At 43.8% G+C, this 72,089-nt stretch overlaps 3 protein-coding genes across 4 annotated transcripts; 1 reads left to right on the top strand and 2 right to left on the bottom strand.

The window, feature by feature from the left end:
- The first annotated feature begins 28,915 nt into the window (after nt 1-28,915).
- LOC123134090 (adenine nucleotide transporter BT1, chloroplastic/amyloplastic/mitochondrial) lies at nt 28,916-31,397 on the top strand. The gene is made up of 4 exons (XM_044553433.1): nt 28,916-29,003; nt 29,689-30,270; nt 30,365-30,526; nt 30,616-31,397. The coding sequence occupies exons 2-4, from the start codon at nt 29,689-29,691 to the stop codon at nt 31,159-31,161; spliced, it is 1,290 nt and encodes a 429-aa protein (XP_044409368.1). The 5' UTR covers nt 28,916-29,003; the 3' UTR covers nt 31,162-31,397.
- A 2,849-nt stretch (nt 31,398-34,246) lies between these two features.
- On the bottom strand, nt 34,247-36,693 carry LOC123136938 (uncharacterized protein At2g34160). Its single transcript, XM_044556454.1, has 5 exons — nt 36,365-36,693; nt 36,072-36,120; nt 34,778-34,840; nt 34,637-34,701; nt 34,247-34,545 (listed from the first exon to the last, which is right to left on the bottom strand). The coding sequence occupies exons 1-5, from the start codon at nt 36,506-36,508 to the stop codon at nt 34,447-34,449; spliced, it is 420 nt and encodes a 139-aa protein (XP_044412389.1). The 5' UTR covers nt 36,509-36,693; the 3' UTR covers nt 34,247-34,446.
- Nucleotides 36,694-40,028: 3,335 nt separating this feature from the next.
- On the bottom strand, nt 40,029-44,807 carry LOC123136937 (uncharacterized). 2 transcript variants are annotated; one of them, XM_044556453.1, is made up of 10 exons: nt 44,465-44,807; nt 44,270-44,353; nt 43,939-44,065; nt 43,711-43,839; nt 43,485-43,600; nt 41,388-41,469; nt 41,158-41,217; nt 40,963-41,070; nt 40,813-40,858; nt 40,029-40,584 (listed from the first exon to the last, which is right to left on the bottom strand). In XM_044556453.1, exons 3-10 carry the CDS (start codon nt 44,032-44,034, stop codon nt 40,367-40,369), a joined length of 855 nt encoding a protein of 284 aa, XP_044412388.1. In that variant the 5' UTR covers nt 44,035-44,065; nt 44,270-44,353; nt 44,465-44,807; the 3' UTR covers nt 40,029-40,366. The 2 variants fall into 2 exon arrangements, with proteins under 2 accessions (XP_044412388.1, XP_044412387.1); XM_044556452.1 differs by lacking the exon at nt 44,270-44,353.
- Nucleotides 44,808-72,089: the final 27,282 nt, after the last annotated feature.

Raw genomic sequence — 72,089 nt, 5'->3', positions numbered from 1 at the left:
GGTGCCCTGTGAAAACAGTCATGGCCGCCCTACCTGGCACGACCCCGTCCCAAGAGAGAGCACCAACTCTCCCCCGTCACTAGTAATGCGGGCTCCAACCTAGTATCGGTCTAGGTACTCAATAATGCCCTTTCCCATATAAGGGTAGAGTGGTTGCGCATGTAAGGTTGGAATAACGGTCGCAACTCCGACCAATCCGTTTTGAAAACAACACACACTCTCCTTGGCACACAACTTCGTCATCAAGTGGTTACCCATCTCATCATCTCCCTCGGGCATAAGTGGCACCCGACGGGGTTTTCGAAAAGACTTTTGAAATCACTTTGTTCCCATCACCATGCATATCCCCGTCCCTTTTTGCGTAGCACTACTTTAGCATCCTATCTACTCCCACCGTCATAACCCTCATAAGAAGGTAGGGCCATGCACAATGCAAGTACCAACGAGGAAGTAGCCGAGGCAACCAACCCACGTGGTTCACCATCTCATCATGATTCCGATGCAACAATAATAAAAGGGCATATGACATGGATAACAAGGGTTTCATCGACATGGTCAAAGGGCTGCTTGCCTTGGTTGGCTTGGTCTTCAAAGTCTTCAGGCCCTTCTCCTCCTTCTTCTTCAGCTACCTCGTCAAATACGGGATCTAACGTTGCAAGAAAATAACGGGAAAATAAGATAATAATAAAAACAAAAAAGTCAAAGTGCTCAGAAAAATGTCAACTTATTTTTGTAAAATACTAGGAGAAAAACTAGGAAGGGGAAAATTCTTGGTTTTGAATTTGGAGCTAGGGAGACAGAGTTGTGGATTTTCAAACAGAGGTTTTATTGTTCAAATTTGAATTTAAATTTGAACAAAGCAGAAAAGTGTAATGGATGTTCATGAAAGTTACATCAATAAATAGGTGGGATTTTTCTGAGATTTTAGGAGTTGGAAATATTTCATTTGGACAAATATTTTGCCCTGTGGAATTTTTGGAAAGGGGACAGAAAAAGAAAAAGAAAAGTGGCGCTGTGCCACTGGGCCAGAGAGGCCACGGGCAGCAGGCCCAGAGGGGAAACCAGCCCACACGGGCCGCCACGTCTAAGGCGTAAAGGCGAAATACGCCTTCAGCCGACGGGCGAACCGGTGCGCGCGTGCGCGCGCGTTTTTAAACCGGACGGGTGGATCCCACCTGTCAGGGCGTGAGGCTGACGGTCTGGCCCCACGGCCGTCGTCGTCTACCTCCGGCCAGAGGCAACGACGAGCTCGCCGGCGGCGATACAGAGCACGGGGAGGTGCGCGGGTGGTACCATTGGACTCGGGGCGGAGTCGTCGTTCGGGTGGTGGTGGAGACGGTCGCCGGAGCAGCCTGGTTCGCCGGCGACGAGCCACGCGGTGGAGGTGCTTCGGGCACCGATGAATCCGGCCGTTCCCGGCTGCAAAAGGAGTGGGAAAGAGAGGGGAAAAGATCAGCGTGGCCGCGCGGTTCCAGATCGAGAAGAAACGGAGGCGGAGGAGGCCTGTACAGCGTGAACGCCGACGAGCCGAGGCGGCGGAGCTCGAGCTCGATCTCGAGCTCGGGCGGCTCTGGAGATGAATGGGTGGTACAGGAGGTCGATTTGGAGTGTGGGGGAGTGACAGGGAGCGAAAGAGGGGCTCGGGTTGCCTTATATGGGCTGGCCGAGGTCCACCGTAGGCGTGGCCTACGGGTGCCCGCGGGATCGGCTCGGGTGGCCGTTAGAGAAGGAATGGAAGGCTCGGGGGTGTTCGTGGGAGTGGTGTAGGGTTCCAGGGAGAGAGAGAAGGAGCGGGGCGAGCAGCACGCGGGCCACAGGAGTGGCGCGGACATTGGCCGAGCGGGGCGGCGTTCTGACGCGAGCGGCAGGAGGGAGAGGAGTGCGCGGGAGCAAGTGGGCGGCCTGCTGGCGTGGAGCGAACGTCGAGGGGCATCGACTGGCGCGCGGGGGAAGCTCGAGGTGGTCGGGAGACGCGGCGTCAACGGTCGGTGTCCTGCCGGGCGCTCCAGAGCGCGCCTTTGGCCGGCATCCGCGGTTTTTCCACGTCCGCGCGCGTCCACTAGTGTCTGGAGGCTGCAGGGGGTGTGGGCAAAAGCCGCAACGGACCTTGGATGCTGTGGAGAGGCGAGGGGAGAGAAGGAGGCTGAGAGAGAGGGGAGAAGCTGCTGTCCAGAGAAGACAAATGGGGTTTCCCCCTCCCTCATCATTGCTTCCTCGGGCAGAAAAGCATCCAAGTTGTAGAGGGGAACGAGGAGGGGTTGTGGTAAAAAGATGGGTTCAAGGAGATTAGTGGGAGGGGCTGGAATTTGCATCCCAAAATTCTGCCAGAAGGTGTTTGATGATGTTTTGGGCAAGTTGATGACTTCCACTGGACATGAGACTCCACAGGGTGAGATGCCACATATAATTAGGGCCTTCCACCCATTTTGAGCTTATTTGGACAAAGTTGCCAATGCAACTTTTGCAAACCCTAATAATTGGCAGAAATGGATTTGTGTAGATCCAGTTGAGTAGATCACTTCTCCTTGATGCACCACTTGGTGTGGTTGCCTTGTTTGGTCATGTGATCAGGCTCACCAAAGTTGGGGTCATGGAGAAAAAGTTGGTAGTACAAAGTAGTTCAAATTTGATTATGGCCAGAGAGGGTTTTGAGGCACTTTGACCAAGATATCTTCTTCTCCAACTTGTGCCATTTGGTCTAGATGCATTATTAGACCATTGGAGCATGTTCACCAAGTTTGAGAACATTTGGACATGTTTGGCAATGTAAAGTTGCTCAAACTTCAAAATGGACAGAAGAGGTTTTGAGGGGATTTCATGGGGTTATACTATTCTCCATGGCATGATACTTGTCAAGATCATCCAGTATGTCATATGTGAGATGATAGAATTTTCTTGGAATTTTTGGAGAATATTTCCTTTGTAAATATTTCAAAAGCTTGAAATATCCAGAAAGGGTTTTTGAGGGACTTGACCAATATTTTGAACATGACCATGTGTTGAAACTCTTATATATGGAAAATATATGTCCACTGAGGTTCCCTAATTTTTGTCAAATATTTTTAAAACAATAAAATAATTTTTTTCCTATTAAAGACCATTTCTGGCCTTAAGAAAAAGCTTTTAAATAAAATAGTAAAACAACTTTTAAAATTATATTTTTGTGGTTTATGGGGGTCCTACACCTAATAGGATTCAAATATACCTTTGAAATATTTTTCATAACCCAAATCAAGTACTTGCAGTGCAAACCTCAATTCAGGGGTTTTTGGAAAACTAAATTTAGAAAATACTTTTTGGCCAAATTATTTTTGTAAGAAAATCCTATATTGCACTATACACATGGCATGGTCCTTGGGCAGGAGTTTGGGGCAAGGAGATGAAATAAATATGGTGGAGTAGTTGACTTTAAAGAGCACTTGAAAAGAAGCACAGAGAGAAAACCAACTCCAAATAAAAGCCAAATAATGCAAAAGTTTTTGTTGGTCCAAATTTTCATGCTTTAATAATCCAAATGAAATGTTACAAAATGCAGGGTGTCACAAGGGGTGATGATGATGGTGCGGCGGCGGCGTGACAACTTATGACCAGAACTCGAAACTCTAAAAGACTAGACTCTAAGACCAGCAACTAGACAGGACGATGCAACCGCAAATTCAACAAAGCAAATATAGAAAGGATTATGCAAAGGCTCAGATTGGTTCGAATATGATGAACTAACCCTAATTTTTTTTGTGGCTTTTTCGTGGACTGTAGGTATGAAGAACATACTCGATCTAAACTACGAAAAACTGTAAAATCTCACCGAGCAACCTGGAAATCTGATACCACTTGATAGGGACAAAGGTGTCCCGTCTTTCGATGAGATGGTGGATTTTGCTTTGGTGGAAGTCGACTTTGATGATCCGACTATGAACGTTCGAGGACGTCGCGCCTTAGCAATCGCTAAACCAACTCCGAGAGGTTATTGACCACGCCGGAGCATGATCAACCTGACCACGAGGGTCTGTTTCCTGCGAGCAAACGAAGAACAAGCAAGAAACTGAGATTACAATCTGAATATTGCGAATATTAAGATAAAAGCTTTATTGATCAAGGTGGGGTTCTGTGACGCCTCTGTCTGGTCGTTGAACACAAACGAAGTACGCGAAGTTGCAGCTATGGCGAACTTTTAATCTAAACAAAACACAAAGTCTAAACGGTGCCCTAAGGGCTAGATATATGGAGGAAGAGGGGGTGAATTTCATGGCCCTTGGTGGAGGGGTCCGAAACTAACCCTATCTCTTGTTTCCCCACACATACAGACTCTAAAAATAGCCTATACTTATGTATTTCGAAATTACATGGGCCTGGCCCAATAATAAGGTGACGCGGCACCTAGACTAGCCTCTGGACGAAATTTATGAAGTGGCATCTTGTATATTTCGTCCAAGGCTTCATGCACTCATTATGGTGGCTTCAAGGTCCTGAAATCATCACTTGTAACTCCGTTCTTGTCCCCCTTGCGCATGCCATCATCTCCATGCTTGTTCTTGCTCCAATGTTCATCCTTCTCCAAGCTAGACCCTTCATTTGTAAGCAAAACAAATGTATCCAATTTAGGCAGCATCATATTCTCATGAGCATTAGAATCATTACCAAGAAATGGAAGTACCTGGTAATTTAGTTGGCGTGCGCGAGCTCTAGTAATTGGTCCAGTATGTATAGCAGCAGGGGCTGTGGGTGTAACAATGGTATTGATGTCCTCATCATATAGTGTGGTGGAGATCGTGTGATGTCGTGGGTGAATAGATAAATCTTATCTTGGGATGTGGAACGGTTTGAGCGGCAAAAGCCAAAAATTCAGATAAGAAAATTTTAATGTTTCGTTCGCAAATTCTTCAGCTGACAAGGACACAGTGAAGATTTTGAACGGGTTTCAAATAGAACGCACATGAAGAATTTGTGAACAAATTGGGTTGAGTTTAGAATAGAGGGGGAAAGGGGTCCGATCACATTCACTTAGCAGAAAAAGCAACTTGAAGAGTTTTTTTTTGGAAAAAACAAATGGACTTTATTCAACGGAAATAACAGATACATCGTTTGTGAGGAATGGTACAATCTCAAACATAGGCTCCTCAAACCAATCAATGGTAGAAGAAAATCTAGCCAACCTAGCAAGCTCGTGCGCAACCTTATTGGCTTCCCTATTACAATGTTCAAACCTAGAGGTAGGAAAATCACACGCCAAAAAATAGCAATCATCAAAGATTGCCGCCGCCGCTCCTGCTGACCGTCCGCCATTATTCATCGTTTCAATAACCTCCAAATTATCAGAATTAATAACTAAGCGATTGCAACCCGCACGTTGCGCTAGTGAAAGACCGAATCTGAGAGCCCAAGCTTCCGCTGTTAGAGCGTCGATGCAATGATCAATTTTCCAAGTACCCCCTGCAATAAACTTCCCTTTGTCGTTCCTCAGGACAGCCCCCGCCGTACCATTAAGAAGATCATGATCAAAAGAAGCGTCAACATTAAGTTTCACAAAACCCACCGGGGGACGAATCCAACCCCCTCTTTTCATAGAAGCCCTTGGACTGGAAGCAACAACATAATTAGTCGTAAGAGCTTGTACCCCCATTGAAATCTGTTTTGCATCTTGAATTATCTCCTTATGCACTAATTTACGTCTTTCCCACCATAAATACCAAGACGTAATGGCAATCATCTCCCGAGTATTCTGGAACCCCATAATAGATAAATCTTGGTCAGGCATGAGCAACAAAAACTCGAGGACCGCCTCTCCAGCACGATCAACTTCACAAGCTTGAGCAATGATCTCGTCTAATCCAAGCCTTCTCCAGACCTCTTTTGCCTTCTGACACTGAAACAACATATGCTTTGTGTCTTCTAAACCAGAAGCACAACAAGGGCATAAAGGTGAAACTTTCATGTGTCTATTAGCAAGCGTAACACGACATGGAAGAGTACCATGCAGCGTCCGCCAAATAAAAAATTTCACCTTCGCCGGACAAGATAACTTCCAAATCTTACACCAAATTGGATTAAAGTTTGTTCGACCCATTCCATTAGTACGACGAAGTTTCCTTCCATGTTGATAATCCCACTCAACAAAATATGCAGATCGAACAGAAAAAATCCCACTCTTAGTATGACTCCAGGCAACAAAATCTAACATATCAAACTGAGGCAGAGGGATAGCAAGGACCCGCTGTAAATCAACAGGCCACAAGGTCTGTCTAATGAGATCCTCATCCCACCTGTTCGAAGAGGGGTCAATGAGATCAGACACTTTTGATAACAAATGTTGTCCCTTTGGAGTCATGACTTTCCTGTTAGCACAGTTAGGGATCCAAGCATCTTCCCAAATGTCAATTTTCTGACCATTTCCAACACGCCAAATATAGCCATGTTTTAAGGTATTAACCCCCGCCATAATACTTTGCCATGTGAAGGATGATCCCTTTTTTAACTTTGCGTTCAATAAATCTCCCTCGGGAAAATACTTAGCTCGCAAAATGGTGGCACACAAGGAATCTGGATTCTCAAGGAGACGCCAAGCTTGTTTAGCCAACATCGCCAAATTAAATCAATGAATGTCACGAAAGCCCATTCCACCTTGGCTTTTTGGGACACACATTTTCCACCACGCCATCCAATGCATCCTTCTCTGGTTGTCGTCATCACCCCACCAAAAATGCGACATCTCGTCAGTTATTCCTTTACAATTTTTTTAGGAATTTTAAAGACCGACATAGCATAAGTTGGGATAGCTTGAACAACAGACTTGAGAAGAACTTCCTTGCCTCCAGTGGATAAGAGTTTTTCTTTCCATCCGCTAATTCTCATAACAATACGATCAATCAGATATTGGAAACAATCAGTCTTATCTAACCCCACATGTGCAGGCATGCCCAGATACTTATCACTGAGAGCTTTGATCATGATATTTAAAATTGAGCAAATTTGTTCTCTAATGTCCCCACTCGTATTTGGGCTAAAAATATGCTAGATTTTTCAACGCTCACCATTTGTCCAGACGCAGCACAATATAAGTCCAAAATTGATTTAAGTGTCTCCGCATTTTGTTGATTAGCTTTCATGAGGATTAATGAGTCATCCGCAAAAAGGAGATTTGTGATAGTAGGGGCCTCTTTACAAACCTTGACTCCTGAAATATCCCCAATCTCCTCCGCATGCACCAAGAGAACAGTAAGGCCCTCCGTGCATAATAAGAAAAGGTAGGGAGATAATGGATCACCTTGTCTTAAGCCCCTAGTAGGCTTGAAACTTTCAGTTTCTTCATCATTAATCCGTACCCTATACTCAACAGTAGAGACACATTTCATAATAAGATTTACCCATCTCTCCTGGAAACCGAGTTTCAACATAATTCCCTTCAAAAAAGGCCATTCGACTCGATCGTAAGCTTTGTGCATATCAAGCTTGATAGCGCATAAGCCCTCTTTTCCCACCCTCTTATTTTTAATAGTATGAAAGCTCTCATAAGCCACTAAAACATTGTCTGTAATCAATCTACCAGGCACAAAAGAACTTTGGGTTGGGCTGATAATATCAGGTAGTAAAACCTTCAAACGCGCCGACAACATTTTGGAGATAATTTTGTATACCACATTGCAAAGACTGATAGGTCTAAATTGGGATACCTTCTCAGGTGAGTTGACCTTGGGAATCAACACAATCGCAGTATCATTCCAACCCGGTGGAATTGTACAAGTATTCACTGCTTTCAAGACCTCATCCACCAAATCATCCCCTAGCATGGGCCAAAATCTTTTATAAAAAATAGCATGAAGACCATCTGGCCCCGGAGCCTTTAGATCGCCAATATCAAAAAGAGCCTTACGAACATCATCAGCAGTATAAGGGGCGAGCAAAGCGCTATTCATCTCAGTAGTCACTCTACTCCGGACAAGAGACAAAACTTCCTGATTTGGGTATAAAACCTCTGATGTAAAAAGATTGGAGAAATAACCCATAATATGTTCCTTCAGATCATTTCCTTGTTTCCAAACCCCAGTATCATCCAGAAGTCTTCTAATATTGTTCCTTTTTTTCCTGGCCGTTGCAGCATTATGAAAAAAAGAAGTATTACGGTCCCCATGTAACAGCCAGTTTGCTCGACCTCTCTGTAACCAAAAAATTTCCTCTTGGTCCAAAAGATTTTCAACGAGTACTAGAATTTCCTTTTGCCTTGAGCGGGACTCACCACTAATAGGACCACGTTTCAGCCTCTCTAGTTCTTTTTTTAACTTATTTATTCTTCTCTTTGGTCCTTTCAAAGTAATTCGGTCCCAAGAATGTAAATCATCATGCACCGCTCTAGTCCGTGCTGCGAGAGAGGGACCAATACCTGCCAACTTTGCTTTTTCCCAAGAAGTCTTCACAATCTCCTCAACAGTATCTTCTTTCAGCCATTTTGCTTCAAATTATCTCACACGACCATTCCGACGATTAAACAAGTTACTATCAAAATAATCTGTGTAAAGAATTAACGGACGATGGTCTGAGTGTACATGCTCCCCATTAATAATCGCCGCACGCAGAAATTTGTTTGCCCATTCTATATTACATACAGCTCGATCAAGCCTTTCACGGATGTCCCCCCTTCTCCAAGTGAATGGATCACCAACAGAGCCCATATCCTCCAGATTACAATCACTCAAACACTTACGGAATTCCTGCATCATTTCATTTGGTCTAGCATTGCCACCTTCTTTTTCGCTAGAGTAGATAATTTCATTAAAATCTCCAATGACTACCCAAGGATAATCAGCAAGGGAATGCAGTTGGCGAAGATCCGCCCAAGATAAATATTTTTCATTCCATGCCGGATAACCATAGAAACCCGTAAAGCGCCAATTTACAGAATTATCATTCATAAATACAACATCAATAAAATGGGAAGACAAATAGTTCAACTCGACCTTATTCTCTTTTTGATAAAAAAGTACAAGACCACCAGACTTGCCATCACTCTCATCTAAAAACATGGAACTAAAACCTAAGATACAACGTAGCTCGTCAGCTTTACTTTTATTCAAATGCGACTCAGAAAGAAAAATCAACTCCGCACAATTACTACCTTGGAGCTCCCGGAGCTCTCGAACTGCCGTGGAAGACAACATTCCACGACAGTTCCAACTAATTGCTCTCATTTCTCCTGGCGGTCCTCCGGAGCGGAGGCCGCCAAATCAGTGCCCACAACATCGTCCTCTCCAATTGACTCCTTCCTTTGCTGTGTGTAAACCTCCTCCTCCTCATTTTCCTTCACTACATGCGTAATGATCCCATCCACATCCCTCCTAGTTTCAAATCTACCCATACAAACTCTCTTTGATGAAACACTCGTCTCACCATACAACAGACGTTCATAGCTATCCATCTCTCTCTCAAAAGAAAAATTTAAATCACTACCCGTTTGTGGGGCATCAAAAGGGTTACTCCTCTTTTTCCCTATGATTTGAGTTCTATCACTCTCTGACTTCTCCTTTCCTCCCTTCTTTCTATCCTTTCTCTCTTTCTTCTTTTTCTGACCCTGCATGGTAATTTTATCAGCAGCAAAAGTAAATACTCCCATATCATTGGCCGTATTCTGGTCAGCCAGCCTTGCCGCAACTGCCCCTGAGAGTGCCTCCAGTACGCCTGGCTTGAACAACAACATGTCCTGCATATTTTTTTCGCCAACGGCAGCAACATTAGAAGCAACAACCGGCAGGATGAGCCCCTGGTTCCCTCGGATTGCCGCGTCGAACATGCTGCCGTTAGCATGCACTAGAGCCGGTGATGGAGTAGACGTCACCACTCGGCGCTCAAGCACATGGCCCTCCTGGCCGTGCTTAGCACCAATGGAAGAGCCGCCCCCCGCCTCCTTTCCCTGGCCCGCCTGGCCAGAGAGAGCAGAGGGCCTCAGAAGAGTTTGCTGGTCCTCCTGACCAGAACCAGCGCCTGGGTGGAGCGGCGTTGGAGCCCCATACACCCGGCCCTCCTGGCCGAGCGTGACGCCCTCCTGGGTTGGCCCACCAATTGCCGCAGCGGTAGGCGTCGTTGTCGTCGTAGTGAGCATATCCGTGACCGTGAGGTTAGCCACGGCTTTGGTCACCTTGACCACACTCTTTTCCGCAGCTCTAGAGTAGTTGTTGCTGTTGGAGCCGGTGAACAAAAGTGTTCTTTTACTTGCCCCTGTTCCCTTCCAATATGCCTCTACACTAAGATTCTTTGGAAAAGAAACAACCCTTTTATCCTTAGGTATACTACAGTAGCGCTCTGAGGTATGTCCTACAATCCCACAACACTCACAGTACAAAGGAAGTTTCTCATATCTAACATCATACTTTACACTCTCAGAACTACCCAAAGGAGTGAATTCTACTCTTGTCTTAAGAGGTTCATGCAGAGGAATTTCCACCCTTATACGCAGATATTTCTCTACAATTAAGTGATCTCTATGGGAAACAGCAATCACATCCCCAATTTGTTCTCCTAAAGTCCAGCCCATGCGCTCAGTTTTGAGTTCAAAATCTAGATCACGAACCTGCACCCATATTGGCATTATGCCAAGGTCAACCTCTGCTGGGTTTCCCTTGCCGTCGAACTCGGCGAAGATGACTCCATCACGCTTATGGTGCCATGGCTGGGCCTTCAAAATGAACCGCCGGTCCTCCTCGGCGGAAAAGTTCAGGACGAACCTCCCGTCCTCGCTGGCCACATCTTGAACAGTGACTGTTCCGTGCAGCCTCCATGCTGAACAAGCCCGAAGCTCATCGACGATGACCTGCGGGTTCACTTGGAAGGGCGAAAGAAGCCGCCCCACCACCCGTGATCCACCGATAGCCTTCCGCGCGGCCTCCATGTCGATAATCAGAGCCATCACCACGGGGGCGTCTCGGCATCGACTTCCCCTTACTCTCAGGGGTCATGGAAGGGGCAGTGGCCACCTTCATCCCCAGCTGGTGGAGAGAGGATTCAGCTGCCATGGCAGCCGTCATCACCCTCGACCCCTCTCCACTCGCAGGTGTTTTCCCCAAAACATCGCTCACACTCCCTCCCTGACCCGCCATGACACTCTCCCCTCGATCACGGCAAGTGGTAGAAAGAACAGAAAACAGATGAACCTGCACTGGCAAGAGCAATGGCGTGGACTGACCTCTCTCTGTACCACAAATATAGCATGCCAGGAACCCCCTCCACCCCGTATCAAAAACGGAGTTGATGCTAATAATCATGAGTAATTCACCATAAATGATCAGTTTCCTAATAACTACAGCAAAAATAACTCCCTTTTCCTCAAAAGGATCACCAACGGCAAGAACAAAAATTGGGGCATCAATCAGCTCCCGCTGATGACTCCTATTGTAATCTGGACAGGATGAAAACCCGTTTATTTCTACAAATACTACCTTAGAATACCAAGCGGAGATTACTCTATTTCCCCCCAATATAAAAAAGCCATCACTTTCCAAAGAATTGAACCAAGGCATGACTACTCCACGCTGAAACCTCTCGCTGAATCCTACCACACTTGAGTGCCCTTCCAAAATATCAACCGCAGTTTCCAAATCCCCATTACATCCAACACAATTTTCGGAATCAGCCAAATCCGCAGAAACCGGACCAACAAGCGGTCCAGAAGATCGGATCAATCCTCCCCCTGAAGGAATAAAGGGGGTCTCACCTTTCGAATTACCAAAAATCTCGGACGCTCTTCTCCTTGAAATCTCCAGGCAGCTTCTTCGATCCGCCGCCCCGTGTAGTATCCGCTTCGATCTTGCTCGAATCTCCTCCCAATCTCTCGCGCTGAAGAGGCCCCCGATGAGGCCCACTCTAGGGGAATCGGCCCCTCCTCCCGGCTTTGCCGCCGGCTCCGTCGCCGCCATCACACGTGCTCTCTCGCCGCCGCCGCCAGATCGCCTTCACGATCGCGGGAGCCCCCGAGGGGTTTTTTTGTAAAAGTTACCTAGTTTACTATGCAACCCTTTCTTGGGACCTAAGCAACTTGAAGAGTTAGTGATAAGTGAATGTTGTAGAGGACATAAAAACTCAAGTATATATATATAGTCAATGAAGAACAACAACGGAAAGAGTGAAAACAATGCAAAGTTGAAGAAATTGAACAACTGAGGAATTTCAAAAATTAAGAAAAACTCAAATTGAAGATTTTCAACTTTGGTTGGTGGCGTAACCCACCGTATAAGAAAGATGATTTCAGACACCGCATACAATTGTCGTAGGGTTCTGAGAATCAAATTCTTCATTAATTTCTTCACACTTAGAGGGTTAGTCTTCATTGATTGAAGAAAAACGTTACTTCGTGTGTTGCACATCTGAGTCATCAAATTTGCATAAGTGTTAGGATGTGTGTCCTTTTCAAAGAACATTCGAAGATTCTAAGATATTTAGATCACACCATAACTTTCTAAATCTCTTCTCATCCAAGGGCTTTGTGAAGATATCGGCCAGCTGGTCTTCAGTATTTTCGTGGTCGATGGATATGTCGCCATTCAACACATGGTCACGAAGAAAATGATGACGAATCTGGATGTTCTTTGTCTTTGAGTGTTGAACTGGGTTGTGAGCAATCTTAATAGCACTCTCATTGTCACAGTAGAGTGGCACATTCTTCACATTGATGACATAGTCCTTGAGTGTTTGCTTCATCCATAGCAATTGAGCATAGTAGGATCCAGCAGCAATGTACTCAGCTTCAGCAGTAGAGAGTGATACGCAGTTCTGCTTCTTCGAGGACCAATATACCAAGGATCGTCCGAGGAAATGACATGTGCCTGATGTTGACTTGTGGTCCACCCGATCACCAGCATAGTCAGAGTCGGAATATCCAATGAGACCAAAGGAAGAGCCCTTGGGATACCATAATCCAAGTGTTGGAGTGTGAGCTAGATATCGAAGAATATGTTTCACAACCTTATGGTGTGATTCCTTCGGTGTAGCTTGAAATCCGGCACACATGCAAACACAAACATAATATCCGGCCTAGATGCACATAGGTACAATAAAGAGCCAATCATGGAGCGGTATACCTTTTGATCGAAATCTTTACCATTTTCATCGGTGCATAGATGGCCATTTGTGGGCATAGGGATTTTGACGCCTTTGCAATCTTGCATGCCGAATTTCCTCAACACATCCTTGAGGTATTTCTCCCGAGATATGAATATGCCATTGTGTTGTTGACAAATTTGAAGACCTAAGAAGAATTTCAACTCTCCCATAATAGACATTTGATATTCCTCACTCATCATATAGGAAAATTCTTCACTGTAACGTTGGTTAGTACAACCAAAGATAATATCATCAACATATATTTGGCACATAAATAATTCATCATCATATGCTTTGGTGAAAAGAGTTGGGTCAAGTGAACCGAGTTTGTAGCCTTTCTTCATGACGAATTCCTTCAATGTGTCATACCACGCCCAAGGTGCTTGCTTGAGGCCATAGAGGGCCTTGTTGAGTGTGTAGACATGATCTGGAAATTTTGGATCCTCAAAACCTGGTGGTTGAGCAACATATACTTCTTCCTCAAGCTTACCATTGAGGAATGCACTTTTCACATCCATTTGATGTAAGATGATATTATGATGGTTAGCATAAGCAAGAAATATGTGAATAGCTTCAAGTCTAGCAACAGGTGCAAAAGATTCGTCGAAATCAATTCCTTCAACCTATGTGTAGCCTTGAGCTACAAGATGAGCCTTATTCCTCACCACAAGGCCATTTTCATCTTGTTTGTTGCGGTAGACCCATTTGGTACCGATGATGTTGTGCTTGCGTGGGTCTGGTCGCTTGACAAGCTCCCACACATTGTTGAGCTTGAATTGATGCAATTCATCTTGCATGGCTTGAATCCACTCAGATTCCATGAATGCTTCATCAACTTTAGTGGGCACTGTGCTAGAGACAAATGCAAAATTCCCACAAAATTTAGACAAGTGTGAAGCTTTTGAGCGCGTGAGAGGACCTGGTGTGTTGATGTCGCTGATGATTTTCTCGATCTGCACTTCGTTTGCAACGCGAGGATGCGCGGGTTGACGACTTTGCTTAGGCCCAGCAATTTCTTCAGGACCATTTTCTTCAGCAGCACCAGTGTGATTTTCTTCATGATCCGGAATGACTTCTTCATCAGATTCTTTGGTAGGGATGATACCCTCAGTAGCTTTGAGCTTGATGGATTCCTCAGGTGACATTTCATCTAGCATAGGAGGTAGGTGCTCTCTTTGTGAGCCATTAGTTTCATCGAACTGCACATCTACAGTTTCAACAATCTTGTGATGATTGATGTTGAAGACTCTGTAGGTGTGCGAGTCCTTTCCGTAACCAAGCATAAAACCCTCATGTGCTTTCGGTGCAAATTTAGAGTGATGGTGAGGATCTCTAATCCAGCATTTAGCACCGAAGACTTTGAAATAACTTACATTGGGTTTCTTGTCAGTGAGGAGGTCATATGAGGTCTTTTTGAAGAATTTGAGAAGATATACACTGTTGATGATGTGGCATGCAGTATCAATAGCTTTAGGCCAAAAGTGTTGTGGTGTCTTGTATTCATCAAGCATGGTGCGAGCCATCTCAACAAGAGTTCTGTTCTTGCGCTCCACGATGCTATTTTGCTGAGGAGTATAGGGAGAAGATAACTCGTGAGTAATACCAAGTATATCAAGATATTCATCGAGACCAGTGTTCTTGAACTCAGTTCCATTATCACTCCTGGTATGCTTGATCTTCACACCGAAGTTAGTAGAAGCTCTTGAGGAAAATCATCTGAAGACTTCCTGCATTTCATTCTTGTAAGTGATGATATGCACCCATGTATAACGAGAATAATCATCAACTATGACAAATCCATATAATGATGCAGAACTAGAGAACGTGGCATAATGAGTAGGGCCAAAGAGATCCATATGAAGTAATTCAAAGGGACGAGAAGTGGTCATGATAGTCTTCGAGGGATGCTTGGCTCTGGTGATCTTTCCAGCCTCATAAGCCCCACAAAGATGATCTTTGAGGAATTTGACACCCTCGATGCCAATGACATGCTTCTTCTTCGCGAGTGTATGCAAGTTCCTCATCCCAGCATGACCAAGTCGTCGATGTCATAGCCAGCATTCTGAAGCTTTTGCAAGTAGACATGTGGCAGGTTGTGGTCCTGCAGAGAAATCAACAACATACAAGTCTCCTTTCCTACAGCCTTTGAAGACTTTGGAATTGTCAGATTTATTAGCACAATGCAACGATATTTGCCAAAGACCACAACCATATCAAGATCACAAAGCATTGAGACAGACATGAGGTTGAATCCTAAGGACTCGACAAGCATGACTTTGTCCATGTGTTTATCCTTTGAGGTTGCAGCCTTACCTAGACCCAATACCTTGCTTTTGCCTTTGTCAGCGTAGGTGATATGCTTCAAATGAGATGGAGACAAATCAGTATCCATCAATAAGTTCCTGTCACCGGTCATGTGATTTGTACATCCACTATCGAGGACCCACTCAGTAGCTTTAGGTTGTTCATCTTGCAGATGAATTAGTGCAACTTACGAACCCATATACTTCATCAGTGAAGAATATGATATCAATTTCATCAACAGTAATAGATATAGAAATATGAGGACGAGAGAAATGAGTGATTCATTTCTTCATGATTAGTTTGCGTCCATTCAAGCACATTTAGGTCTCCAGCAAATTCTTTAGACGATTAAGTTTGTCTGGAGACCTGACCCTGCATAAGAGATTAGTTCTTTTTCTTCACCATCCACATCTGGAGGGGTGGCAAAGAGTTCATCATTCTGCGAGCTCCATAAGAACAAGATGGCATTGAAGCCAGTGCACCTCATTTCACAGAAGAGTGGTTAGGATAAGCATATGAATAAGCAGAGAAATTCTTCGAGGACTTATGAACATAATGGTTTGAAGAATAATGCACATATTCATAGCCTTTAGACTTTCTCTGTGAAACAGAAGGGTTAGCACGATGATGTTCTTATGAGGATTTTGATCCACGTGAGGAATTTGATCCAGATGAAGAATTTGGTCCATATGAGGAATTTTGTCCATATGAAGAATTTGATCTGGGGTTCCTTTTATTCGTAGGTGGTGTCATGATGACATTCACCTGAAGATTTTCAAGGCACCTTTTGGGAACCCAGATTTTCTTCATAGGGGGTCCGTTCCTGCAGTTAGTTCCAACATATCGAGAAAATACTTCACCATTCTGATTCTTGAAAAATTTATAGTTGGAGTCAAATGACTCATCAGAGGAATATGAAGAATCACAAGTAAAGCCAGATAGAGTGCATGGATCTACAGGACGTCCTTTCGCAGCAACCGATGATGTTTTGGGATACTGCTCAGGTTTCCAGTAGGTCCCATCAACATTGAGTTTCCTCTCAAAGGCAATACCCTCTTTCCTAGGGTTCCTGTTCAAGATCTGCTTTTTGACCACATCACAAAGAGTCTGATGCCCTTTGAGGCTTTTGTATATGCCTATCACATAAAATTCCTTCAGCCCTGCATTAGCAGTGATACTTGTGGTATCCTCAGATGAGGAATTTGTGACCACATAGACAGTTGAAGAATTTGCAGCAATAGAAGCATTTGAACATTCAGGTGAAGAATTAGCAGATTCACGCTCAATGCATTTCAGACATGGTGGAATAAATTCTTCCTGAGCAGAACTCATCTGTTGAGCAAGCAATGAATCGTTTTCCTTCTGAAGATCTTCATAACTCACTTTTAACTTCTCAAGATCTTGCTTTCTCTGAAGAAATTCATAAGAAAGCTTCTCATGATCAGTTAAGAGAGTGTCATGATGATTTTGAAGGTTGTCAAACCTAGACTGAAGTCTCTGAAGATTATCAGTCAGAGTCTTAGTTCGATTCAATTCCTCACCCAACAGGTCATCGCTTTTGTCTAGTAGATTTTGAATCTTTTCCAAAGCCTTCTGTTGATTAACAACAATTTTAGCAAGTTTGGAATAGCTAGGCTTGAGATTGTCATTAGACTCATCCTCACTAGAGTCAGAGTGAGAATGTTTGAGTACCTTGGCACCTTTTGCCATGAAGCAGTAGGTTGGAGCATAGTCATCGATGCTCTTGTCAGCAGAGTTGGGGAGGTCATTTTCTTCAGAGTTGAAGATGGACTTGCTGACGTAAGCAGTAGCGAGGGCTAAGCCCGCCACACCAGAGTCTGACTCCTCAGATTCCTCCTCTTCCACATTTTCCTCAGATTCTGCTTCAGAGTCCATTTCCTTGCCAATGAATGCCCGAGCCTTCTTGGAACTGCTCTTCTTGTGAGATGAAGACTTTGAAGATTTTGATGATGAAGATTTTGAAGATTTCTTCTTCTTCTTTGAGTCATCAAAATCGACATCTTTGTAGTTCTTCTTCTTTGATTCCTTTTCCCACAAAGAACGATCAGACATGTAGTGACCAGGTTTCTTGCATTTGTGGCAAGTTCTCTTTTTGTAGTCACGAGACGAGGAATCATCACTCCTTGAAGACTTTCGAAAGCGACCGCGGCGAGAGAACTTCTGGAATTTCTTCACGAGCATTGCTAGCTCCTGGCTCAGTTCTTCAGGATCACCAAGGCTGCTACCAGAATCTTCACCTTTAGACTCAGAGACTGCCTTGGCCTTCAGTGCACGTGATCTTCCGTAGCTCGGTCCATAGAGGTCTTCCTTCTCAGCAAGCTGGAACTCATGAGTGTTTAGCCTCTCGAGGATATCAGCGGGATCTAGTGACTTGTAATCAGCTCGCTCTTGAATCATTAGTGCAAGAGTATCGAATGAGGAATCAAGTGATCTCAGCAATTTCTTCACCACCTCATGGTCGATGATGTCAGTGGCACCAAGTGCTTGAATCTCATTTGAGATGTCAGTGAGGTGATTGAAGGTTTTCTGAACATTTTCGTTGTCGAGTCTTTTGAAGCGGTTGAAGAGATTGAGAAAAACATCAACTCGGGAGTCACGCTGAGTGGAGACTCCTTCGTTGACCTTGGACAGCCTGTCCCAAATCAGCTTAGCAATTTCCAAAGCACTCACTCTACCATATTGTCCTTTGCTCAGATGGCCACATATGATATTCTTCGTTTGGGAATCGAGTTGCTTGAATCTCTTCACATCAGCAGCATTCACAGACGGAGTGACTGAGGGAACACCATTTTCCACAACATACCAGAGATCGTTATCAATTGCCTCAAGATGCATGCGCATCTTGTTCTTCCAGTAGGGGTAGTACGTCCCATCGAAGGTAGGACACCCAGCCGAGGCCTTGATCATACCTGCAATCGACATAACTAGAACTCTAGGTGGTTAAACCAAAATCACATAGAACAAGGGAGTACCTTGCTCTGATACCAATTGAAAGTGCGTTAAGTTGACTAGAGGGGGGTGAATAGGCGATTTTTACTAATTCGTCACTGAGGAATTTCAGGGTGAGGAAATTCCTAAGTCACGAACAACTAGCAATGGAATAAGTACTCAAGTGTAAGCATAACAGAGTAACAACATATTCATCATGATGATATGAAAAACAAACACAGAACACAAGTAACGTAAACACAGGATAAGCAGGCTGAAGACAGTGTGACTGAAAAAATTGGATTGAGGAAATAGAGAAAGTCTTCAGTCAAGGTCTTCAAGCAGTAATGATCAGGTTCATCAACACATGGATGAGGAAATGAAAGGGTTGAAGAAATAGAACCAGTAGGCTTGGTGAAGATAATGATTTGGTAGACCAGTTCCAACAGATGTGACAGTTTTACATCTGGTTGGAGCGGCTGAGTATTTAAACTCGAGGACACACAGTCCTGGACACACAGTCCTCACTGTATTCTCCTTGAGCTAAGGTCACACAGACCTCGCCCAACACTCGTGGTAAGTCTTCACAGTTAACTTCCAAACCTTCATAGACTTGGTCACTCGGCGATCCACAATTCCTCTTGGATGCTCAGACCATGATGCCTAACCGTCTAGAGGATACACAGTCCTCAAAGGTAACAAGCGTCGGTTCCACACAAGAATAATCTCTTTAGTGATGCTCAATCACTTTGGGTTTGTAGGTGTTTGGGTTTGGGTTTTGGGTTTTCCTCACTTGATGATTTTCGCTCATAGTCCTCGGAGGATGGGATGCTCTTAATTGACAAGTGTCAATTTCTCTCGGAGCAGCCAACCTGCTAGTGGTTGTAGGGGGCGGCTATTTATAGCCTAGCAGTCCGACATGAAAAGACATAAATGCCCTTCAATGATATGACCGTTAGGTGGAGGATATTTTTGGATAGCTGGCGCATAGCACAGCAACGGTCGGATATTTGAGGTTCAAATTCCTCAGGGCTATCATGTTCCTCACTGTGTAGGCAATCCGCACTAGCGAATTCCTAACTCCTCAGTCAGAACAAATTCCTCAGAGACCAGAAGATCTTCGTCTATGTCACTAAAGAAATTAACTGAACTGATATGAGATTTCCAATGGCTTCACTCGAAAGGATTGGGTAGGTGTAGGATTTTGAGATGAGCATCACTTGGAAATCAGTTTCCTTAGTATTACCTCGACCCCCTTTAACAGTACGGTGTTTCCTATGACTCAAGAAAGAGAAATGAAACTACGAAAACAAAAAGTCTTCACGCTTCATAATCCTCGCATGAATATCCAAGTCTTCAAGGTCACACCAATTTCATCACTTTCAAAGTCTTCAGGAGAACCAAAGTCTTCAGCTGAAGACATTCATTTTTAGGGGTCGACATTCACTGTAAATATCAAACTCCTCATCGACTTATAGAGCCTGTGTACACTCACAAACATATTAGTCCCTTAATCTATAAGTCTTCAATACACCAAAATCACTAAGGGGCACTAGATGCACTTACAGTCTAAAATAACGATTTCAACTCTTGGAACATCTCATATGTTCCATGGCGTTCAAAACATTTTTAAAGTCCTGGTTCTAAGTCGTAAAGCATGGCGCACTAAACTATCAAGTAGTCATCATATCGAGCTTTCCAAGCCTTCATAATGTCTATATCTGCTCCTGCAATAGGTCTGTCACCTAGCGGTGCATCAAGAACATAATTCTTCTGTGTAGCAATGAGGATAATCCTCAGATCATGGACCCCGTCCGCATCATTGCTACTATCATCTTTCAACTTAGTTTTATCTAGGAATATATCAAAAATAAAGGAGAGCTACATCGCGAGCTATTGATCTACAACATAATTTGCAAATACTATCCGGACTAAGTTCATGATAAATTAAGTTCAATTAATCAAGTCATCTAAATGATACGTGATCCAAATCAACTAAACCATGTCCAATCATCACGTGAGATGGAGTAGTCATCAATGATGAACATCTCTATGTTGATCATATCTACTATATGATTCATGTTCGACCTTTTAGTCTCCAGTGTTCCGAGGCCATGTCTGTACATGCTAGGCTCTTCAAGTTTAACCCAAGTATTTTGCATGTGCACAACTGTCTTGGACCCGTTGTATGTGAACGTAGAGCCTATCACACTCGATCATCACGTGGTGTCTCAGCACGAAGAACATTCGCAACGGTGCATACTCAGGGAGAACACTTATACCTTGAAATTTAGTTAAGGGATCATCTTATAATGCTACCGCCACACTAAGCAAAATAAGATGCATATAAAAGATAAACATCACATGCAATCAAAATATGCGACATGATATGGCCATCATCATCTTGTGCTTTCGATCTCCATCTCCAAAGTACCGTCATGATCTCCACCGTCACCAGCTTGACACCTTGATCTCCATCGTAGCGTCGTGGTCGTCTCGCCAACTATTGCTTCTGCAACTATTGCTTCTGCAACTATCGCTAATGCATAGTGATAAAGTAAAGCAATTACATGGCGTTTGCATTTCATATAATAAAGCGACAACCATAAGGCTCCTGCCAGTTGTCGATAACTTTTACAAAACATGATCATCTCATACAACAACGTATATCACATCATGTCTTGACCATATCACATCACAACATGCCTTGCAAAAACAAGTTACACGTCCTCTACTTTGTTGTTGCAAGTTTTACGTGGCTGCTATGGGCTTCTAGCAAGAACTGTTCTAACCTACGCATCAAAACCACAACGGTGTTTCGTCAAGTTTCTATTTTAACCTTCAACAAGGACTGGCCGCAGTCAAATTCGATTCAACTAAAGTTGGAGAAACAGACACCCGCCAGCCACCTTTGTGCAAAGCTAGTTGCATGTCTGTCGGTGGAACCGGTCTCATGAACGTGGTCATGTAAGGTTGGTCCGGGCTGCTTCATCCAACAATACCGCCGAATCAAAATAAGATGTTGGTGGTAAGAAGTATGACTATTACCGCCCACAAATATTTGTGTTCTATTCATGCATATCATCTACGCATAAACCTGGCTCAGATGCCACTGTTGGGAAATGTAGCATGCAATTTCAAAAATTTCCTACGCTCACGCAAGATCTATCTAGGAGATGCATAGCAACGAGAGGGGAAGAGTGTGTCCATGTACACTCGTAGACCGAAAGCGGAAGTGTTTGACAACGCGGTCGATTTAGTCGAATTCTTCTCGTTCCGACTGATCAGCACCGAACGTACGGCACCTCCGAGTTCTGCACACGTTCAGCTCGATGACTTCCCTCAAACTCTTGATCCAGCAAAGTGTCGCGGAAGTAGATAAGTTCTGTCAGCATGACGGCGTGGTGACGGTGATGGTGAAGTGATCCGCGCAGAGCTTCGCCTAAGCACTACGAGAATATGACCGGAGGCGTAAACTGTAGAGGGGGGAGCCGCACACGGCTAACAATTGTTGGTGTGTGTTCTAGCAGTGCCCCCCCCCCCACACATATATATATATATAGGTTGGAGGGGAGGAGAGGTGGCCAAGTGGGCGCCCCAAGTAGGAGGAATCCTACTTGGGGTCCTCCCAATTCGTCCCCCCCCCCCTTTCCTATTCCTATTCGGAGTAGGGAGGGAAGAGGGGGAAGGGGGAATCCTATTCCCTTTTTCCTTTCCTCCTTCCCCTTTCCTACTTCAGTTTGGCCAGCCCATATGGGGGTGCACCAGCCCCTTTGTGGCTGATGCGTTTCCCCTCTTGGCCCATAAGGCCCATATCTTTTGCCGGGGGTGCCCGGAACCCCTTCCGGTGACCCGATATGTACCTGGTACACTCCAGAACACTTCCGGTGTCCGGATACTATCATCCTCTATATCAATATTTACCTCTTGACCATTTCAAGACTCCTCATCATGTCTGCGATCTCATCCGGGACTTCGAACAACATTCTGTTACCAAATCACATAACTCATATAATACAAATCGTCATCAAACGTTAAGCGTGCGGACCCTACCCTACGGGTTCGAGAACTATGTAGACATGACCGAGACTCCTCTCCGGTCCATAACCAATAGCGGAAGTTGGATGCTCATATTGGCTCCCACATATTCTACGAAGATCTTTATCGGTCGAACCGTTATGACAACATACATTATTCCTTTGTCATTGGTATGTTACTTGCCCGAGATTTGATCGTCGGTATCTTCATACCTAGTTCAATCTCATCACCGGCAAGTCTCTTTACTCATTTTGTAATACATCATCCTGCAACTAACTCATTAGTCACATTGCTTGGAAGGCTTATTATCATGTGCATTACGCAGAGGGCCCAGAGATACCTCTCTGATACTCGGAGTGACAAATACTAATCTCGATCTATGCCAACCCAGCAAACACCTTCGGACATATCTGTAGAGCATCTTTATAATCATCCATTTACATTGTGGCGTTTGATGGCACATAAGGTATTCCTCCGGTATCCGAGAGTTGCATAATCTCATGGTCAAAGGAATATGTATATGACATGAAGAAAGCTATAGCAATAAAACTGAACTATCAATATGCTAAGCTAACGGATGGGTCATGTCCATCACATCATTCTCTTAATGATGTGATCCCGTTCATCAAATGACAACACATGTCTATGGTTAGGAAACTTAACCATCTTTGATTAACGAGCTAGTCTAATAGAGGCTTACTAGGGACATGGTGTTTTGTCTATGTATTCACATATGTATGTTTACGGTTAATACAATTCTAGCATAAATAATAAACATTCATCATGATATGAGGAAATATAAATAACGACTTTATTATTGCCTCTAGGGCATATTTCCTTCAGTTACATATATGTGATCGGATCACATGTTGAACTCCTATTTACGCATGTGCTTTACAATTCCATCTTCTTCTACGTGAACTTTTCAAAGAACAAGGCCAACCGCACGAAAGAGAGATTCAAACAGACGACATGATCGTGTAGCTATATTGCCCACTGTGAGGCTCTTGTAACTACTTGTCGTTTCCCTCTTTTGGTTGTGCCGTATTATCATATCTATATTGACTTGTTCCAAATGTAGAGGAAAGCCCGCAAGGACAAAAAAGTACCTGAACCAAATGCGATGGAAATCTTCAAGCACTGTCACACCAGCAAGACGAAGGGCATGACTACACCAGTCAAAGCCGCAGTTGTAAGTCCTTAATCCTCATACCTTCGAACTACTGGTTACTCTGACTTGTGCATTGGACTGCATGGTTTGAAGCCAATGTCCATTACTCTTTTTCAATTATATACACAGTTGTTTTAGCGTATCATTGCACCTTACACTGTTTAAAAGAGTAATGATGGTCCTTTGCTCTTGATCTGTAATCTAGTTCTGTGCTGGACTTGCCCACACAACATTACAATTGCCTGTTTGTCTCATCTCAGTTGTTTTGTGATATGAATGATGTCATACTATGCTCATTGTATTATAAACTTTGTCTCTTTATCCTTAGCTGTCAATACGATGTGAAGAAATAGACAATACATTAGCCATGGTACATGGTCATATGTATGGAACCTGGTTTTATTATGTCCTTTGCAGTAAAATACAACTAATATTTTACATGAGTTCACCAAAATAAGTTCTGTATATAGACTAAAGCTATTATGTTTGGTTTTGCCGACTCATTAATAACTTCTATTCTGGTACTACTAATGTGCAAACTCAACTTTTCAGCAAGCTATGGAACAAATGGTGGAACTGCCACGGCCTCCAGAAGGTGATGAGGCAACCATAACCGCAAAGTCACCTCTTGCTGCAGTGGGTCAGTATCTCTCCACTAACAGTGTCAAAAGCACCTTCCTGCGTAGTACTAGGGTTGTCGTTAAGGCAACCTCATCCAAACTGCCTCATGAACAAGATCAGCAAGCTCGACAGAATGATATTTTTATGCTCTAGACACATGTCCAATCCCTAACAGAGATCCTTTGTGAAATAAGGACAACCATTGTTCGATGTCATCAAGATATGCATGGTTTTGAAACCAGACTATCATACATTTGCTATGTTCTTCAGGAGGCTAGGAGAAATGAAGGTGAAGATTATGGTGCTCCATCAGACACTACAACATGAAAATGTACTAGTCAGGTCAAATGATCTGAGCTTCTAAACTTCTGAGGGTGCATTTATCTGCCGGACTATAAACTTTTATGTCGACGCTCCTTTTGTTATATGGTTGTAATTTGTGTTGTTGCGATGCAACACTTGTTCTTAACGGGCAGCGACCGGCTGAAGAAAACAGCAAGCCATTTTTGTATAGTATAGGGTCTTCCCTATATTTGCAATGGTGGTGAACTTTGATGCCCAGTGGATGTAATATGTGCAATCGTCGTAATAGCAGCATTAGTTGCTTGCTTATTTATTTCCTTAGTCTTCTTTTTCCCCGGTTTGCTAGTGGCCGCAATAGCCATGGGCCTGCTACCTGCTGTAGTGACCATGGGCCATCTACGGGCCGTAGGATCAATGGAAATCCTACGGGATGTAGGATCCATTGGCCACACATGGGCCCTACAATTCGTGGGCAAAAATAGGACGCAATATGGGCCGTAAATGGGCCAAATTGGTAAAGTTAATGGGTCGGAATACATGATGGGATGAAAACGGCCCAATGGGTAAACATGCCACAAACGGGCCAATTATAACCACAGGCTGAATTTGGTCCATTAGCAGAATAGGACTGTAACGGACCGTGAGTAATCGAGGGCCGAAAATGAGCCCAAAAATTTATGGGCCTTTAGAAGGCCGAAAGATAACACAAAATGGAAACGGTCAAACTGAATCATGGACCATTAGTGGTTCCAAAGCAATGTACTATTCATTATGGGCCATAATCAGCACAGGTCGTTAAAGGGATAAAGAAGCCTCATATGGGTCGATAACATCACATGCCATATATGGACCGAAAGTGACAACGGGCTGGATTCATATTGGACCGTCCATATGACGCTACTGGGCCGAATTTGGGAAGGCCATAACGGGTCGTGGGTTCCCGGGCCGTAAATGGGCTATATGCGCACAGGATGTTAATAGGCTTTCCATTGGCCGGCCCGCTAACTTTTTACCAAGTCAAACGACCAGTCTTTTTAACCTAAGTGGGTCACTGTTAGGCTGCTCCATGTGTCGACGTATCATATGCGTCTCCCGTCCATTGGATGAATGACACTTGTCGTGACATCGAGCTGACACATGGATCCTCTGGCCAATGAAAATTTTACACGTGGAAAATCCCCATTTGTCGGGGGTGTTAACGGGTTATCAGATTCAAACCAAAACCGATAGCTTAACGACGACCCGTTACGGTGGATACCACATGTCGGTTACCCTTCACGAAAGCACTTTCATGACCAGGGCCGGTCCTGAGATTTTGGGGGCCCGGGGCGAAAAAAATTGGGCCCTTAATATAAACATTATAGATAATGAATACGAGATTTATAAAGCCCTGACATTCATTCGTATGCCCCGACGCGCGATGCGATCTAACACATTGTGCGAGCGTGATCCCCTCCTTAGAATATCTTGCTCGAACGATAAAAGCTATTTACAGGCGTTATGAATGAAAAAATAAATGAGCAACTATGCTAGCGTCTACTCTGTCCAACCACTAAAATATTTTGAGTTACTTGAAGCTATAAGAATTTCTAGGAGGTTCTAGCGTCCAACGTAGTGCATCAACACAAAGTTTCTCGGCGTGGGGGTAAAATCTCGATCAACACTTCATGCATCAACACTAAGGGAAAACCCTTGGATCAAACGGAAACGAGGCATAACCAAAGGAAATCCACCTCGGCGCTCGCTACTAGCACCCACGTTGTACATGCCCTAATGAATATATATACCTCCAAAATCAATATACATGTGGTGAAAGTACTGTAAGAACACTGTGATTTGAGTTAAATGAAAGCGAAGAGGCCGCACTCTTCTAAAAAAAATTATGTGATGAATGAACAGTGCAAAGTACGCAATCTGTATGCCAAGGTAAATTACTTAATTAGCAATATACTTGTGTGGAGAATATGTAACTGCACTACGAAGCACCTGGGATAGATCGGATCTGCATCGATCATCAAACGCTTGGCGCTCGACCGTGAAGCGATGTGGACTGGCATCTGACCCTGGCGGGAGGCGCTCCAGGATGTCCGCGTCCAGTGATCTAGGCCTTGAAATAGAGATCGCCTTGACCTTGAGTAAGCCATCTGAAGAGTTTGGAGAGAAAAATAATTAGTACTACCCGTTGGGGAATAATAGGAATCAGCAAACTCTGGAATTAGGGATCGAAGGAATGCTGCGTTTGCCCGATCGAAGGAAGGTTGTTTTTTAGGAACGAACGTTGATTCCGCTGATCGAAGCATTGCTGCGTCCCTCGCCTACCTCTATGGGCAATGGCCCATGGGCTACCTGCGCATCTGGGGAGGGGGCCCCTGATTTTGCCCCCCCCCCTCCTCAGGGCCGGCCCTGTTCATGACACGTCATTTATTGTCATGTAAGTGGATACTTTCATGATGATAATTTGAGTATTACCATGGAACACTTCTACGACAGTACATGTATGACTATCTTGATTCTGTCATTAAATCATTACGGATGTACATGCATGTTAGAAAAACACATGCATGTCAGAAAAACATGACCTACTGTGACAAAAACATATCATCACGGAAGTTTTTTTTTAGTGAGAGGTGGTATCTGTCACGATCACGATCTCAAACCAACTTAGTTCACTTGCCATTTTTCTCATGGGCCCATTTGAGATTTTAGAATTTGTTAGAGCGTCTATAGCCAGACTTGTCAAATCTGACCCCTCAAACGTTCGCTGATGTGCCCGGGCGCGTCCGTGGATAGTGGTCGGTCACGTCTCAAATATTTGATTCTACAACCGGATACCTCAAATTAGAAATCTCAAATCCATATTATTACATGCAACATAAATTGATCTTTAAGCGGAGCTCGTCCGGCTCCGTCATGCCCACATATGATGGCCGACTGCGCTCCACAGAGTGTTGGTCCGGTCGTCGGCAAGGTAGAGTAACGCATGGAACACGAGCCGGCTCACGGGACTCAAGGCTCCGTCGTCTCCCATGCCCTACTCTTCCTCGTCGGAACTCAGAACCCGGACGGTGCCGGTGGACGTCAGATCGATGATGGATCCATCCTGGGATGAGGCGGAGACATCCACCATGACGCGGTTGCAGCGCCTGGAGTGGTGCGCCATATAGGGTGCCGGAGAATGCGAATCCGCCTCGCCAATGTCCACCGCCGCGAGGGCTACCGCCGCTTCCCGTGCCCGCTGCCTTGCACGGTGGGCACGCCGCGCCATGTTTGCGTCGAACGACGCCCATGGTGCATCCATGGCCTTGACGCACCAACGGAGGGGTTGCGTGTCCGCCAGCGCGTTTGTACGCCAGCCAGACTGCACCGCCTTCGGTGAGGCGGCGATGGCACACATAGCGCGGATCCATGCGCCATATGGGCTGATGCAATGGATTCCCAACAGAAGGAGTCTAAACGTTGCCGTCGAGCGGCCTCCTCCCGAGAGCGGGACGACCATCTCCTCCTCGGGGCCACGTGGGATGAGCTCGAGATCGACAGTTCTGGAAGTATAGGACTCGGATCCGCTGCCCGTCATGCCGGAGATCGCCAGATGAGAGCTTGGGTGGCAGAAGAGAGTGAAATGAAGTGGCTATGGTTTGATCCGTCGAGCGGATGGGAAGGAATATATGTGAGGTCGAGTGGGCCAACGTGGGCCGGGTCTGACGTGGCGGACGCGTCCAGACGCCCCTATATCCGTCCTAGATTTTGGCTGGATATTAGGGGTGCCGGTCAGCCTCGGGCGTTTAAGGTCCGTTGAGGCGCTCATCTGGGTTGCTTATTTATGACCGATCATTGACCGGGCTGTCCGCCTGGCGTTTGAGGTGGGTTTAGGGTGCCCCGATGTATATGCTCTTAATGGGCAAGCCCATTTATTTCAAACAGGACTTAGCACTACCATGTAGACTCGTGGTTAATTACATCTTGATACATCAGGAAAGATTCAGTTCTAAAGCAGCGTGCGTGCCTGGCGGCCTGGCCAGCGTGACCCGGCTGCTGTGTGCGCCCCTCGCGGCTACCCACCGGTTTCCGTCGCCTTCTTCTTCCGCGAGTAGGAACTGAACTGGCAAAAACAAAGGCTGTTGCGGCTGGCGAGTGCGGATCCATGCACGCATGAGACACACGCACGTCCGAAGCCAGACGAAGCCATTCTTCTTCTTTTTGATGGAAGCAGACGAGGCCATTCTGGCGTATGCACAGATTGGCACAGACGGCTCCAAATCCGCTTCGACGATTAGACCGGATTGCCCTTCATGTCCGACGGATCTCAGCGACCGTGTGCGGTGGTACTGGGGTGCGGTTGAGGGGCAGAGATGGCAGAGGCCATGATAGAGGCCGGACATCGTTGCTCACTGGACACGGCAGTTGATGGTGAGAGTGCTGAAACGGGTATAAAATGGCCGTCGAGCCACCCCCATTCCCAACAACGAGAGAGGCCAGTGAGTGAGTGAAGGACTGAAGAACTCCTAGGCACGTATCAGTTCCGTCTTCCTTCCTCGAGGTATGCGTATAGTTAGACTGCACAACAGTCTCGATATTCGTTTTCCTTTTCCATGACTAGGGGTCGGCTAAAAGAGAAATAAGCTGAATATATTTTACTCGCTCAGTTTATAATAAAAGCATGTTAATTTTAATGCATAGAAATGAACTTTAAGTCATTCGTATATATAACCGGGTCAAAAATAGTACTGGTTCATATAAATTTTCATTTAAATAATTTGTTACCTTGAATAGATGCGTGTGTGAACGTTTTTGTTTCCTTTTTCTTTTCAAAAGTACGCAAATTACGTACTATATTTTTATAGAAGGATGAAGTTTGATTACAAAAGACCCAACGAGATGCGCGTGTGAATGTTTTCGGTTTTCATCCAGCTTAGATTCTGTCCTTTTATGTACCTGATGCGTGTGTGAGCGTTTTCAGTAGTGTTTATCAGTACCTCAGTGCTAAATTGGATTAACCAAATCTGCTCTTAAGATCTAATTCCATCACCATAATGCCATTTTGAGTGATCTTGGTGTTCCCTTGTGTGTTTTGTGGCCTAACTTGCATGGACATTTTTAGGTTTTTGTGGTATGAATTGAGCTGATCTTAGCCTTGCTCTTGCACTCTTGCTCACTAGTCACTGTACAACTTAGCTCTTTCGCCCTTGCATATAATAATCCTTTATGTGTTCGAGTTGAATCAGATGGCGGCGGCAATGGCGGCAACGACAATGGTGACCAAGAACAACCGCGCCTCGCTCGCCATGGACAAGAAGAACTGGTTCTTGCGGCCGGTCCCTGAGGTCGCCTTCCCTTGGAGCTCGCAGCCCGAGTCAAGGAGCTTGGACTTCCCACGCAGGGCTCTGTTCGCCAGCGTAGGACTCAGCCTGTCCCACGGCGCCCCGCCGGTGGCGCGCGAGCATGACGGGAAGGCTCGGCCCGCCGACGACGTCGCACACCAGCTCGCAGCCGCGGGCGAGGCGGGCGTCCAGAAGGCCCAGAAGGCGAAAAAGGCCAAGAAGCAGCAGCTGGGTCTGAGGAAGGTGAGGGTCAAGATCGGCAACCCGCACCTGCGGCGGCTGGTCAGCGGCGCCATCGCCGGCGCCGTGTCGAGGACTTTCGTGGCGCCGCTGGAGACGATCAGGACGCACCTGATGGTGGGAAGCTCCGGCGCCGACTCCATGGCCGGGGTTTTCCGGTGGATCATGCGGACGGAGGGGTGGCCCGGCCTCTTCCGCGGGAACGCCGTCAACGTCCTCCGCGTCGCGCCCAGCAAGGCCATCGAGGCAAGCCAGCCAGCCAGCCACCTCACGTGTTTTTCCTTCAAATTTCGTACTGATGCGAGATGCAGTGTCCCTGACTCCACATGGCGCGGTGCAGCACTTCACTTACGACACGGCCAAGAAGTACCTGACCCCGGAGGCCGGCGAGCCAGCCAAGGTCCCCATCCCCACGCCGCTCGTCGCCGGAGCGCTCGCCGGAGTGGCCTCAACCCTGTGCACCTATCCCATGGAGCTCGTCAAGACCCGCCTCACCATCGAGGTGAACACACAGAATTCCAGTACAGTACTACGTATATCTAAACCAGTGGCAGTGCCATCTGACTGACGACCCCGTTGCGTTGCATGCAGAAGGACGTGTACGACAACCTCCTCCACGCGTTCGTCAAGATCGTGCGCGACGAAGGCCCCGGGGAGCTGTACCGCGGGCTGGCGCCGAGCCTGATCGGCGTGGTGCCGTACGCGGCGGCCAACTTCTACGCCTACGAGACGCTGCGCGGCGTGTACCGCCGCGCGTCGGGGAAGGAGGAGGTGGGCAACGTGCCGACGCTGCTGATCGGGTCCGCGGCGGGCGCCATCGCCAGCACGGCCACGTTCCCGCTGGAGGTGGCGCGGAAGCAGATGCAGGTGGGCGCCGTGGGCGGGAGGCAGGTGTACAAGAACGTGCTGCACGCCATGTACTGCATCCTCAAGAAGGAGGGCGCCGCGGGGCTCTACCGCGGGCTCGGCCCCAGCTGCATCAAGCTCATGCCCGCTGCCGGCATCTCCTTCATGTGCTACGAGGCCTGCAAGAAGATACTCGTCGACGACAAAGAAGACGAGCCCCAGGAGGAGACGGAGACCGGACAGGCAGGAGGACAGGCGGCGCCCAAGAGCTCGAGCGGTGATCGGCCATGAACGCGATGAAGCAAGGATTATGGTGACCGTCAAAATCAGAAGAAAATGCGTGATTTGAAATTTTGAAGTGTTAGAGCCTAGTGCGATTGAATCCTAAGCTGGAAGTGGCGCCTTAGAAGTTGAATTTCGTTTTGTTCAGGGAACATGCTCCGTTTCAGTAATGTCGTCGATTGATTTATGGCACCTTTCTGTAATCAATTCAATAAGAAAGAAGTCCGCTTTTGGACCTTCAACTTTGCCCAATCTCACTTTTGGCCCTAGAACTTTCAAGCAGTACAAAGCATAAAACTGAAACTGAACTCACTAATGACTACTCCCTCCGTCCCAACATTCTTGTCTTAGATTTATCCAAATACGGATGTATGAAGTCACGTTTTAGTAGTAGGTACATCCGTATCTAAACAAATGTAAGACAAGAATTTTGGGACGGGGGGAGTACTTCTTTTGGCAGTTTCTAAAATAACCCCCCGCCGCTCACGAGTCCCAATGAATATAGGGTCAGCTTCTAAAATAAGTTTGGAAGGGGCGGCTTATGTCGTAAGTCGTCAAAATAACCGGAGCCTAAACAGTTTATCTTTTTAGACCCTACAGTGGTTTAACATGAAATCCTAGGAGGACATCAGAGCATATCAAGTACTCCCACAAGTAAAATACTCCCAAGTATTTTTGTCTGTAAAAGAATAAAATTTCATCCGTATATGGGTTTCTTAAAGTTGTAAAACAAATAGTTCACAATGTATGGAATTTCAGAACCAAGTTCACTGTGTTTCTCGAGAAAAACAAATATGCAAATATACTGCTAATAGTGTTGATGGGCCGAATTAATGTCCCAATTTAAACTAGCTACTATTTTCTTTTTTGTTTCTAGAGAATTTAGATATGAAACTCTTGTGTTTAAAGAAAAGATATGAAACTCTGAAGTGTTTGGTTCGGCAACGTAAACACAAACTTAAAGGGTATCAAATTGCATTACTAATAATCACAATCACAATCCAGACCCAAAAAAATTCATAATAATCACAATCTCCATGGCTTGATATAAACAAAAACAATATATGTGACTTGATCAAAGAAAGGACCATAGGCGATCGGACTTTCTCTTCCTCCTGTGGCGCCGCCGCTGGTTCTCCCCACCTCCGATGGCCATTTGGGCCACAGAGATGCGGAGGACCTCAGCCCCCGCTGGCGGGAGGGACCATGCTCTCGTTCTTATTAGGTATCTTGGTTGGGGTTGCGCAGCGATGGCGATGTTCCACAAGCTATGTTCGGTTATTAGGGATTTGACCCCCTAGAGGATCCAATCCACACGGGTGTTGGGTTGACCCCGCCCCTTCACCCATTCTCTGCAACAATGGCGGGATTAATTCCACGCATATGGAGGGCGTTTTTTGGGTCAAAACCGTAGGGTTGCGGGGGGATTTGATAGGGTTTCTATCCCTGTCTGGTATGATCGAATGCACTGTATGAAGCAGACGGGGATATATCCCCGCCCACGACAATCCTGGCCGAGCCACGGGGTTTTGACCACAATCCCCGGGGGGGGGGGGTGGATACCGAATGAAGCCTCGATAAGAATAATGCCCCTCGCGTTTGATCCTCTTCTCGACAGGGTGTCTAGCATCGTCGGACGGCGTGTGGTGACGTGTCTCCGTCGTACCTCGCGGGATTCGGTCGGTGCTGGTCTTAGGTGGATCTGTTTGGATCCGGTCTTCGTTCGCCTTTGTTGATGTGTTTAGATTTAGTCCTTTTGATCTACGACTTTCTTCATCGGTGATGGTTGCTGCTCTGGTGCACTGGTCCTATGAGGCCAGAGCACGTCGACTTCCCGACTGTGTACTACAATAAGGTTTGTCCTGCTCCTGTGATGGGGGATGATGACAGCGGCGCGCCTTCGACTCGCTCTAGTGCTTGTCACTTTTATGATTTATATATGACGTGAATAGATCGACAGTTTCTCTCGTAAATTTATTTATTTTGCATTGTTAATGCGAGTAAAACAGAACATGTTGCCGCTGCTCGATTTCTTCTGAACCGCTAGTTTCTTGCCCCAGCGACGTGGTCAATGACGGACACGCTCAGCTCAACAATGGCGGCCCCCTTGATCAAGACCATCCACCAGCACGAGGAAAACATGAGGGCGGTTTCCAACGAGCGCTGCTCTTCGGGTGTTGCGTTGGACTAGGTCGGTGCGAGGCTTGCAACTTTCTCCTGTGATGCTCGTCGGCAAAATCAGAGCTGCCACGTCCTCGACGCTGCGGTCAACTGTTTGGCGTTGCTTTGTTGTTTGGTGCTACCTCTCGACGGCTATATCATTGGTTGTGTCGTGATCTTGCTTGTGGCCAGGTCGTTCGTGTGTGCCCCTTGTGGGGTTTGTAATTTAGGTTTTTCGTCCAGTTTTTCTTTAATTAATCAGACAACTCTCTTCTTCTTAATCAATGAAAACGGTAAATATTTTGCCTTGTTTAAAAAAACAAACAGCGGCGCCGCAACACAACGATGGCATCAGGGGAGCAAAGGCAGTAGGCATTGTGCGAGACAAGGCAGCCACGTCTCATACAGCTTTGACTGCTCGTCCGACAGCGACGGCGTCAAGAGCGTCAAGAAGAGGCTGTGAGGATTTCCTGTGACTTCTACCGTGAGTAGAGGATAGCTTCTCATGTGGCTCGGTGGCTATCTAGTTCTGCAACGAATGAAATGGAATAAAAGAAGACGGCTTTGGCCGATATTCCTTGCTCTTGTCTGTGGCAACTACATCAATAAAACCAGCTGACATAGACCCTGTCAACAAAAAATAACAGCTCACATTGACGCTATATATTAGCCAAAATCCTGGGGAGTCCAAACGTGAACTGCGACAGTTTGAAAAACTTAAGGACCAGAAGTGAACTTGGGGCAAAATTCAGGGTTCATCCAATAATGATCTAAGCTGCATCTGCAACGTGTGTTGTACTACTAAGAGATCCTTTTAGTTGATTATATCTTGAAATTCACTCCTTGGTAAATAAACCTCGCGTGACTCTGAATGGGTATGGCACACCACACGCGTAATAGGAGAAAAGGCCAACCAAAAATGCACACGAGGACAAATCAAGAGTGTATCATACTCATAATCCCATTATCACAAGTTGCCATGTAACCCTAACAAATCAACAAAAAGCGCACTAAAATAAGCTGCGCCCTTGCTTGATTATGCAAGCACTTGTCTCTTGTCGACACAACAAACTAAAACACAGCAAAGGGCAGAAGAACAGTAAAATTAAGCTACAACAGGAACCTTCCAAGTGTTCAGCTTTGCTCTTCCTCGGCACCCGCTGCCTCCCTCTCCTCTGCAGCGGCAGCCATCAGTTCATCGAATTTCTCCGTCTTGCCAATCAATATTTCGATCTGGCCAGTAAAGGTTATGAGAGTAAGGAAAAACAGTCATGTGGATAAATCATGGTAAGTACGGTCCGTATGTCATCCGAAGAACACTAACCTTGGCCTTCTGGATAGGGCGGTTCCTTGTATCATCTTTGACATCAACAGTAGATGTCATTATTTCTGCAAGTAATTTCGACCAAGTTAAGAGACTGAAAAGAGGACATGATCCTGCAGAATTATGAGAAACAAGACTCACTCTTCTCAACAGCAAGGCCGTTATTTTTTAGAATTTCCGCAACAGTCACCACAGTTGCAATAGCTGAAAGGACAAAGTTAAAAATAGTTTCATCACGACAAAAAAAGGAATGTAGATAAATAACAGAGGTCCAGACAGTAACAAAGGGTCATGCTGACCAACAAAGAAAATAAACCAAGCATCCATACACAAGTGTTGAAGAATTATTATCATGAGGATATGACACATCCATGTAAATTTAACCTTACAAATAGTCTAACCAATATTAATATCATATTAAGGTGCCTAAAACCACTGTAACCCAAGGCTTAAATAGCAACACACAGGTGCAAAAGCTGGCTACTAGACTTCAGCTACAACTGACAGCAGAACGCTATGATGCAGAAAATAATTTTTGGACAACAATGTCATCAGCAGTTTCTGATTTAATCTACCTATTACATGTCCAGAGCTAGATGACTGTTGGCTGGACATATTATTACATCAGCACAAACTTGCCCATACAAGCAATATCAATGAGGAATGAAAACTGTTTTTAGTACTCTGTAACCCAGTGGATGAAGGCTCAGCTCACTCTGTTTTTAGTACTCCCTCCACCTCTATTTACATGAGGTCATCGTTTCTCATGATCAAAATTTGACCATCATTTTGACCAATAATATGTTGGTCGTATGTCACAAAAATTATACCATTTGAAATGTTTAATACGAATGGAATGGTATAAATTTAATGACACATAGCCCATGTTTTGTTGGTCAAATCAAAGGTCAAACTTGAACCTAGAAATACATGAGTGCCATGTAAATAGAGACAGAGGGAGTATCAATTGTCAGTTCTTTGCATGGTAGGTACCTTATTCTTGAGCCTAGTCTTTTGCGAACTTCCCAGAATAGTATAATTTACTTTTCCACAGCCTTTATGAACAGAATAGGCAAGTGTAATCTTCCCACAACCAGGTGGGAGATCCAACTTCAAATTCTTATTAGTAAAAAGTAACACAAAGTGCGGTATAAAGCTAAAGGGCTCAGACTGGGATGAAGGAAGAACATCAATTGTAGGCAAGCAAGAGCTATGTGACATGAATGTAGACTCCCCCCCTCCTTAAATGAGCTGCAACAACCTCAGTTAGCAGGAGTAATAAAATGCCACTCATGGAGAAGCAGAAAGATACACATCACAGTACAACAAGTCATCAACATTGATATGCGCCTATGCATACGGCAAATCATTGGCAAAGTAACATAACAGAGGCCTAAACTGATACAAAAATACGCTTGGGCGAGTGAAGATTTACCCATGCCGAGGGCCGAGAGCTCCACCTCTTCGTGCAGCTGCATGTACCTCTGCACACAAACAGCATCACAAACCAAATTAGTATGTTGATTTCATTGTAAATGTTAGCAGGACACCCAAATCCAATCAAATCACTCGCAAAGATATCTCCTCGGCGGACCCCCTCCTACGCAAAGAGGACAACCCTCTCTAGAGTTTAACCCCCCAAACAGATGTGCCCCTAAAACCCGGAAGAAATCCCCAACCAACGGCAGGCTTCTCTCATCCACTCGTCCACAGGACTTGTTTCCCTACCTTGGCGAGGTTGACGTAGAAGAAGAGGGGCTTCTTGGTGTTGGAGACCTGGATGCGGTTCTTCTTGTGCCCCTCCGCTCCCGCCGTCGCCGCCGCTCCTTCCGCTATGGTAAGGTTGTTCACCGCCTCCGTCACCTCCTCCATGGCTGCCGCCGACGCCGCGCGAGAACAGCAACACTGGCTAGCTACGGGGACTTGAGGGGAGCAGGAGTAGAGAGATTTCGGCGGCGACGGAGGGGGGAAGCCCTATCTCAGCTTCGGGGTTTTATACGGGGTAGGGTTACGGGGTTTGGGGCTGTTCCGTTTTTTCCCTCTTCCAGTCGGAGTCTGGCCCCTAGCAAACCTTGGGTGAACAAGCCAAAGGGCTGAAATAGACGGTGTTCAGCTAGATTTTCCCCAGTTTTGTGTCGGGCGCGATTCTGACGTTTCCCACCTCAACATTGCATTTTGTGTTCCATTTGTTATTATTATTTTTGAAATGGCCTAAGGCCATATATGCTATCACACGCAAATTTCATTATGTCTGGGTTGGGCTAGGTTTCAGACCGGGCTTGTGAAACTAGAAGACTAAGCCTGGCCTCAATACCAAAGATAGCTATTTTCTCATGTCTGATCCGACCTGAAAAGCAACTTGAAGCCTGAAATCCTGTCTTAACACTGTTTTTTGACCTACGCATGTGCAAGCTTGGCCGAAAATCAAGAAAATAGAAGCTCAAGTCCGGCTCGAATCCTCTTTTATGTTGTAAAATGAAGCCCGGGCCCCACCGAAAGGCAAACACGGGTTGGGCTGCCCATGATCAAGTTTAATCACAAGTCCTCAAACACACTCATATAGAAAAATAAAATTACATTCAAAGCCTTGGGAAGGGGATCCAGTTCCTAACTCATTAAGGACCAGTGGAAATTTTTCATGTAGTTGTTGATCAAAATTGTCGGGTTTTTTTTTATTCTGTCTTTGCAAAACGGACTGTAGAAACTTTAAGGGCACGTATGTTCGGAATGGATGTTTTCTGAATAGGTACATATTTTTACTATCCTTTTTGCCTTGTATAAACACTGCAAATCACTCGTCAACAAATGGCACGTAGTTTTTTATCCATTGTGTGATTATGTTACTTACTAATCTAAACATGTTGCATCGGAGTACCCGATACTCCATATTGTATATCTTAGTGTCATTAGATCTAGCAAATCCAATGGGTTGGGCGTACTTTATTTATTTTTGGGTATCTCCAAAGCATCAAGGATACTAGCATATTCGTGTAAATTCACAAGTTTTGGACATCAATACTAGAGCTCGGGCACATCAACTCAATGGATCAATGTTTCTAGGGACTATTTTTATTGTTCATGAGATTATGATGTTGCATAAATCAAATGTGTTTGTATTACTTAGGAATGAAGGACCTCATGACCGGCGTAGTGTTGGAGCATAACCAAATATGGAGATGGAGGCAAACGCACAAGGAATGAACTTGGAAATTCAATCACAAATATCGGGACTTTGGAGCCAGCATAATGCATAAATATGTATAGGTTTTGCGGCATTTTATCTTCAGGCTAGGCCTATATATTTTGAATGTCACTTCAGGCAACTTTTAGAGTCCATAACCATGGAGAAAACCAAATATAGTTGAATTCGACCCTCAGCATTGGGTTGGCTGAACCACTAGCCCTTCCCTTTTTAAATACACCCTAGGCACCGTTTGTATTAGGGTTAGTTAAGAATTAACTATTGCTACAACTTTGTGTACTTTGTTTGTGTCCAATAACCAGGCCAAGACCGCTATTGGAACCATAAGTTTTTATCTATATACATAATATCTAGATTTCATATTATAGTTCTTGCTTGTTACTACCTCTGTTTTAAAATATAAAACATTTTGGCGGTTTAAATTGAACGGTTAAAACGTCTTATATTTAGGAACATGGGGTGTATTTAATTGCTTGCATGGATAAACCTTCTTGGTCTGGTTGATAATGCCCCGACATGATCAATAACATCTCGGGAGTTGGTTTATAGACTACTAAGGTGTGTCGTCCACGTATATGTTGTATCGAGCCGTCAAAGTTGACTCCACCCAAATTATTGAAATATGTGTCCTATTAAAAGATTGGGACACCATGGTGCTATCATGTTCCATTAAATCATCATCCATATTACTCTCTTTGTTCCAGAATATAAGGTGTACTGATTTTCCAGTAAGTCAAACTCATGTACATTTGACCAAGATTATAGAATAAATAAAATATGAAAGTATCTTTTGTGATGGATTTAATGATACAGATTTGGTACTGTAGGTATTGAATTTTTTTTAAATGGTCAAACATGCACATGCTTGACTTTTGAAAATAGCAATACACCTTATGTTTTGGAACGGAGGGAGTATCTACCAATACAATGTGCTATCTTGCACATAAATAGACAAGTTATATAAAGAGCAATATCACTAAGTACATTGCCCCTAAATATGCTAAGTATATTGCCCCTAAATCATTTTATCCCTTTGAGCTACACTAAAGTAGAGAAATAAACTATTCTGCCAGCCAAGTCTCGATAAGCTCACCGACTTGTTCATAAAGTCCTTACCAATTTCAAAAAATTAAAGATATGTTCATTGTAAATATGCGATGACTTTGATATTTGCAAAGGTTAGAGGGTGTCTCTTCGTGAATTGTAACCTGTTGAAACATCATATTTATACTCTTTTACCTTTTTGAGTTTGTTTTCAAGGTTCCCATGAGAAATTTTTTTGTGCTGTGGTATCAACACAAGATTATATGTTATACCTCATATTTTCCCCACTCATGGGTTTAAAGGAAATATACAAAACACATTTATTATTCTTAAACTCACTTTTTTTCATTTTAAGTTTTTTCTCATGTGAATTACCAAAGGAGACAATAATCATTGTGTGTTATATCTTTTCTCCCTTTGGGCTTAAAGAAGTTTTAACATGTTAAATACTCCCTCCGTTCCTAAATATAAGTCTTTTTAGACATTTTAAATGAACTATAACATACGGATGTATGTAGACATATTTTAGATTGTAGATTCACTCATTTTGCTTCGTATGGAGTCATTTGTTGGAATCTCTAGAAAGGCTTATATTTTGAAACAGAGGGGGTATAACCCAACTCATATTATCCCAAAAGTTTTTTAGAATAACTTTTTCAAGATGATACATATATATGAGAAGCAGCAACATACAAGGAGTGGTATAATTAATGGAGCTGCCAGGCAATTGCTACTCCCTCCATACCATAGAATATGTTTTGGACATGTCTTCAGTGACTAGAAATATCATTTTAATTATCTGGATTGAAACTTTCAAAATCGCATATGTATATTTATCTTCTTTTTTGCTAGAATATTCTAATTTCTTGGGTTTTACACATTTTAACACCAAATAATAGTCAAATTTTTATACCATGAAGAACGTGATAATACCAAAGATGCCACTTATTTGTGATATGGAGGATAATTAACAACTGCCTATTGCCAACAAGACCGCCCCAATGCCTATTTATTCAAAGGGTGCTGTTCATGACGAACAAACACTTCTTCCTTCCATCCCGTCACCTATAAACACCCGAAATCATTCATTACAAAGTGAGACGCAATTTTTTATCCATACCATATCACCTCGGCAAATGGCAACAATTTACCTGATCACGGCCACCTATCAAGATATTGAAAACAAAATGATATTAAAGTACGGTTGAAGAATTGAGGGAAAAGTAATGCCTCCTTGCCTACTAGGGCTGTTTACTATGCTGTCAAAAATACTAGGGTTGTTTGCTAGGAATAGCTGGAGTACGAATTTTTCAAAAGATCACCTAGGAGCAAGAAAAGCTTACAGAAATAGCGATTTTTAATGTGCAGATAGGTTATCTCTACATTCTGAAGGCAGATGAAACATGAAGCTCTCTACTAATGTGCAGCAAGAGCATTGCAACATCCACTAATTGCCGAATGCAGTGGTATTCTTTCGCTGGAGGTCATTGCTGGATTTGCTTTAGCTCTTCGGGCTGTTTTTCGTAATCTCCAAGCCTCTTCAACCACCGTAAACCGAGGTCAGATCCAGACTCAGCTGCTATCTGGAACTGCTCCTTTGCCAGCTTTACTGGGTCCTGCTGTATTGTCCTTTTTCGCACCTTCCCAGTTGACGGACTCTTGCCTGAGTTGAACCTGGTAATGACTTCAGGCACTTCAGCACCTGAAACAACCACACGGTAAGCATCATAAACAGATAGGCCTGGAGTCTGGAGTAATCTAACAATTCCAGCCAAAATTAAACAAAATCAGTTGATCAAGAGCTGTCCAAATTAATGGTGAAACCATAACTTCACAACCTGTTTACTCTAAAATAGCCATTACAAGAAGGATAATATAAGGACACATGATTATCTCTTGAAACGTTAAGAGTTACTACTTGTCTACAAACCTTTCAGAAGAAGGGAACCATATGCAATTGCAGCTCCAGCATGTCCCTGAGATGTTCAAAACTGAGATGTCAGAAAAACAGAAATAACAACGTGATTCATGGGTTGCAAGTAAATAAGATAATTTTGAGTTGATCTATTTCATTTACTACCTTTTCTGAAGCTCTATGGAAACACCACATAGCTGAAGCTATGTCCCTCTTGACGCAATCCCCAGTTATATATACAGCACCAAGAAGATACAAAGCACCAGGATGCAACTGCATTCAAAGATAGGTAAAAGCTGAATATGCTTATCAAGAAGCATAGTAGAAAATATATGATCAACATTCAGGTGGCGAGCATACCTGGTCAACAGCTTTCTCTATATAATGGAAGGCCTGTTGATCAGACTGAACATGATCATTCTACAAGCAACAAGGTTAAGCATCAACTGAGGTGAAGAAATATTCCACAGAAATGGTATAAGGAATGAAACTATCATTTGCCCAGCAAACAACTAATATTCAATTAATAAAGTGCCCCGCAAAAAAAAAGTGGAACAGAAAGATGCCAAAAGCAGATGAAGAGTGAAAACCTCAACTCTTAGCCGACATCCAAGTTCATACTGTGCCTCTGGATCACCCATGTTCGCAGCTTCAACAAGCAAAGCAGCACCACTTGTACGCATGAAAAGTGAGAGATGAGCATAATTCACATGAAATGTGTACTGAAGGCAAGTTTTGCTTCATGTGGAGGTAGCGGAATAAATGTTCCTACTAAAACGCAGCAAAAGAAAAGGATGGTTTGCCTCACTCAATATTTTACGATTTAATTGAAGGTCAAAAAAGTAAACATCGTTCCCAATTTTCTTTTCCAATCAAGGAGCTGCTAATCTCGTTAATCTTCTGTCCTAGTAAGCTAAAAAGCACGGACACAGGGACGGAAATGACGGATACGCATACGGGGACATAGGATACGGCATTTTTCAAAACCAGTCATTCGGGGATACGGTGCATATATATATATATATATATATATATATATATATATATATATATATATATATAATAAAATGAAAAGTATGCCATGTAATGTACAGTTACAGCAATAAATTAATGAGAAACTGAGATAAGATCAGAATATTGCCCATTAGGGGATGCAGGTGTAAGCTTCTCAGCTTCTCAACATAAGCTCAGAGAAGATACTCAGGGTCTACAACACCAGGACCAGGCTGCCCTTCACTCTCACCCACGGATCTTGGCTAGTGGCGGCGGCGCTCCCAGATGCCATTACTACCTAACAGCAAGCAGCAATCATTCAACACTCAACCCTTCAACAGCAGCACAGGCATTCAATAATTCATGCGAGCAGAAGCAGCGCAGCATGGGGTAGCAAGCAGCAGCATCCAACGGCTCAATGGAAGAAAATCGAGTCGCAGAGATGAAGAGGTTGAAGTGAGGAGAGGCTGCTGGGCTTGGGTTACCTGCCGTCAGGAGGAAAGGCTGCTGGGGCCTGGGGGCAGGGGTCTCCTGTCGAGTCCAGGCGGCGGCAGCGGCGATCCAGAGGCGGCGGCGGCGGCGGTGATCCAGGAGGCGGCGACGCGTTCGTTGCTGCCTGGGAGCAGCTCGTTTGTTTTGTGAAGACTGGAGAGCGTGCGTGTGACCCAGGGTTTCTAGTGGGCCGACATTTTTTGGGCCGAGCCGTGTCCCAGCCGTGTCCATGTATTTTTTTTTCTTTTTTTAATTCACAAATGAGTAAAATGCATCATAAGTCCTATAACTATTCGAGGTGTGTCAAGTTAGTCCTAAAACTTCAAAAGTGCAGATTCAGGCCCTAAAAGTTTATAAGTTGTTCATCACAGGTCCTATGCAGGTCCATCACAGCATACACACTATAAACAGTTTTATGGAAGATTTCTTCACACTGCCTGATATGTAAATATTACTAAAACACTTAATTAACAAGGTACACCTACAGCGCTAGCCAAATTATATGCAATGTAAACAAAATTATCCTGCAGCTTTAGCTCTGTCAGATAAAACAAACACAGCATTATCTGCAACTGGTCCGTCAGATAAAACAAACTCCCTCCGTTTCTTTTTAGTCTGCATATAAGGTTTGGTCAAAGTCAAGCTTTGTAAAGTTTGACTAACTTTATATTAAAAAATATAAACATTGACAATATGAAATCAATATTATCAGATGCACCATGAAATGTATTTTCATACTATATAGTTTTAATATTGTAGATGTTCATATTTTTTTATATAAATTTGGTCAAACTTTGTGTAGATTTTGACCAAATCTTATATGCGGAGTAAAAAGAAACGGATGGAGTACTAAGAAGCATCGTCCCTAGGATCTGATATATCATCCAGAAATAATTCTGGTATGCAACTATCTAACTGAGGCGCAATGGTATCCAGTATTCAGAGTCATGGCACCTACATACTAGCCAGGTCCTTATAAAGGATAGTTCGCAAAAAAAGGTCACTTATAAAGGATTCAAATTGAGTCAAAACAACAACATAACTACATAAGCAACGATAAAATTAGTTGTTTGCATCACGTTTGCAGATTCCTGGAATAGCAGTGAAACAACAAAGTAGTGTACATGCCATATGAGCTGGTTGAACGACACAGCAAAGTAAGTAAATTAACACTAACATCATGGGAGGTAAAATTAACTCACATTGCCTTGCACGCCCCGGGAACATGGTACTTGAAATGCATCTTGGCCAGCCAACATCTCGCGTGAGTATTCATATTGTCGATCTCTAGAGCCAGCTCAAAGTTCTCCTTCGCGCCCTTCGACACCGGGAAAGAATCGCACAACAAAAAGTTAGAACCCCAACAACAGGTCACAACAGAGTGGTTCCAAATGGGGGAAGAGAGGGAACGCGAATCCAGAGCTGTACCCTGAGAAGTGGGATTAGCCGCTTGTCGTTGCGGTCGGCGAAGTCGATGACGCGATCGACCTCCTGTAGGGCGCTCCAACCCTTGGCCACCAACTCCATTGCCTTCTTGTTACGGTCGTGAATCCATCTCTGCAACCACAAAGAAGTTTATTCACCGCCTGGCAACATACTAGAGCATGAAATCAAATAGATACGAAGATGTGCAAGTCTCATCCGCGCCACACTCACCTGGTGATTCAGTGTCGAGGCCAGCTGGGAGACACGGCCGGACTGGGAAGAGGAAGCGGCGGCTGCAGCGACCCGCCGCGCTGATGCGGCGATCATGGCGGGGTGGCGCCCTTCTCCGTGAGCCCGGCTGCAGAGGGGATTACAGGGTGGTCCGCCCCCCAAAAAAATTATAAGCAATATAGCATGTGAACATTCTAACTAATTACCAATATCACAAAGAAATAGATCAATATGGTCTTACAAACACACTAAAATTCTCAATTAAATCTTAGTTTTGCATAAAGAAGCCTACATATTACATACTACATGGAACATAGTAGATAGTGCATACCTTGAGAAATTCAAAAAGACTATGTTTCTGGCCTACGTTTTTGCATTGCCGTGAAGATATCAATTATATCATCTTCATTCACCTCTGAGAAAGCATCCCTCTCAATGTATGTGACTAGGCCGAAATGATGTGCAAAATTATGTATTGATAGTGCAAAAATGAAACCCTAAATCAGAAATTAGGGTATTTCGGTACCTTCAATTCCGGAGGCTGGTGTGGTGACTGAGCGGCAGTGGCTGCCGCCAAACTTGCAGGGCGAGGGCAGGGGCGCCAGGCTTCCGGCCGGCGGCAGGGGCGCGGCCGCGCGCAGGGAGGGGCGTGGGCAGGGAGGCGCGGCTGGACCAGAGGGCCGGCCGGCCGGGCGGGAAGGAGAGGCGCGGGCGCCGGGAGGCTGGGATCCGGGCTCCAGCAGGCTACAGGCGGTGAGGTCGCGTCGCGAGGAACGGCGACGGCGAGGCGGCTGGGCGTCGAGGTCGAGCAGTGGCGCAGTGCTGTGCGAGGGCGTCGCCGTGTCGGGAGGAAGGGCTCTGCTCGATGTGGACTGGGCCGCGAGGATTATTTCTCGCATTCAGCAGCGCCCACTCGTCGGGCAGCAGCTCTAAAGAAACGCTTCAAAAACTTGTTCGACATTTTCATAGTTATTAAAAAAATTCAAATGCTTGATCAACTTTCTTAATACTTATTCAACATTTTCAAATACTTGTTAAACATTTTTCATATACTCGTTCAACATTTTCTAATACATATTCAACATTTTTGAAATACTTGTTCCACATTTTTAATACTTATTCAACATTTTCAAATACTTGTTCAGCATTTACCAAATTCTTGCTCAACATTTTTTAATACTTGTTCAACATATTTCATATACTCGTTCATTATTTTTTAATACCTATTCAAAAATTTTAAAATACTTGTTCAATATTTTTAATACTTATTTAACATTTTTCAAATACTTACTCAATATTTTACAAATTCTTGTTCAACATTTTCAATACTTATTCTACATTTTATCAAATTTGTTTTTGAAGAGTGTTTTTTGTAATATATATATATATATATATATATATATGTATATATATATATATATATATATATATTTAAAGTATATCAAAAAGAAGAAGAAAAACAAAAACAAAACAGAGAAACACGCTGGTGTTGCCCGCGCGGGTGGGCCAGCCCAGACGCTCGCACGCTTCAGCGAGTCAGACGCCTCGACTCGTTGAACGCGAGGAATAGCGATGCCCGGACTGGGCGTGGTTGTGTGTGTCAACCAGTATGTATATTGGGCCGGGTTTTTTTTATGGCCCGGTTAGAGATCTATATGTATAATAGGCTGACCCAAAATCCGGCCCACCCTGGCGACCCTGTAGCCCCACCCCAGTTGTGCAGTGGTGGATCTAGGAATTTAAAACAGGGTAGTCTACCTACAAAAAAAATGATAGCAAATATGACATGTGGACATTCTAATGATTAAACAACATCACATAGATATAAATCAATATGATCTAGAAACACACTAATATTCTCAGTTAAGTCTTAGTTTTGCATTAAAAAAGCCTACATGGTACATACCAATTCTTCAACAATTCTAAATACATTTTAACATCCCCTGTATTAGTACCAATCATAGCTGAACAACAGAAAATCAATCAACCAATATAATGTTTGAATCTGAAATTGGCAAAATTAGGGACCGTGGAAATTTGGGATTACCGCACATGTGTACTATGTTTAATTGTGGGACGGTGGGAGGGCTGGTTGGCAGTCGATGGCTGCAGGCTACTGCTATAGTGCAAGGTAGGGTGCACGTATCACGTGGGCAGGCTTGCACACCACCCACCGCCGAATAGGACTAGTCTACGGACTAGGCGGCTGGGTGCGGTGAGTGCACGGGCGCAACAGTTGCATGTGGGGAAGGACGCGTCAAGGCAGGGAATCAAGCGGCAGGCAGCGACGGCGAGTGGCCTGCGAGGAATGGACCACGGAGGTAGGCGGGATGCGGCTGGCAGCGAGTTCAGATCTAGAGATCCGAAGAGGGAGCAGAGAGGAATAACGGACTGCGCCACTGGGGCGAGTCCTTTCGCACCAGGAACACGCAGCTTGCTAGGCTTCTTTGTTTCCCTGCAGCCAATCTCCTCCTCTATGTTTTCTCGCGGCGCCGCCGCGCCGAATCCTATATAGACAGGCTGACCAAAACACGACGCACCTTGTAGATCCGTCCTTCACTAAAGGGCTTGCTCCGCAATATCACACTGGTTGAGCGCTAGTGCTATGTCTCGCATTAAGTGAGACAAATGGTTCTCTCACTGAAGCGTGTGAAGTAACCGGGCCGGCCCATTAGCACATACAATGAATAGAAAAATTAGGAAGAAAAATGGGCTTCTTCGTTTCCCTCCAGCCCACTCCTCCTCTATGTTTTCCATGGCGCCGCAGCGCTGACGAGTATATAGATAGGCTGGCAAAAACACGGCCCACCCTGTAGATATGTCCTTCGCTAAACGGCTAGTTCCGTAAAATCACTGGTTGAGCGCGAGCGCTATGTCTCGCATTAAGCGAGACAGATGGTTCTCTTGCTGGAGCGTTTGGAGTAATCGGCTAGCCCATTAGCACATACAAAGAATAGAAAAACAAGGAAGAAAATGGGGCAAGCGCACAGGAATTCGACCCCTAGTCGCTTCGACAACATTTATTGTGTATGTCAACAACATTTTTTAATACACGTTTAACATTTTTCTAATACAAATTAAACATTTTTATACACATTTTAAATATTTTTCAAATGCTTGATTAACATTTTTAAATACAGGATTAACATTTATTGGTACAATGTAAATATATTTTTATATTTTTTAACATTTCTAAATGTTTGATTAATAGTTTTCAGAAAAAAGATCATTTTTATAAGACACGATCAACAATTATTCTATACACATTTAACATTTCACAACCGCTTGATTAACATTTTCAAACACTTGTTCAACATTTTCAAATGCTTGATAACATTTTTATATACATGATAAAAAATTAGTTATGTTTTTAATACATGGTCAACATTTTTTCTTATATACATTTAGCATTTTGCAAATGCTTGATTAGCATTTTTAAATACTTGTTCAAAAAAATTAAAATGCTTGATTAACATTTTTATATACATAATAAAAAAATTCATGATTTTTTAATACATGGTCAACATTTTTTATACACATTTAACACTTCCCAAATGCTTGGTTAACTTCAAATGCGTGTTCAACATTTTTTTCTCAAAATGGTTCATTAACACTTGTATATACATGATCAAAAAAAATAGCATTTTTTAATACATGATCAACAATTTTGCTATTTACATTCAACATTTTTCTGAATGCTTGATTAACATTTTTCAAATAGGTGATCAATTTTTTAAAAATACTTATTCAATATTTTTCAAATACTTGTTCAACCCTTTTTCAAATGCTTTTTGTAATATATATTTAGAATATTTTAAAATATAAAATAAAGCAAAAAAGGAAACAGAAAAAAGATCCTGCGACATGCCGCGCGCATGGGCCGACCCATCTCGGTCGTCCCTTCAAGCGAGTCTGGAGGTGGACTCACTGAATGAGGGACATAAGGACGCCCTTGTTTGAGGGCTCCCACCCCACAGCTCCCCTCGAATCCCACTTTATCCTCATGACGGGAGGACCTGGTGTGCACTGTGTTTGTCCCGATTGATGCTGAAGAAATTTTGAAAATACCTTTGTGCATGAGGAGAGTTGAGGATTTTTGCGTATGGGGCGAGGAGATTCGGGGAAACTTTTCAGTGCGTTCAGCGTATAGGATGATCCTATCAACGAAACTAAGTAGGCAGGACTGGCCGGAGCACAACGGCGGGCCTTCTAGCACTTCGTCAGAAGGCAAGAGTTGGACGAAGCTTTGGAAAATCAATGTGGCATCTAGAACTGCGGGAATTTATGTGGAGACTTGTGCAACATTCAATTTCCATGGGTGAACTACTACAACATCGCAACATGGCCACGACACCGGCGTGCCCCCTATGCGGTGTGCATGACACGTGGCGACACACTTTGCTTAAGTGGTCCATGGCTCGGAGTGTGTGGTCATTATATTTAGAGGAGCTAGTTGAACAAATGTGTCTTCACCAAGAGCCGGGGATTGTCTCCTTGCATGATCATTATGGCATGTGCACTTTACTAGTCTGGTGGTGACACTATGGGTGATTTAGGGAGCCAGAAGGAAGGCCATATGCGAGGACATTTTTTAGAGGCCGCTGTCTACACACATGTTCATCAACTCTTTTATTTCAGGCATGCAATATGAGGACAAGCCAACTGCAGCTGCTGTAGGAGGAACAACATCAAGGCCATCGCAGTGGCCTGTCCCTCCCGAGAGTATCTCCAAGATCAATGTGGATGGCGCTTTGACAAGAATTAAGCATTTTGGGGACTATTGTAGTGGCATGTAGAAATCACCATGGAACATTCTTAGGTGCATCTGCTATAGTGTTGCCAATGATCTATGAGTGACCCACCTACTTTGGAGGCGATGGCAATAAGGTGGTGTTGGCCCTTGTAGACATCTCTATCTACAAAGAATTCAGGTGGCTTCAGACTGCAAGGTAGTTGTGAATGAGATTAAGCAAGGGAGTGCAGCAAGCTATGGGGATATTGTCTGAGAATTGTTCATCATTCTAGTTCTTTTGTTTTTTGCAATCTTGTTCATGAGTTTAGATCCTCAGTTGTCCAGTATTTTTTCTTTGAATTTGTCCAATATTTTTGTTACTGTTCATGGCGGGTGTAGATGAGCTCGGGAACCAAATCCCCCCTCCCCTCTCGTACGATAATAAAAATCTCGTGGTTACAGAGTTGCCCTGCATGTTTGATATTTGTTGCTGCTGTGAGTTTTGTGTTTTTGTTCATATTTTTATCAAAATGTTTTATCTCTTGTGTCGCGTGTCCAAATCATAAACCATTTTCACTGTTTCATTTCTCGCGTCGAGATCTTTGAAAATAAATCCCAAGTTAACAAAAAAACATTTTTTCCTCTAAAAGCAAAAAAATGGAAACAGAAAAAGGGAAATCCAAACAACCGAAACTAGAAGAAAAAAAGGGAAAACCAGAACCATGACAATGCTTTTCACTCTTATTGGAAGCACAACTGTGTATTTTACTTTTCGGGACAACTGTGCTTCCTGAAAAGCACAATTGTGTTGCACGATGAAGCACAACTGCATTTTTCACTCTTTTAAAAAGCACAACTATGTGAATGATACGTCTCTAACATATCTATAATTTGTTATTGTTCCATGCTGCTATATTATCAATCGTGGATGTTTTATATTCATTTTATAGCAATTTTCTATCTTTTTTGGGACTAATCTATTGACATAGTGCCCAGTGCCAGTTGTTTTTGTTTTTGTTTTTTGCTTCTCTAAATATCCATATAAAACGAAGTCCAAATGCACGAAACTTTTTGGAGAATTTTTTTCTGCCCAAAAGACACCCAGGAGACCCAAGAGTTGCACCAGAGGAATCCGTGGGGCCCACTATGTTGGGGAACGTTGCATAAAATAAAAAAAATCTACGTTCACCAAGATCAATCTACGAGTTCATCCAGCAACGAGAGAGAGGAGTGCATCTACATACCCTTGTAGATCGCGAGCGGAAGCGTTCAAGAGAACGGGGTTGAGGGAGTCGTACTCGTCGTGATCCAAATCACCGGAGATCCTAGCACCGAACGGACGACACCTCCGCGTTCAACACACGTACGGTCAGCGTGACGTCTCCTCCTTCTTGATCCAGCAAGGGGGAAGGAGAGGTTGATGAAGATCCAACAGCACGACGGCGTGGTGGTGGATGCAGCAGGGATCTGGCAGGGCTTCGCCAAGCGTCTGTGGGAGGGAGAGGTGTAGCAAGGGGGAAGGGAGGCACCAAGTGCAAGGGTGCAGCTGTCCTCCCTCCCCCGGTCTTTATATAGGGTCCCCAGGGGGGCACCGGCCCTGGAGATGGGATCTCCAGGGGGCGGCGGCCAGGGGGGAGGCTTGCCCCCCAAGGCAAGTGGAGGCGCCCCCTCCCTAGGGTTTCCAACCCTAGGCGCAGGGGGCCCAAGGGGGGCGCACCAGCCCACCAGGGGCTGGTTCCCCTCCCCACTTCAGCCCACGGGGCCCTCCGGGATAGGTGGCCCCACCCGGTGGACCCCCGGGACCCTTCGGTCCACCGGTGCCCGGCCTCCGGCCGGTACAATACCGGTGACCCCGAAACTCTCCCGATGGCCGAAACTGCACTTCCTATATATAATTCTTCACCTCCGGACCATTCCGGAACTCCTCGTGACGTCCGGGATCTCATCCGGGACTCCGAACAACTTTCGGTTTGCTGCATACTAATATCTCTACAACCCTAGCGTCACCGAACCTTAAGTGTGTAGACCCTACGGGTTCGGGAGATATGCAGACATGACCGAGACGCCTCTCCGGTCAATAACCAACAGCGGGATCTGGATACCCATGTTGGCTCCCACATACTCCTCGATGATCTCATCGGATGAACCACGATGTCGAGGATTCAATTAACCCCGTATACAATTCCCTTTGTCAATCGGTACGTTACTTGCCCGAGACTCGATCGTCGGTATCCCAATACCTCGTTTAATCTCGTTACCGGCAAGTCACTTTACTCGTACCGTAATGCATGATCCCGTGACCAGACACTTGGTCACATTGAGCTCATTATGATGATGCATTACCGAGTGGGCCCAGAGATACCTCTCCGTCATACGGAGTGACAAATCCCAGTCTCGATTCGTGCCAACCCAACAGACACTTTCGGAGATACCCGTAGTGCACCTTTATAGTCACCCAGTTACGTTGTGACGTTTGGCACACCCAAAGCACTCCTACGGTATCCGGGAGTTGCACAATCTCATGGTCTAAGGAAATGATACTTGACAATTGGAAAAGCTCTAGCTAAACGAACTACACGATCTTTGAGCTATGCTTAGAATTGGGTCTTGTCCATCACATCATTCTCCTAATGATGTGATCCCGTTATCAATGACATCCAATGCCCATAGTCAGGAAACCATGACTATCTGTTGATCAACGAGCTAGTCAACTAGAGGCTTACCAGGGACATGTTGTGGTCTATGTATTCACACGTGTATTACGATTTCCGGATAACACAGTTATAGCATGAATAATAGACAATTATCATGAACAAAGAAATATAATAATAACCATTTTATTATTGCCTCTAGGGCATATTTCCAACAGTCTCCCACTTGCACTAGAGTCAATATTCTAGTTACATTATGATGAATCGAACACCCATTGCGTTCTGGTGTTGATCATGTTTTGCCCTAGGGAGAGGTTTAGTCAACGGATCCGCTACATTCAGGTCCGTATGTACTTTACAAATATCTATGTCTCCATCTTGAACATTTTCACGGATGGAGTTGAAGCGACGCTTGATGTGCCTGGTCTTCTTGTGAAACCTGGGCTCCTTGGCAAGTGCAATAGCTCCAGTGTTGTCACAGAAGAGTGTGACCGGCCCCGACGCATTGGGTATGACTCCTAGGTCGGTGATGAACTCCTTCACCCAGATTGCTTCATGCGCTGCCTCCGAGGCTGCCATGTACTCTGCTTCACATGTAGATCCCGCCACGACGCTTTGCTTGCAACTGCACCAGCTTACTGCCCCACCATTCATAATATACACGTATCCGGTTTGTGACTTAGAGTCATCCAGATCTGTGTCGAAGCTAGCGTCGACGTAACCCTTTACGACGAGCTCTTCGTCACCTCCATATACGAGAAACATGTCCTTAGTCCTTTTCAGGTACTTAAGGATGTTCTTGACTGCTGTCCAGTGTTCCTTACCGGGATTACTTTGGTACCTTCCTACCAAACTTATGGCAAGGTTTATATCAGGTCTGGTACAGGTCATGGCATACATGATAGACCCTATGGCTGAGGCATAGAGGATGACACTCATCTCTTCTTTATCTTCTGCCGTGGTCAGGCATTGAGCCGAGCTCAATTTCACACCTTGCAACACAGGCAAGAACCCCTTCTTGGACTGATCCATATTGAACTTCTTCAATATCTTATCAAGGTATGTGCTTTGTGAAAGACCTATGAGGCGTCTCGATCTATCTCTATAGATTTTGATGCCTAATATGTAAGCAGCTTCTCCAAGGTCCTTCATTGAAAAACACTTATTCAAGTAGGCCTTTATGCTGTCCAAAAGTTCTATATCATTTCCCATCAAGAGTATGTCATCCACATATAATATGAGAAATGCTACAGAGCTCCCACTCACTTTCTTGTAAACGCAGGCTTCTCCATAAGTCTGCATAAACCCAAACGCTTTAATCATCTCATTAAAGCGAATGTTCCAACTCCGAGATGCTTGCACCAGCCCATAGATGGAGCGCTGGAGCTTGCATACCTTGTTAGCATTCTTAGGGTCAACAAAACCTTCCGGCTGCATCATATACAGTTCCTCCTTAAGGTGACCATTAAGGAAAGCCGTTTTGATGTCCATTTGCCATATCTCATAATCATATTATGCGGCAATTGCTAACATGATTCGGACGGACTTCAGCTTCGCTACGGGAGAGAAAGTCTCATCGTAGTCAATCCCTTGAACTTGTCGATAACCCTTAGCGACAAGTCGAGCTTTATATATGGTGACATTACCATCTGCGTCCGTCTTCTTCTTAAAGATCTATTTGTTTTCTATTGCTCGCGATCATCGGGCAAGTCTGTCAAAGTCCATACTTCATTTTCATACACGGATCCTATCTCGGATTGCATGGCTTCAAGCCATTTGTTGGAATCTAGGCCCGCCATTGCTTCTTCATAGTTCGAAGGTTCACTATTATCTAACAACATGATTTCCAAGACAGGGTTGCCGTACCACTCTGGCGCGGAACGTGTCCTTGTGGACCTTCGAAGTTCAGTAGGAGCTTGATCTGAAGTATCTTGATCATCATCATTAACTTCCTCTCTTGTCGGTGCTGGCACCACAGGAACATCTTCCTGAGTTGCGCTACTTACCGTTTCAAGAGGTAGTACTTCATCAAGCTCTACTTTCCTCCCACTTAATTCTTTCGAGAGAAACTCTTTCTCCAGAAAGGACCCGTTCTTGGCAACAAAGATCTTGCCTTCGGATCTTAAGTAGAAAGTATACCCTATGGTTTCCTTAGGGTATCCTATGAATACACATTTTTCCGACTTGGGTTCGAGCTTCTCAGGTTGAAGTTTCTTGACATAAGCATCGCATCCCCAAACTTTTAGAAACGACAGCTTAGGTTTCTTCCCAAACCATAATTCATACGGTGTCGTCTCAACGGATTTAGACGGTGCCCTATTTAAAGTGAATGTAGCTGTCTCTAGAGCGTATCCCCAAAATGATAGCGGTAAATCAGTAAGTGACATCATAGATCGCACCATATCCAATAGAGTGCGATTATGACGTTCGGACACACCATTTCCCTGAGGTGTTCCAGGTGGCGTGAGTTGTGAAACGATTCCACATTTCCTTAAGTGCGTACCAAATTCGTGACTTAAATATTCTGCCCCACGATCTGATCGTAGGAACTTTATCTTTCGGTCACGTTGATTCTCTACCTCATTCTGAAATTCCTCGAACTTTTCAAAGGTCTCAGACTTGTGTTTCATCAAGTAGACATACCCATATCTACTCAAGTCATCAATGAGAGTGAGAACATAACAATATCCTCCGCGAGCCTCAACGCTCATTGGACCACACACACCAGTATGTATGATTTCCAATAAGTTGGTTGCTCGCTCCATTGTTCTGGAGAACGGAGTCTTGGTCATCTTGCCCATGAGGCATGGCTCGCATGTGTCAAACGATTCATAATCTAGAGACTCTAAAAGTCCATTAGCATGGAGCTTCTTCATGCGCTTGACATCAATGTGACCAAGGCGGCAGTGCCACAAGTATGTGGGATTATCGTTATCAACTTTACATCTTTTGGTATTCACACTATGAATATGTGTAACATTACGCTCGAGATTCATTAAGAATAAACCATTCACCAGCGGGGCATGACCATAAAACATATCTCTCATATAAATAGAACAACCATTATTCTCGGATTTAAATGAGTAGCCATCTCGAATTAAACGAGATCCTGATACAATGTTCATGCTCAAAGCTGGTACTAAATAACAATTATTGAGGTTTAAAACTAATCCCGTAGGTAAATGTAGAGGTAGCGTGCCGACGGCGATCACATCGACCTTGGAACCATTCCCGACGCGCATCGTCACCTCGTCCTTCGCCAGTCTTCGCTTATTCCGCAGCTCCTGCTTTGAGTTACAAATATGAGCAACCGCACCGGTATCAAATACCCAAGAGCTACTACGAGTACTGATAAGGTACACATCAATTACATGTATATCACATATACCTTTGGTTTTGCCAGCCTTCTTGTCCGCTAAGTACTTGGGGCAGTTCCGCTTCTAGTGACCACTTCCCTTGCAATAAAAGCACTCAATCTCAGGCTTGGGTCCATTGCTTGACTTCTTCCTGGCAACTGGCTTACCAGGTGCGGCAACTTCCTTGTAGTCCTTCTTGAAGTTCTTCTTACCCTTGCCTTTCTTGAACTTAGTGGTTTTATTCACCATCAACGCTTGATGTTCCTTTTTGATCTCTACCTCTGTTGATTTCAGCATTGAATATACCTCAGGAATGGTCTTTTCCATCCCCTGCATATTGAAGTTCATCACAAAGCTCTTGTAGCTCGGTGGAAGCGACTGAAGGATTCTGTCAATGACCGCGTCATCCGGGAGATTAACTCCCAGCTGAGTCAAGCGGTTGTGCAACCCAGACATCTTGAGTATGTGCTCACTGACAGAACTATTTTCCTCCATCTTACAGCTAAAGAATTTGTCGGAGACTTCATATCTCTCGACCCGGGCATGAGCTTGGAAAACCATTTTCAGCTCCTCGAACATCTCATATGCTCCGTGTTGCTCAAAACGCTTTTGGAGCCCCGGTTCTAAGCTGTAAAGCATGCCACACTGAACGAGGGAGTAATCATTAGCACGAGACTGCCAAGCGTTCATAACGTCTTGGTTCTCTGGGATTGGTGCTTCACCTAGCGGCGCTTCTAGCACATTATCTTTCTTGGCTGCTATGAGGATGATCCTCAGGTTCCGGACCCAGTCCGTATAGTTGCTGCCATCGTCTTTCAGCTTGGTTTTCTCTAGGAACGCGTTGAAGTTCAGGTGGACATGAGCGTTGGCCATTTGATCTACAAGACATATTGTAAAGATTTTAGACTAAGTTCATGATAATTAAGTTCATCTAATCAAATTATTTAATGAACTCCCACTCAGGTTAGACATCCCTCTAGTCATCTAAGTGATACATGATCCGACTCGACTAGCCCGTGTCCGATCATCACGTGAGACGGACTAGTCATCATCGGTGAACATCTCCATGTTGATCGTATCTTCTATACGACTCATGCTCGACCTTTCGGTCCTCCGTGTTCTGAGGCCATGTTTGTACATGCTAGGCTCGTCAAGTCAACCTAAGTGTATTGTGTGTGTAAATCTGGCTTACACCCGTTGTATTCGAACGTTAGGATCTATCACACCCGATCATCACGTGGTGCTTCGAAACAACGAACCTTCGCAACGGTGCATAGTTAGGGGGAACACTTTTCTTGAAATTATTATGAGGGATCATCTTACTTACTACCATCGTTCTAAGTAAACAAGATGAAAAACATGATAAACATCACATGCAATCAAATAGTGACATGATATGGTCAATATCATATAGCTCCTTTGATCTCCATCTTCGGGGCTCCATGATCATCTTCGTCACCGGCATGACACCATGATCTCCATCATCATGATCTCCATGAAGTTGCTCACCAACTATTACTTCTACTACTATGGCTAACGCGTTTAGCAATAAAGTAAAGTAATTTACATGGCATTTCTCAATGACACGCAGGTCATACAAAAAATAAAGACAACTCCTATGGCTCCTGCCGGTTGTCATACTCATCGACATGCAAGTCGTGATTCCTATTACAAGAACATGATCTCATACATCACATATATATCATTCATCATTCATCACAACTTTGGGCCATACCACATCACAAAACATTTGCTGCAAAAACAAGTTAGACGTCCTCTAATTGTTGTTGCAAGTTTTTACGTGGCTTCTATAGGTGATCTAGCAAGAACGTTTTCTTACCTACGTACAAGCCACAATGTGATTTGCCAACTTCTATTTACCCTTCATAAGGACCCTTTTCATCGAATCTGCTCCAACTAAAGTGGGAGAGACAGACACCCGCTAGCCACCTTATGCAACTAGTGCATGTCAGTCGGTGGAACCTGTCTCACGTAAGCGTACGTGTAAGGTCGGTCCGGGACGCTTCATCCCACAATACCGCTGAAGCAAAATAAGTATAGTAGTGGCAAGAAAGTTGACAACATCTATGCCCACAACAAATTGTGTTCTACTCGTGCAAAGAGAACTACGCATAGACCTAGCTCATGATGCAACTGTTGGGGAACATTGCATAAAATAAAAAATTTCCTACGTTCACCAAGATCAATCTACGAGTTCATCCAGCAACGAGAGAGAGGAGTGCATCTACATACCCTTGTAGATCGCGAGCGGAAGCGTTCAAGAGAACGGGGTTGAGGGAGTCGTACTCGTCGTGATCCAAATCACCGGAGATCCTAGCACCGAACGGACGGCACCTCTGCGTTCAACACACGTACGGTTAGCGTGACGTCTCCTCCTTCTTGATCCAGCAAGGGGGAAGGAGAGGTTGATGAAGATCCAGCAGCACGACGACGTGGTGGTGGATGCAGCAGGGATCCGGCAGGGCTTCGCCAAGCGTCTGCGGGAGGGAGAGGTGTAGCAAGGGGGAAGGGAGGCGCCAAGTGCAAGGGTGCGGCTGCCCTCCCTCCCCCCTCTTTATATAGGGTCCCCAGGGGGGGCGCCGGCCCTGGAGATGGGATCTCCAGGGGGCGGCGGCCAGGGGGGAGGCTTGCCCCCCAAGGCAAGTGGAGGCGCCCCCACCCTAGGGTTTCCAACCCTAGGCGCAAGGGGGCCCAAGGGGGTGCACCAGCCCACCAGGGGCTGGTTCCCCTCCCCACTTCAGCCCACGGGGCCCTCCGGGATAGGTGGCCCCACCCGGTGGACCCCCGGGACCCTTCCGGTGGTCCCGGTACAATACCGGTGACCCCCGAAACTTTCCCGATGGCCGAAACTTGACTTCCCATATATAATTCTTTACCTCCGGACCATTCCGGAACTCCTCGTGACGTCCGAGATCTCATCAGGGACTCCGAACAACTTTCGGTTTGCTGCATACTAATATCTCTACAACCCTAGCGTCACCGAACCTTAAGTGTGTAGACCCTGCGGGTTCGGGAGATATGCAGACATGACCGAGACGCCTCTCCGGTCAATAACCAACAGCGGGATCTGGATACCCATGTTGGCTCCCACATACTCCTCGATGATCTCATCGGATGAACCACGATGTCGAGGATTCAATTAACCCCGTATACAATTCCCTTTGTCAATCGGTACGTTACTTGCCCGAGACTCGATCGTCGGTATCCCAATACCTCATTTAATCTCGTTACCGGCAAGTCACTTTACTCGTACCGTAATGCATGATCCCGTGACCAGACAATTGGTCACATTGAGCTCATTATGATGATGCATTACCGAGTGGGCCCAGAGATACCTCTCCGTCATACGGAGTGACAAATCCCAGTCTCGATTCGTGCCAACCCAACAGACACTTTCGAAGATACCCATAGTGTACCTTTATAGTCACCCAATTACGTTGTGACGTTTGGCACACCCAAAGCACTCCTACGGTATCCGGGAGTTGCACAATCTCATGGTCTAAGGAAATGATACTTGACAATTGGAAAAGCTCTAGCTAAACGAACTACACGATCTTTGAGCTATGCTTAGAATTGGGTCTTGTCCATCACATCATTCTCCTAATGATGTGATCCCGTTATCAATGACATCCAATGCCCATAGTCAGGAAATCATGACTATTTGTTGATCAACGAGCTAGTCAACAAGAGGCTTACCAGGGACATGTTGTGGTCTATGTATTCACACGTGTATTACCATTTCCGCATAACACAGTTATAGCATGAATAATAGACAATTATCATGAACAAAGAAATATAATAATAACCATTTTATTATTGCCTCTAGGGCATATTTCCAACACACTAGGCACGAGGGCACGCTAGAGGCCACTAGTGCATCCTGGTGGGTAGTGGGGCCCACGGGAGGCTCCTCCACTGTCTCTCAGCTCTATAAATACTCTAATATTTCAGAAACCCTAGGGAGTCAAGAGATCAGAGTTTTGACCGCCGCAAGTTTTAGAAACCCTAGGGAATCGTCTGTCATAGTAGTAGCGCGGGGTATGGCCTATTTGTCAAAGTCTACCCCCCTCCCGTGGACCGCCTTTTCAGTTTTTAAAAAAATAAAAGAAAATGATAAAAATGTCAAAAAAATAAAAGAAAATAAGTTTCCCATGTGATATGTGGTCTAGTTGTTGGGAAAATTTACAAATATGAATTTCGACTTTATTTGCAAAATCTCTCTGGAAAATTGTAAAATGGCCATAACTTTTGCATACGAACTCGGATGAAAAAGTTTTTTATATGAAAAATCATCGTCTCGAAAAGTTACATCTGAATTTAACTGGGGGAACCCCGTTAAACATTTTTAAAATCCTAAAAAGCCTAATAGAAAAAAGTTACGGGGCTTTTAAGATCTGGAGGCAAAAAATTCAAAAAAAATTCAAAAAAATCAGTTTTTTTAATTTTTGTTAAATCTGGTCAAACTATGGTGAAACTAATTATTCAAGAATATTAGTGTTACTAAATAATTATTTTAGTTTTTTGAATTTTGGTCAAATCTGGTCAAACTATGGTCAAACTGTGGTCAAATCTGGTCAAATTGTGGTCAAACTATGGTCAAACTAATTATTCAAGAAATATTAGTGTTACTAATTTTTTAGAACAATAGTTTCAAACTCAAACAGTGAAATGTGTGACTTCATGCTCAAGCTAAATTCCTGAGGTTAATAGGATTGACATCTTACTATTGTCAGGAAAACAACAAGTGCAGACTTGGAAACGAGGGAGAATAGAACCCGCAAGTTAAGCGTGCTCAGGCTGGAGTAGTGAGAGGATGGGTGACCGTCCGGGAAGTTAGATGATTTCGAATGATGAGGGGTGATTAGAGATTAAATTGAGCAGCGATGAGGGAGGGGTGATTAGAGATTTGAGGTTAAAATAATTCAGAAATTTGAAAATTAGGGAAAAAAATTCAAAAAAATTCAAAAAAAAAAAATCAGAGATTACAGATTAGTAGTAGCGCGGGTTTCGACCCACGCTACTGCTATACGTTAGCTCATAGCGCGGGTTGCACCCGCGCTACTGCTATAAGTTAGCTGTAGCGCCTTATTAGTAGCGCGGGTACCCGCGCTACTAATAGGCCCAAAACCCGCGCTGCTGCTAGGCTTTTCCCTAGTAGTGGTAGGACGCGACCACCAGGAAAAGCCACAGGATACTCTTCTCTGCTCATTTCTAATTCTGCTCTATTTCTACTCTATAGATGGCGGATCCCAGGAACAAGTTCACTCAGCCGGATGACGACACCTCTTTCGGACGACACTTGAAGGAAGTCACGAAGTACCTGAACATTGGACTACCAAGCTTCACTAGAACCTTCACTGCAACTTTACCGGAAGAGGAGCGCTGGAGGATCAAAGTTCGTGTACCTGGGAGAACGTTTGCTCCAACAACATAGCCCATTGATTTTACCTTGGATGCACCAAGTTGGAACTTGGGAAAGAGCATGGCAGCCCACATCACTTTTTGGACGCATGTGTGAGGTGTATCACAAGGAGCTTGAAGACACCTTCTATCAGATACGTGGACGCCGAGATGAGGAATGGGCGATGATTCACACCAGGAAGGATGGATCAATTGCAACATACATTCAGGAGATGGATCAGCACATTCATAGATATGAGAATCAAATGTGCGCTATCATGAAGAAGACCAAGAAGCTGATGAAGAGGAATATTGAGCTAGAAGAGGAACTCAAGTCAACACGCGATGGCCACGAAGAAGAAATTGCTGTGCTACTGGAGAAGCGTGAAGATCTGAAGAAGAAGATAGGAATACCCGTGGTGAAGCAGAAGCAAGAACCCGAAGTGGACATCCGTTGGAGGACTACATCAACTTGGATGACACCGACACGGACAGTGATGCAAATGATGACAGTGATGCTGACTATGAATATGAAGTTGGAGCAGATATTATGGAGTCTTCCACCGATTAAAATTTCTAGGCGACCACCATGTTACTAGTAGTATTCTTCCAAGTAGTTAGTATCGATCGATTTGTAACTGTGGTTTAGATCGTTTGTGTGAACCTTGTTTGATATTGAGTGAAGTGAATTGATTGTATTTGCCTCATAAGCATATGGGTAGTGAAATCTCGCTTAGACCTCATTCTATCCGGTTTTCTCACCCCCTCTAACCCATCAGATGCCTCCGAGACATGACACCGAATTTGTTTTGCCACCGGCTCACCTAGTTGATCCAGCAGCAGAATGACTTGATGCAGATGTTAGTCCAGAACCAGAATCAGAACTAAGGCAACAACAACAACAACAACAACAACAACAACAACAACAACAACAACAACAACAACAACAACAACAACAACAACAACAACAACAACAACAACAACAACAACAACAACAACAACAACAACAACAACAACAACAACAACAACAACAACAACAACAACAACAACAACAACAACAACAACAACAACAACAACAACAACAACGACAACCCACCGCCACCACCCCCTATTGACAACCTAGCCCGCTTTCTGAGGTTGAATCTGCCAGTGTTTTCTAGCAACACCGAGCCGATTGTTGCAGATGATTGGCTCCGCAAAATTGGGAGAGAGCCGACCACTGTCGGATGCACAGATGCGGACAGAGTGTGTTTTGTCGCACATCAGCTTGATGGACCCGCAACATCTTGGTGGGATAATTTCACCACCACTTACCCCATAGCTACAGTTACATGGGATCAGTTTTAGTAGGCCTTCCACACCGCACATGTTTCAGCTGGAGCCATGAGTTTGAAGAAGCGTGAGTTTTGCAACTTGCGCCAAGGGAGTCGTACAGTGGGACAGTATGTGGATGAGTTCAGCAAGTTAGCACGCTATGCCCGCAAATGATTTGGAGGAAATTAAGAAGCAGATTAAGGAGTTATTGGAGAAAGGTTATATTCGACCAAGCTCATCACCTTGGGGAGCCCCAGTGCTTCTAGTTGAGAAGAAGGATGGATCTTTGAGGATGGTTGTTGATTATCGTGCGATGAATGAGGTGACGATCAAGAACAAATACCCTCTGCCGATGATTAATGATTTGTTTGACAAGCTGCAGGGAGCTAAAGTTTTCTCCAAGATCATTCTTTGGTCAGGATATCACCAGCTGAAGATCCAAGATCAGGATATACCTAAGACGACTTTTACCATGAGGTATGGGCTATATGAGTATACAGTTATGTCATTTGGTTTGACTAATGCCCCTGCCTATTTCACGAGTATGATGAACAAGGTGTTCATGGAGTTCTTGGACAAATTCGTCATGGTTTTCATTGATGATATATTGAATGAAGAAAAGCATAAGGAACATTTGCGCTTGGTTCTCGAGAAGCTCAGGGAACATCAGTTGTATGCCAAGTTCAGCAAATGTGAGTTTTGGTTGAAGGAAGTTGGATTTCTGGGACATGTTATATACGGAGAAGGAATAGCAGTAGACCCTACCAAGGTTGCATTTGTCATTAAGTGGTTGGCACCCACTTTAGTTGGAGAGATCAGAAGTTTTCTTGGACTCTGATACGTCTCCAACGTATCTATAATTTTTGATTGTTCCATGCTATTATATTATCTATTTTGGATGTTTAATGGGCTTTATTATGCACTTTTATATTATTTTTGGGACTAACCTATTAACCGAAGGCCCAGTGCAAATTGATGTTGTTTGCCTATTTCAGTGTTTCGCAGAAAAGGAATATCAAACAGAGTCCAAACGGAATGAAACATTCGGGATAATCGTTTTTGGAACAAACGCAATCCAGGAGACTTGGAGTAGACATCAGGGAAGCAACGAGGTGGTCACAAGGGTCCAGGGCGCTCCCTACCCCCTAGGCACGCTCCCCACCCTCATGGGCCCCTCATGGATCCCCCGACCGACTTCTTTCACCTATATATATACTCATATACCTTGAAAACATCCAGGAGCACCATAGATCGGGAGTTCCACCGCCGCAAGCCTCTGTAGCCACCAAAAACCAATCAGGACCCTGTTCCGGCACCCTGCCAGAGGGGGGATCCCTCACCGGTGGCCATCTTCATCATCCCGACGCTCTCCATGATGAGGAGGGAGTAGTTCACCCTCGGGGCTGAGGGTATGTACCAGTAGTATGTGTTTGATCTCTCTCTCTCTCTCTCGTGTTCTTGATTTGGCACGATCTTGATGTATCGCGAGCTTTGCTATTATAGTTGGATCTTATGATGTTTCTCCCCCTCTACTCTCTTGTAGTGGATTGAGTTTTCCCTTTGAAGTTATCTTATCGGATTGAGTCTTTAAGGATTTGAGAAAACTTGATGTATGTCTTGCATGTGCTTATCTGTGTGACAATGGGATATTCACGTGATCTACTGGATGTACGTTTTGATGATCAACTTGCGGGTTCAGTGACCTTGTGAACTTATGCATAGGGGTTGGCACACGTTTTCGTCTTGACTCTTCGGTAGAAACTTTGGGGCACTCTTTGAAGTACTTTGTGTTGGTTGAATAGATGAATCTGAGATTGTGTGATGCATATCGTATAATCATGCCCACGAATACTTGAGGTGACATTGGAGTATCTAGGTGACATTAGGGTTTTGGTTGATTTGTGTCTTAAGGTGTTATTCTATCACAAACTCTATGATAGATCGAACGGAAAGAATAGCTCCGTGTTATTTTACTACGGACTCTTGAATAGATCGATAAGAAAGGATAACTTTGAGGTGGTTTCGTACCCTACAATAATATCTTCGTTTTTTCTCCGCTATTAGTGACTTTGGAGTGACTCTTTGTTGCATGTTGAGGGATAGTTATATGATCCAGTTATGTTATTATTGTTGAGAGAACTTGCACTAGTGAAAGTATGAACCTTAGACCTTGTTTCCTAGCATTGCAATACCGTTTACGCTCACTTTTACCACTTGTTTCCTTGCTGTTTTTATATTTTCAGATTACAAATACTCATATCTACCATCCACATTGCACTTGTATCACCATCTCTTCGCCGAACTAGTGCACCTACACAATTTACCATTGTATTGGGTGTGTTGGGGACACAAGAGACTCTTTGTTATTTGGTTGCAAGGTTGTTTGAGAGAGACCATCTTCATCCTATGCCTCCCACGGATTGATAAACCTTAGGTCATCCACTTGAGGGAAATTTGCTACTGGCCTACAAACCTCTACACTTGGAGGCCCAACAACATCTACCAGAAGAAGGTTGTGTAGTAGACATCAAGCTCTTTTCTGGTGCCGTTGCCGGGGATGTGAGTGCTTGAAGGTATATCTTTAGATCTTGCGATCAAATCTTTTTGTTTCTTGTTTTATCACTAGTTTAGTTTATAAAAAAACTACAAAAAAATGGAATTGAGTTTGCCTCATATGCTTCATCTTTTTATTATCTTTCGTGAGAATGATGGAAAGGAAAATTGTGCTCAATTGCTAGAAGAAGAATTACATAGAATGCTTGGCATAAATTTGTGAATGATGAGCATGATTGCAATGTTGTTAGTATGAATTCTTTGAATACCCATGATGCTAATGATATGCAAAGCCACAAGCTTGGGGATGCTATGTTTGATGAAGATGATATGTTTAGTCCCCCAAGTTTTGATGAGAATATTTATTATGATGAAAGCATGCCTCCTATTTATGATGATTGTATTGATGAAAGTGGGTTTGGAAGAGTGTCAACTTTAGGAATTAATGATCCCACTATTTTGGAGGATGTTGAATATTATTGTGATAATTATGAAAGTGGATTTGGAGAGGTCATGACTTTATTTAGTGATGAATCCACTATTTCGGAAGAGGTTCCAATTGATTATGAGAACAAAGTTGCTATCTATGATGATTATTATGATGACTTGTATGCTATTAAGAATAATGATAACCATGAAACTTGTCATCATGATTTTAGTTTTCAATTGGATTATGCCTCACATGATAATTTTTTTATTGAGTTCACTACTATTCATGAGACGAAATTTGCTTATGTGGAGAGTAGTAAATTTTCTATGCTTGTAGATCATGAAAAGAATGCTTTATGTGATGGTTATATTGTTGAATTCATTCATGATGCTACTGAAAATTATTATGAGGGAGGAATATATGCTTGTAGGAATTGCAAAAATATCAAGTTTCCTCTCTATGTGCTTAAAATTTTGAAGTTATGCTTGTTTAGCCTTCCTATGCTAGTTGATTATTGTTCCCATAAGTTGTTTTCTCACAAAATCCCTATGCATAGGAAGTGGGATAGACTTAAATGTGTTATTAATATGCTTCATGATGCTCTCTTTATGTTTCAATTCTTATCTTTTATGCGAGCATCATTGAAATCATCATGCCTAGCTAAAAGGCATTAAAGAAAAGCGCTTGTAGGGAGACAACCCAATATTTACCTTTACTGTTTTTGTGTGTTCACATTATTATGCTACTGTAGTAATCATGTTTTATAGCTTTTGTTTCAATAAAGTGCTAGGTAAGACCTTTGGATAGCTTACGGTGATAGTTGTGTTGATCCTGCTGAAAATTAGAAACTTTTGCATCAAGTAAATTAGTTTTGATAATTCACAGAAAAGTGATTTTGATCTGATTATTTTTGATCTGGATTGGTACACGAATTTCTCAGGTTTTCCTAATTTGTTAGAATTTTTGGACTTACAAAAGTATTCTAGAGTTACAGATTACTACAGACTTTTCTGTTTTTGACAGATTCTGTTTTCTATGTGTTGTTTGATTATTTTGATGAATCTATGAGTAGTATCGGAGGCTATGAACCATAGAGTAGTTGTAATACAGTAGATATTACACCAATATGAATTTAAAATGAGTTCACAACAGTACCTAAGTGGTGATTTATTTTCTTATACTAACGGAGCTTACGAGTTTTCTGTTGAGTTTTGTGTTGCGAAGTTTCCAAGTTTTGGGTAAAGATTCGATGGACTATAGAATAAGGAGTGGCAAGAGCCTAAACTTGGGATGCCCAAGGCACCCCAAGGTTATATTCAAGGACAACTAAGAGCCTAAGCTTGGGGAGCCCCGGAAGGCATCCCCTCTTTCGTCTTTGTTCATCGGTAACTTTACTTGGAGCTATATTTTTATTCACTACATGATATGTGTTCTGCTTGGAGCGTCATTTTGTTTTATTTTGTTTTGATTGCTGTTTGAATAAAATACCAATATCTTAAATTCTTAAATGTTAGATTGTCTTCACATAGTTGCATAATTATTCGACTACTCATTGATCTTCAATTATATCTTTCGGAGTAGTTTGCCATTTGCTCTAGTGCTTCACTTATATCTTTTAGAGCACGACGGTAGTTTTATTTTGAAGAAATAGATGAACTCTCATGCTTCACTTATATTGTTCTGAGAGTCTTTAGAACAGCATGGTAATTTGCTTTGGTTATAAAATTAGTCCTAATATGATGGGCATTCAAGATGGGTATAATAAAGCTTTCATACAGAGTGCATTGAATACTATGAGAAGTTTGATTCCTTATGATTGTTTTGAGATATGAAGATGGTGATATTAGAGTCATGCTAGTGGAGTAGTTGTGAATTTGAGAGATACTTGTGTTAAAGTTTGTGATTCCCGTAGCATATGCACGTATGGTGAACCATTATGTGATGAAGTCGGAGCATGATTTATTTTTTGATTGTCTTCCTTATGAGTGGCGGTCGGGGACGAGCGATGGTCTTTTCCTACCAATCTATCCCCCTAGGAGCATGCGTGCAGTACTTTGTTTTGATGACTAATAGATTTTTGCAATAAGTATATGAGTTCTTTATGACTAATGTTGAGTCCATGGATTATACACACTCTCACCCTTCCACCATTGCTAGCCTCTCTTGTGCCGCGCAATTTTCGCTGGTACCATACACCCACCATATACCTTCCTCAAAATAGCCACCATACCTACCTATTATGGCATTTCCATTGCCATTCCAAGATATATTGCCATGCAATATTCCACCGTTCCGTTTATTATGACATGCATTATTATTGTCATATTGCTTTGCATGATCATGTAGTTGACATCGTATTTGTGACAAAGCCACCGTTCATAATTCTTTCATACACGTCACTCTTGATTCATTTCACATCCCGGTACACCGCCGGAGGCATTGATATAGAGTCATATTTTGTTCTAAGTGCCGAGTTGTAATTCTTGAGTTGTAAGTAAATAAAAGTGTGATGGTCATCATTATTAGAGCATTGTCCCATGTGAGGAAAGGATGATGGAGACTATGATTCCCCCACAAGTCGGGATGAGTCTCCAGAGTTTATGAAAAATAAAAGAGGCCAGAGAAGCCCAAATAAAAAAAAGAGGCCAAAGAAGCCCACCAAAAGAAAAAAATGAGAGAAAAAGAGAGAAGGGACAATGCTACTACCCTTTTACCACACTTGTGCTTCAAAGTAGCACCATGATCTTCATGATAGAGAGTCTCCTATGTTGTTACTTTCATATACTAGTGGGAATTTTACATTACAGAACTTGGCTTGTATATTCCAATGATGGGCTTCCTCAAAATGCCCTAGGTCTTCGTGAGCAAGCCAGTTGGATGCACACCCACTTAGTTCCTTTTGTTGAGCTTTCATACACTTATAGCTCTAGTGCATCCGTTGCATGGCAATCCCTACTCACTCACATTGATATCTATTGATGGGCATCTCCATAGCCCGTTGATAGGCCTAGTTGATGTGAGACTATCTTCTCCTTTTTTGTCTTCTCCACAACCACCATTCTATTCCACATATAGTGCTATGTCCATGACTCACGCTCATGTATTGCGTGAGAATTTAAAAAGTTTGAGAACACCAAAAGTATGAAACAATTGCTTGGCTTGTCATCGGGGTTGTGCATGATTTAAATATTTTGTGTGATGAAGATAGAGCATAGCCAGACTATATGATTTTGTAGGGATAGCTTTCTTTAGCCATGTTATTTTGAGAAGACATGATTGCTTTGTTAGTATGCTTGAAATATTATTGTTTTCATGTCAATATTAAACTTTTGTTTTGAATCCTATGGATCTTAATATTCTTGCCACAATAAAGAGAATTACATGGATAAATATGTTAGATAGCATTCCACATCAAAAATTCTGTTTTTATCATTTACCTACTAGAGGATGAGCAGGAATTAAGCTTGGGGATGCTTGATACGTCTCCAACGTATCTATAATTTTTGATTGTTCCATGCTATTATATTATCAATTTTGGATGTTTAATGGGCTTTATTATGCACTTTTATATTTTTTTTGGGACTAACCTATTAACCGGAGGCCCAGTGCAAATTGCTATTTTTTTCCTATTTCAGTGTTTCGCAAAAAAGGAATATAAAACGGAGTCCAAACGGAATGAAACCTTCGGGAGAATCGTTTTTGGAACAAACTCAATCCAGGAGACTTGGAGTAGACGTCAGGGAAGCAACGAGGTGGCCACGAGGGTCCAGGGCGCGCCCTACCCCCCTATGCACGCCGCCCACCCTCGTGGGCCCCTCGTGGCTCCCCCGACCAACTTCTTTCGCCTATATATACTCATATACCCTGAAAACATCCGTGAGCACCATAGATCGGGAGTTCCGCCACTGCAAGCCTCTGTAGCCACCAAAAACCAATCAAGACCCTGTTCCGGCACCCTGCCGGAGGGGGGATCCCTCACCGGTGGCCATCTTCATCATCTCGTCGCTCTCCATGACGAGGAGAGAGTAGTTCACCCTCGGGCTGAGGGTATGTACCAGTAGCTATGTGTTTGATCTCTCTCTCTCTCTCATGTTCTTGATTTGGCACGATCTTGATGTATCGCGAGCTTTGCTATTATAGTTGAATCTTATGATGTTTCTCGCCCTATACTCTCTTGTAATGGGTTGAGTTTTACCTTTGAAGTTATCTTAAGGATTTGTGAACACTTGATGTATGTCTTGCATGTGCTTATCTGTGGTGACAATGGGATATTCACATGATCTACTTGATGTATGTTTTGGTGATCAATTTGCGGGTTCAGTGACCTTGTGAACTTATGCATAGGGGCTGGCACACGTTTTCTTCTTGACTCTTCAGTAGAAATTTTGGGGCACTCTTTGAAGTACTTTGTGTTGGTTGAATAGATGAATCTGAGATTGTGTGATGCATATCGTATAATCATGCCCACAGATACTTGAGGTGACATTGGAGTATCTAGGTGACATTAGGGTTTTGGTTGATTTGTGTCTTAAGGTGTTATTCTAGTACAAACTCTATGATAGATCGAACGGAAAAAATAGCTTCGTGTTATTTTACTATGGACTCTTGAATAGATCGATCAGAAAGGATAACTTTGAGGTGGTTTCGTACCCTACAATAATCTCACCGTTTGTTCTCTGCTATTAGTGACTTTTAAGTGACTCTTTGTTGCATGTTGAGGGATAGTTATATGATCCAGTTATGTTATTATTGTTGGGAGAACTTGCACTAGTGAAAGTATGAACCTTAGGCCTTGTTTCCTAGCATTGCAATACCGTTTACGCTCACTTTTACCACTTGTTACCTTGCTGTTTTTATATTTTCAGATTACAAATACTCATATCTACCATCCATATTGCACTTGTATCACCATCTCTTCGCCGAACTAGTGCACCTATACAATTTACCATTGTATTGGGTGTGTTGGGGACACAAGAGACTCTTTGTTATTTGGTTGCAGGGTTGTTTGAGAGAGACCATATTCATCCTACACCTCCCACGGATTGATAAACCTTAGGTCATCCACTTGAGGGAAATTTGCTACTGTCCTACAAACCTCTGCACTTGGAGGCCCAACAACGTCTACAAGAAGAAGGTTGTGTATTAGACATCAGACTCGCAGGTTATTATCGAAGATTTATTGAAATTTTTTCCAAGATAGCGAAGCCCATTACAGAGTTATTGAAGAAGGACATGAAGTTTAAATGGACTGAGGATTTTTAGGCCAATTTTCAGGAGTTGAAGAAACGTTTGGTTACAACCCCAGTGTCGATTCTCCCAGACATACGCAAGGATTTCCAAGTATATTGCCACACTTCACGTCGAGGACTTGGAGGTGTGCTTATGTAGGACAGAAGAGTTGTTTCATATGCCTCACAACAGCTTTGACCTCATGAGTTGAATTATGCTACGCATGATTTGAAGTTAGCAGCCATAGTGCATGCACTCAAGACATGGAGACACTTTCTGATCGGTAACTGTTGTGATGTTTACACGGATCATAAGAGTTTGAAGTACATCTTCATGCAAAAGAAGTTGAACCTCAGGCAAAGGAGATGGTTGGAGCTCATAAAGGGTTATGACATGAGATTGCATTATCATCCAGGAAAGGCCAATGTCATAGCAGATGCATTGAGCCGTAAGAGTTATGTTAACACGCTCATAACTGGAGGATTACTACAGGAGTTAGCCGATGATCTCCGATAACTACGCTTGGAGATAGTTCCGAGAGGTTATGTTGCAGCTTTGAAAATTTAGTCCACTTTGTTGGGAAAGATTAGAGAAGCCTAGAAGACAGATAAGGAGATTGCAGAGATAAAGGAAAGGATGAGTAAGGGAAAGGCTAAAGGTTTTCGTGAGGATGAGCACGACACTTTGTGGTTTGAGGATCGTATCTATGTGCCTAATGACCTTGAGATCAGGAAGTTGATTCTTCAGGAGGCTCATCCTTATTCAATTCACCCAGGCAACACCAAGATGTATCTGGATTTGAAGGAGAGTTTCTGGTGGAAAGGAATGAAGAAGGATATTGTAGAGTATGTAGCAGTATGCGATGTATGTCAGAGAGTTAAGCAGAGCATCAGAAACCAGTAGGGTTACTTCAGCCTTTGCCGATACCCGAATGGAAGTGGGATAAACTTGGCATGGATTTCATCACTGGATTACCCAAGACCCGTTCAGGATATGACTCTATGTGGGTTGTAGTCGATCGCTTGATGAAGGTAGCCCATTTCATCCCCGTGAAGACAACTTATACGAGTGCTAAGTTGGCAAAGATATACATGACCAAGATCGTATCTATCTGCATGGAGTTCCGAGGACCATCGTATCAGATAGAGGAACACAATTTACTTCAAAGTTTTGGAATCAGTTGCACGAAACTTTGGGCACCAGGCTAGAGTTTAGTACAACCTTTCAACCGCAGACAGATGGACAGACCGAGAGAGTCAATCAGATTCTAGAGGACATGTTGAGAGCTTGTGCGCTAGATTATGGATCTAGTTGGGATGATAATTTACCCTATGCAGAGTTCTCCTACAACAACAGTTATTAAGTTAGTTTGAAGATGACCCCTTTCGAAGCCTTGTACGGAAGGAGGTGCAGGACACCACTATCGTGGGATTAAGTTGGAGATCGACAGTTGTTCGGACTAGACTTAATCAGAGATTCTGAGGAGAAGGTTAAGTTGATTCGATATAGACTTAAGATAGCTCAGTCCAGGCAAAAGAGTTATGCAGATACTAAACGCAAGGAGGTAGCCTACGAAGTCGGAGATAGAGCATATCTTCGCGTGTCCCCACTTCAAGGAGGGAGCCACCTGGGAGCGAGAAGAAGACCTCCGCAAGGACCACCCACACCTTTTTGCTGACCAACCCGAATCTCGAGGGTGAGATTCATCTTAAGGGGGTTAGGTTTGTAAAATCCCAATTTTGAATTTGGATGTTATACATAGATCATTCATATGCATACATGATTTATTGCATTTTGTTGTTTAGTTTGGTTGCATTTTGATCTAATAGGCCTTATGCAACTCAAGGACCAATTTGAGAGAGTTGGAGGTTTCACAAAAATCCAATTTTGATTTATCAAAATCTGGTATTTGGATTAATTTGTTTTTCAAATTCTTTTTCCAAATATTTTAAAAATAATGAGAGAAGATAAAATGACTTCTTCAAATTAGTAGAAAAATATTGGAAATTGAATTTTGAATTTTTTTGAGAGTTTATTCGATTTTATTCGCTAGTTTATTTTTTATTACCCGAGTAATTAGAACTATAATGTTTGTTTTTAGTTTAGGTATTTTAGTCCAAAAAATGTTCACGAGGTCACTAATAAGCCCATTTAGCTACATGATTTTTTCTGGAATTTTAGGCTTATATTTATATTTAATTTCATGTGTTTTTATTCTCCAGAAAAATTGTTTAAAAAAAGTTTCAACTGGGCCGACCCAGCTCAAGCCAGGCCTTGGCCCGGCTCGCGCCACCGCCTCTGCCAGCTTGGGACGGAGTCCCGAGCGGATGTGTCACCGTGTCCAAGTCGGACTCTTGCAGGAGTCCGGGTCACCGCCGCCTCGCGCAACCCCTGCTACAAGTCGGACCCCCTACACTTATTTAAGCCGCCGCCCCGCCCTGTTTTTCTCCTCAACTCGCGCCGCC

Source organism: Triticum aestivum, chromosome 6B, assembly GCF_018294505.1.
Source record: "Triticum aestivum cultivar Chinese Spring chromosome 6B, IWGSC CS RefSeq v2.1, whole genome shotgun sequence".
Classification (NCBI taxonomy): domain Eukaryota; kingdom Viridiplantae; phylum Streptophyta; class Magnoliopsida; order Poales; family Poaceae; genus Triticum; species Triticum aestivum.
Note: the sequence above shows the minus strand (reverse complement) of the source record. Positions and strands in the feature narration are given on the sequence as shown.

Coding starts and splice junctions, on each gene's coding strand:
- LOC123134090 (XM_044553433.1), top strand. CDS start 29,689: ATGGCGGCGGCAATGGCGGCAACGACAATGGTGACCAAGAACAACCGC. Junction 30,271..30,364: donor CGCCCAGCAAGGCCATCGAG/GCAAGCCAGCCA, acceptor GGCGCGGTGCAG/CACTTCACTTACGACACGGC. Junction 30,527..30,615: donor AGACCCGCCTCACCATCGAG/GTGAACACACAG, acceptor CGTTGCATGCAG/AAGGACGTGTACGACAACCT.
- LOC123136938 (XM_044556454.1), bottom strand. CDS start 36,508: ATGGAGGAGGTGACGGAGGCGGTGAACAACCTTACCATAGCGGAAGGA. Junction 34,702..34,777: donor CGGCCTTGCTGTTGAGAAGA/GTGAGTCTTGTT, acceptor AATTACTTGCAG/AAATAATGACATCTACTGTT. Junction 34,546..34,636: donor GCCCTATCCAGAAGGCCAAG/GTTAGTGTTCTT, acceptor TTTACTGGCCAG/ATCGAAATATTGATTGGCAA.
- LOC123136937 (XM_044556453.1), bottom strand. CDS start 44,034: ATGATCGCCGCATCAGCGCGGCGGGTCGCTGCAGCCGCCGCTTCCTCT. Junction 43,840..43,938: donor CCTCGACACTGAATCACCAG/GTGAGTGTGGCG, acceptor TTGTGGTTGCAG/AGATGGATTCACGACCGTAA. Junction 41,071..41,157: donor TAGAGAAAGCTGTTGACCAG/GTATGCTCGCCA, acceptor CTTTGAATGCAG/TTGCATCCTGGTGCTTTGTA.